This window comes from Camellia sinensis, chromosome 10 (assembly GCF_055761805.1).
Source record: "Camellia sinensis isolate YWXY chromosome 10, ASM5576180v1, whole genome shotgun sequence".
NCBI lineage: Eukaryota > Viridiplantae > Streptophyta > Magnoliopsida > Ericales > Theaceae > Camellia > Camellia sinensis.
In genome coordinates, this window is record NC_138970.1 from 155,857,765 (window position 1) to 155,929,853 (window position 72,089).

At 35.4% G+C, this 72,089-nt stretch overlaps 4 protein-coding genes and 1 long non-coding RNA gene across 8 annotated transcripts in view; 4 read left to right on the forward strand and 1 right to left on the reverse strand.

Moving 5' to 3' along the window:
• Window positions 1-1,069, forward strand: part of LOC114282274 (putative acetyltransferase At3g50280) — a 6,370-nt gene extending 5,301 nt beyond the window's left edge. For 2 of the 4 annotated variants that reach the window (XM_028224923.2, XM_082892650.1), the window contains one exon: window positions 619-1,069. The gene's annotated coding sequence lies outside the window, so the exon portion shown is untranslated. The remainder of the gene's footprint in view (window positions 1-618) is intronic. The other 2 variants (XM_082892652.1, XM_082892651.1) reach the window with 1 other exon arrangement.
• A 19,273-nt stretch (window positions 1,070-20,342) lies between these two features.
• On the reverse strand, window positions 20,343-22,004 carry LOC145801386 (uncharacterized). The gene is made up of 2 exons (XR_014342783.1): window positions 21,745-22,004; window positions 20,343-20,673 (listed from the first exon to the last, which is right to left on the reverse strand). It is a non-coding gene; the product is annotated as an uncharacterized LOC145801386 (long non-coding RNA).
• Window positions 22,005-34,237: 12,233 nt separating this feature from the next.
• On the forward strand, window positions 34,238-35,467 carry LOC114282280 (putative acetyltransferase At3g50280). Its single transcript, XM_082890520.1, has 4 exons — window positions 34,238-34,270; window positions 34,356-34,791; window positions 34,912-35,080; window positions 35,344-35,467. The coding sequence occupies exons 1-4, from the start codon at window positions 34,238-34,240 to the stop codon at window positions 35,465-35,467; spliced, it is 762 nt and encodes a 253-aa protein (XP_082746646.1).
• A 10,322-nt stretch (window positions 35,468-45,789) lies between these two features.
• LOC114282281 (uncharacterized) lies at window positions 45,790-46,812 on the forward strand. Its single transcript, XM_028224933.2, has one exon. The coding sequence runs from the start codon at window positions 45,790-45,792 to the stop codon at window positions 46,810-46,812; it is 1,023 nt and encodes a 340-aa protein (XP_028080734.2).
• Window positions 46,813-52,197: 5,385 nt separating this feature from the next.
• On the forward strand, window positions 52,198-52,815 carry LOC145800783 (uncharacterized). Its single transcript, XM_082890521.1, has 2 exons — window positions 52,198-52,334; window positions 52,425-52,815. The coding sequence occupies exons 1-2, from the start codon at window positions 52,198-52,200 to the stop codon at window positions 52,813-52,815; spliced, it is 528 nt and encodes a 175-aa protein (XP_082746647.1).
• Window positions 52,816-72,089: the final 19,274 nt, after the last annotated feature.

Genomic DNA, 72,089 nt, shown 5'->3' on the forward strand with positions numbered 1-72,089 from the left:
TAATATAAATAATAATAATAATGGGTGTGGTACTAAAATAAATAATTAATTTTTCATTGATATATGATAAAGTGTAATTTAATTAAAGATTAATTTATTTATATAATTATAATAGAATTAGGGTCCAAATGTAATTATAAGAAATTAATTAGATAATGATAAATCTTGAGGGATTTAAACCCAAATCTTGGCGTGGACACGTGGTGGCTAATGAGAGGGTTTGCCTTCCTATATGTGGGAGAAGATTAGGATCAGTGTAAGAGAGAGAATGAAAAGGAAAGGGAAGAAAGAAAAGGAAAGGAAAGAAAGGAAAAAAAATAGTGGAGGCTGAAAGGGTACGTGATAGTGGAAAAAAAGAGTAAGGTATTAAAGTTAATGTGAGTTATATTATACCTTGAGTCACCAAAATATATTTTACATATGTTTTGACTTATCAAAATCTGTTTTATACAAGTTATATTTTTAATAAAAGTTATGTTTTATAAAGATTTTAGTTACGTGGTTTTATTTCTAAGCCCTATTTGTTTAAAAGGAAACCCATGAATATGTTTGTTTTTCTTTTAAAGAATATTTGGTTATGACCTTATATAAAATTATGTTATGTAAGTACCACCACAGGAGTCTCATGCCTTGGAGGACTTAAATAACCTGGCTTCTGTTTGGTTACATTGTGCCCCTCTGATCCATTGACTTCTGTTCTGTGCGGACCAAAGTGCTGTGCGGAGCTAAGTGCTACACTATTGTGGGAGCCACCTCTAGAATCCGTACAAGTCGCCTCTTGCATCCGTACCTCTGTTCTGTGCAGAACAAAGTGCTGTGCGGAGCTAAGCGCTACACTCTTGTAGGAGCCACCTCTAGAATCCGTACGAGCCACCTCTTGAATTCGTACCTCTGTTCTAACTGTCACTTCTGTGACCTCTGTTCTGTTCTGTTCTGTACCGTGGTTATGGTTATATATTTACATAAATCTGTATTCCAGTTTCTGCTACTTAAAAGATTTGGTTACTAATGATTTATTTACTAAACTGAGTTATGTAAATATTTTGGCCTAATTAACTATCCATGGTTATTTCGTGTCCCTTATACTCTTGGTATAATATTTCTCACTCTGCCACGTGTTTATAGTTGTTTACCAATTTTCAAGAACCAATGCAATTCAGAAATAGCCTTTGAAAAATCTTAGATGCGGGGCTGCGGAATAGACATATACAGTATTTTTATTGATATTTTTCTATGTAAATATCGGCCTTTTTGGTCAATATATTTTGTAATAAAAATAGAAACTCCAATGATTATTTTGGTACCCTTACTTAAATATTACTTCCACTCGCATTTATTGATTTGTTTAAGAATTGGCCGGAGGTAACCTCAGTTACTGGCCATCACGATACTTAACCCTTGGGTACGGGGAGCGGGTCGTGACAAATGGTATCAGAGCAATATTTTTTTTAACAAAAAAAAAAATAACATCATTGGAGTATAGGACACACGCACATTTAAGAAGTAGAATAACGGGTAATTAGTACCGAATTATTATATTTTGTTCGTTGATTTAATTATATTATAATTTTATATGATTATATATATATAATAAAAAAAATTTAGGTGCATAATTTGTGAAGAATATTCGATATAATTTATATTTGTTGTAGTAAAAGAAGGACAAGAACAGAGGATGTCGGGTTCAATCACCTATCAAAATTATAATATAATTATATATATATATATATATTACTTTCAGTTCAGTATTGAAAAAAAAAATTATTTTGATGTTTTTAAAAGTGGGTTCAAATTATGAAGATACTAATTTTGAAATTATTTCCCATCAATGAAAAGTTTATCTCAAAATTTTCAATTCTTGCATATAATTCTGTCATTGTGTTCTCATTTTATTTTATTTCTATTTATTTTCATCGGAAGCAAAACGAGTAAAAAGTTTTTAAATTTACCAATTGTTTCTCATTTCGGCCCAAATTAATTTTTGACAACTGGACAGTGAGTTATTTTTGGTAAAAAAAAAAAATTGGTAGGTAATATTTTCTATCAGATCAATCATCTAATATATATATTTATCAGAGTGCGCAGCGGATAGCTTACACCTATGACAAATTTCAAGGACGAAATTTTAAAAGGAGTGACGATTGTAACAACCTAGATTTTTAATTATTCTGTAGAATTTATACTAATATTATTTAATCTCAGTTAAGAAAATATATAATTTATTATATATTATTATGTGTAATTTTGTAAAATAATATAATTATTAAAAGTTTAGGGGTCAAAATATAAATAATAATAATATAGATAATATAAATAATAATAATAATAATGAGTGTGATACTAAAATAAATAATTAATTTTTTATTAATATATAATAAAGTGTAATTTAATTAAATATTAATTTATTTATATAGTTATAATGGAATTAGAGTCGAAATGTAATTATAAGAAATTAATTAGATAAGGATAAATCTTGAGGGATTTAAACCACACGTGGTGGCTAATGAGAGGGTTTGCCTTCCTATATATATATGGGAGAAGATAGATTATGGGAGAAGATTAGGGTCAGTGTAAGAGAAAGAATGAAGAGGAAAGAAGAAAGGAAAAGAAAGGAAAGGAAACAAAGGAATAAAATAGTGGAAGTTGAAAGGGTTTGTGATAATGGAAAGAAAGAACAAGGTATTAATGTTTATGTGATTTATATTATATTTTGAGTTATTAAAATGTATTTTATATATGTTTTGACTTACCAAAATCTGTTTTACACAAGTTATGTTTTATTAGTATATTAATAAAAGTTATGTTTTATAAAGATTTTAATTACGTGGTTTTATTTCTGAACCCTATTTACTTAAAATGAAACCCATAGATATATTTGTTTTATTTTTAAAGAATATTTGGCTATGACTTTATATAAAATTATGTTTTGTAAGTACCACCACGAGAGTCCCATGGGGACTTAAATAACTATTGGCCTCTGCTTAGTTACTTTGTGGCCCTCTGATCCATTAACCTCTGTTCTATGCGGACCAAAGTGCTGTGCGGAGCTAAGTGCTACACTATTGTGAGAGCCACCTCTTGAATCCGTACCTCTGTTTTGTGCGGAGCTAAGTGCTACACTCTTGTGGGAGCCACCTCTTGAATCCGTACGAGCCACCTCTTGAATCCATATCTCTGTTCTGACTGTCACTTCTATGACCTCTGTTCTGTTCTGTTCTGTTCTGTTTTGTACCGTAGTTATAGTTATATATTTACATAGGTGCCGTTTGGTAACACTTACGTTTTCAGTTTTCTGTTTATATTTACAAAAATTTTAAAAACTCAAATAAAAACTTGTTTGGTAAAATTTTTTATTTATAAATCAGTGGTCTCAGTTTATAAATTTGGCCAAAAACTGAAAACACAAAAAATGTGTTTCCATTTTGAGTTTTGAGTTTTTTTTTTTTACCACCCAACACTAGCCACCACGTGCCACCATTTTCCATCACCGTCTTCCGTCACCACCCCCCACCACCACCTGCCACCACCACCCACCAGCCACTACCTACCTGCCACCCACCACCACCACCACCACCACCACCACCACCCACCACCCACTACCATCCACCACCCGCCACCACCACCACCACCACTACTACCACCCGCCACCTGCTTGCCACCACCACTCACCACCCACATGCTACCACCACCAACTACCCACCACCACCACTACCACCACCATCACCCACCACCCACCTCCCACCACCACCACCATACATTCGCTACCACCTACCACCCGCCACCGTCACCTATCCACCCACCACCACCACCACCCCCCGCCACTAACCCGCCATCCGCCACCTACCTACCACCACCACCACCACCACTACCACCCACTCGCTACCACCCACCACTGTCACCCACCCACCATTACCACCCACCACCCACCTGCCACCGCCAACACCACCACCACCACCACCCACTCATTACCACCCACCACCGTCACCCACCCACCTACCATTACCGTCCACCACCCACCCACCACCACCCGTCATCCGCCACCCACCACCCACTACCCGCCACCACCACCACCACCACCACCACCACCCACTCGCTACCACCCAACACCCGCCACCGTCACCCACCCACCACCACCTGCCACTACTGTCACGACCCAAACCCGGCCCTATGGGTTTAGCACCGTAACCGGCCAGTAATCCGAGATTACCGAAGGCCTGCTTAACAGTAATACAGTAAAACAGAGTACAGGGCCTGGCGGAAGCCAATACAGTAATTAAACAATGTCCAATGAGCTGTGACAGTTTGTATGCCAAAAGGATTTTTCATGCATTCATATATATACAAACAGTACAGTCTATACAAAATTTACAGTCACACAGTACAGGGACCTAATCCCTTGATAACAGTACAGTTAGCAACTGACAGTCTATACAGTAATCCAAACAGTATGGAGACAGACGGGGGAAAACAAACAAAACACCCTAAAGCCATAGCATGGCAACTCGGAACCTCGCAGTGAGGCGCAAAGGCTGGCTTGACAAAACTGGAGTCTAACCCACGCTTCTAGCTCCGGTCTGGTGGCTGAGCACCTACATATATATATAAACAGTGAGCTAAAGCCCAGTGAATAACATAATGCGTAAAGAGGTTTAGAATGAATGTCCTTACGGTAATGAAAACAGTTCAATTCAATCAGTATTTCAGTTGTTCAGTACAGTAAACAGTCATATGTGGTACATCCATTAGCATAACAGTAACAGTAGGTCTTAAAAGACCGAACAGTAATGATGGCCATCAATCAGTAAACAGTAGTGGCTCCATGAGGGAACCGACAGAGATCTCTGTAACAGTAACAGTACAGTAAACCGTAGGTACTAAGGATGCCACAGTATAGTTCAGAAATAAAGGACATACATTCATTCAGTAATACCAGTTCAGTAAACAGTTCAGTTCAGTATTCAAAAGATAATCAGTTGAACATATCTTTACACAATTGTTACTCACAGAGTTCGGGCTACAGTATGCTAGAGCGTGTCTCCCCAGTCGCCAACCCTACACAGTTCACAGGTTGAACACACTAAGCTACACAGTTGGGAAATATAATAACTTAATCCCTAATTTGCCTTGGTGTGTTCTACATCTATATCCTCAACAAGATGTCTTAAACTAGGCCTAAGAATGCCTAGAATGGGATGAGGATGCAAAGATGTACATTTAAAAGCATTTTCAGAAAAACAGAGTCCCGCTCGAGCGCAGGTTTCCCCGCTCGAGCGGACATGCAACAAAGGTACACGCTCGAGCGTAAACTTTCCCGCTCGAGCGTACTGTGAAAGTACTGGATGGGTGAAATCTCCGCTCGACGCCCGCTCGAGCTTGAGACATGACTCCGCTCGAGCGCCCGATCCTCCGCTCGAGCGGACTGTAAAACAGTGCAGAGAGATGCTGGATGCTCGAATTCCACGCTCGAGCGGAACTTCCCCCGCTCGAGCGGAAGTGCGAAATCTGGAAAACCCAGATTGCACCTCCAAGCTCAAACTCAAGTTGTTAACAACTCAAAACCGATCCTCTTGGGCTTATTTTCTGGAAAACTCTTGCAAACATATAGAATGACATGATTCAAAACTCAATTTAAGAAATCAAAGCCCAAGGGTGTTTTATTCAAACCCGATTTCAAACCATTTTTCAAGAACAATATGAACATGCAAACATGCATGAATTCAAATCATTTCAAAGCTTCAATTTGATGCTCTAAGGAGCCAATTGATCCAAAAACAAGTTGAAAACATGAACCATTACAAAATTATGAACATGCATGCATCATTTTACCATGAATTCAACTCAAACTTCTACATTACAACATGCATGCATGAATTATGCTCTATATCATCATGTATGAGCTAAAACATGGCTTAACTCTACAAATGAAGCATGAATCATGCAAAAACTAGCTCAAACACATCAATAAAGGTTGAGTTCTCTTACCTAGAGCCTCAATTACAAGTGTAGGACCACAAAGCAACAATCAACCTTCAATTCTCTTCAAATTCTAAGCAATATTGAAACGAACTCAAGACTCTCACTTCCTCTCTCTCTAAATTCAGCTAGAACAAGAAGAAATGGCTGAGCAAATGTGTTTTGATTCAAGTATAAGGCTCAAGTGTGTGTATGAGATAGTGGCCCACTCAAGGGCAAAACGGTAATTAAGTCCAACTCTTTAATTAGCTTATTTTAATCTAATTTAATCATACCTAATCAGTTTTCAGATAATTATACCATAAAATCACATAAATTATGTTAATCATTAAACATCAATCAATTTTGGATTCGGCCGCCGATAAGGCCTTCAATTTGCAGTTTAAACATATAAGCACGAACAGATATTCATACAATCAAACAGATAGAATGCAATTTAACTAACATATACGCAATCAATTCAGTTCCAGTTTTCAGTCAGTCGTTTCAGTACTTTAATCAGTTCATTTATCAGTCAGTTATCAGTCATTATCAGTTCCGTTTAACAGTAATTGGTGATTAACGGTAATCAATCAGTCATTAATCAGTAAACAGTATGAGGGTTGTTACAGTCTCCCCTCCTTATAAAGAGTTTAGTCCTCTAAACTCGAGTTACCTTCATTCTGGAAGAAAAACAGGGTTTAGTGGAAACAGTTCAGGATATCTTTTAGCCATGTCATCTTCCTTTTCCCAAGTGGCGTACACGCCACCATGGTTCTGCCAGTCGACTTTCACCAGCGGGATCTCTTTGTTCCTCAGTTTCTTGGTCCGTCTGTTTACAATCTGTATAGGCCGTTCCTCATAAGTGTAGTCATCACTCAACACTACGTGGGTAGGCTCTATTACATAGAAGGGATCCCGGAGATAATCTCTTAACATCGAAATGTGAAAGACGTTATGCATGTGCTCCATTTCAGGAGGGAGCGCAACTTGATACGCCACCGGATTAATTTTCTCAATAATCTCATACGGTCCGACGTATCTCGGCGCTAACTTGCCTTTGACTCCAAAACGAGTCTGGCCCTTCATTGGTGTCACTTTCACAAAAACGTGATCACCCACTTCATACTCTCTGTCTCGTCTTTTGACATCTGTATAACTTTTCTGTCTACTTTGTGCAGTTTTCAGTCTTTGCTGTATCAGTTTCACTTTCTCAGTGGTTTCATAAACAATCTCGGGCCCAAGCAAAGGCCCATCTCCAACTTCTGCCCAGCAAATCGGAGATCTACATTTTCTGCCATACAATGCCTCGAAAGGCGCCACACCAATACTCGAATGGTAACTGTTGTTGTAGGCGAATTCAACTAATGGCAGATGACTTTCCCAATCTCCCTGAAAATCAAGGACACACATTCTCAGTAAATCCTCCAGAGTTTGGATGGTCCTTTCTGACTGTCCATCTGTCTGAGGATGATAGGCACTACTCAGTCTTAGTTCAGTACCCAATGCAGTCTGTAGACTTTGCCAAAATCTCGATGTAAACTTCGAATCCCTGTCAGAAACAATAGACACAGGTACTCCATGCAGTCTTACAATCTCATCAATATAGATAACGGCCAATTTGTCCGCATTATAGATTGTCTTGACAGGTAAGAAGTGAGCAGATTTGGTTAGTCTATCAACAATAACCCAAATAGAATCCATACCTTTTCTGGAGCGAGGCAATCCAACGATAAAATCCATCGTGATATGCTCCCATTTCCACTCTGGTATGGGTAAGGGTTGCAATAATCCGGCAGGTCGTTGGTGTTCAGCTTTGACCTGTTGGCAATGAAGACATTTGGACACAAAGTCGGCAATTTCTTTCTTCATTCCCGGCCACCAGAAATTATGTTTCAGATCTTGGTACATTTTCGTATTCCCCGGATGGATAGACAATTTCGAATTGTGGCCTTCTTGCAGAACTCTTCTTTTCAATTCAGTATCATTTGGTACACACAGTCTTTCTTGAAATTTCAGCACATTATTCTCAAATTTGAATCCCGGTCTTGGTTTAGATTCTCTTTCTTCGATGATCTTTTTCAAGAAGTCATCCAGTTGCTGTTTCTCTTTAATTTCTTCAATCAGTGCCGGTTGAGCAGAAATAGCAGCTAAGGTTCCACCTTGTTCTCTCAAAACAATTTCAATTTCAGATTTTTCAAGGTCACAAAGCAACTCTTTCTGTCCTGTGAGCAAACATGCTAAGTTTCCAATCGATTTCCGGCTCAATGCATTGGCAACGGTATTGGCTTTTCCCGGATGGTACAAAATTTGTAGGTCATAATCTTTGATCAGTTCTAGTCATCTCCGCTGTCTCATGTTCAGTTCTTTCTGTGTGAAGAAATATTTCAAACTCTTGTGGTCGGTGTATACTTCACATGTCACCCCATACAGGTAGTGACGCCAGATTTTCAGTGCAAATACTACTGCAGCAAGTTCCAGATCATGGGTCAGGTAGTTCCTTTCATGTGGTCTCAACTGTCGGGAAGCATAAGCAATAACTTTCCCATTCTGCATCAAAACACATCCCAAACCCTTATGAGAAGCATCACTAAATACAGTATAACCATCCGTACCTGAAGGTAAGGTCAAAACCGGTACAGTCACAAGTCGAGTTTTCAACTCTTGGAATGCTGATTCCCTTTGGTCAGTCCAGTCAAATGATGTCCCCTTTTGTGTTAACTGAGTCAATGGTAGGGCAATTTTGGAGAAATCTTTAACAAATCTTCTGTAATATCCAGCCAATCCCAAAAAGCTTTGAACTTCAGTCACATTTGTTGGTCTAGGCCAGTTCACTACAGCTTCAATTTTCTGCGGATCAACAGAAATTCCATTTTTGCTAACAACATGCCCCAAAAACATAACATGGTCAAGCCAAAATTCACATTTAGACAGTTTAGCATACAGTTTCTGTTCTCTTAAGGTTTGTAGGGCAAGTCTCAGATGATGTTCATGCTGTTCTATACTTTTGGAGTAAATCAATATGTCATCAATAAATACAACAATAAAGTCATCAAGGTATGGTTTGAAAATTCTGTTCATGAGGTCCATAAAAGCAGCTGGTGCATTCGTGACTCCAAAAGGCATAACTAAAAATTCGTAATGTCCATACCTCGTTCTAAAAGCAGTTTTATCAATGTCTTCCGGTTTAACCTTCAGTTGATGATATCCCGATCTAAGATCAATCTTGGAAAACACTTGTGCACCCTGTAACTGGTCAAAAAGGTCATCAATGCGCGGTAATGGGTATTTATTTTTCACGGTTACCTTGTTCAATTCACGGTAATCAATGCACAGTCTCAGCGAGCCATCTTTCTTCTTTACAAACAAAACCGGTGCACCCCAAGGTGAAGTACTGGGCCTGATAAACTTCTTATCCAGCAGTTCCTGCAGTTGCACTTTCAACTCCTTCAATTCAGTTGGAGTCATTCTGTAAGGAGCTTTAGATATCGGCTGTGTACCCGGAATTACATCAATGGTAAATTCAATCTCTCTGTCAGTCAAATCCCCTGGAAGATCATCTGGAAATACATCTGGGAATTCTCTCACTATAGGAATACAATTCACATCAGTCTTAACACTATCATCAGTAGACACAGTCAATACAGAACACAGATACCCTTTACACCCCTTTCTAATCAGTTTAACAGCTTTCACAGATGAAATCAGATACGGGGGAGGTACTACTCTAACCCCATTAAACACAAATTCAGGTAGACCAGGTGGACGGAAAACTACTTGTTTCGTTACACAGTCTATAGTGGCATGATATTTTTGTAACCAATCCATCTCCAATATTACATCAAAATGATCAATGTTCAATGGCAGTAAATCAATAAACAGATGCACATCCCCAACAATAATTTCACATGCGGGGTACATATAAGCACATGTCATGGATCCCCCTACGGGTGATGATACGGCTAGCAGATAGTTCATAGGTTCTAAGGGTCTATTCAATTTCCGTGAGAAAGCATGCGATACATAAGAATGTGTAGACCCCGAATCAATCAATACGTATGCATTTTGTGTACAAATAGAGAGAATACCTGACACAACGGTCTCGGTATTCTGCACATCTCCCGGTACTAGTGCGAACACTCGGCCTTGCCTCACAGGCTCTTTCCCGGTAGCTCTGGGGTTAGGCTTTGGTGCTACAGTTGATGCTGCTGCGCTTGGTGCAGCTTTACTACTGGCTTGTGGAGCAGAGGGGCAGTCTTTAACCATGTGGCCCACCTTGCCACACCGGTAGCAGGCTCCAGATATTTTGTAGCAGACCCCCTTGTGCTTCTTGCCACACTCAGGACAGGGTGGTATGAAACCACTCCCTTGGCTGGGGCTAGTTGTCGACCCCGTATTCTGTTTCTTGTTGGCTGGGTTGTGCTTGCCTTTCTTGAATTTGAAACCCTGCCTTTTACCATGCCATTCAGTTGTTGGTATTTCAGATTGTTTCACTGCTGCAATGTTCGACTCGGCCATCAATGCCCGGTCGAGAACACCCACAAAAGTCGGTAGTTTCAACACATTTATTCGATCAAGGATTGCAACATTAAGGCCACCATCGAATTTCCTGGCCTTCTTATACTCAGTATCCACCATATGCGGTGCATAACGGGCAAGTTCAGTAAATTTTGTTTCGTATTCGGCAACCGACGTGGTGCCCTGTTTCAGTTGTTCAAACTCAGTTACTTTCCTATCCCTGACACATTGTGGGAAGTACTTTTCAAAGAAGGACTCCTTGAACTGAGCCCAAGTCATAATAGTATTTGTATCACGGATCAACATCCACCACCTTCTAGCCTCTTCTTGTAGGGTGAAGGTAGCTAACAATACTTTGTTCGCTTCTGAGCACGAAAACACTTCGAATAATTTTTCTGTTTCCAGAACCCAAGCTTCAGCTTTTAACGGTTCAAGGCCTCCCTGAAAGGATGGCGGTTTCATTTTGTTGAACTTCTGGGTCAAAGCAATTATATCCCCATAATTCACATTCACATTAGGTTCCGGCTGTACCGGAGGAGGAGGAGGAGGCTGTTGGTTCTGTTGTTCAAGTCTAGCAGTTATCAGTTCCATCATTCTTTCCATTCTTTCCATTCTTGCCTCGGTAGACGAGGATTCAGGTTCATTTGCAGTGTTTGCGTTATCCATTTTCACTATAAGCAGTTATAACAGTTTTAAACATAAGCAGTCATTTGTTTACCAGTTTAACACATTAGCAGATATTCAGTCATAACATAACCACACACTTTTCAAGTTCATGAAATGCCCTAATCACTTTTCTAGGACACCCTATAGCTCATTTGGACACGTGTGTGCGGTATAACTCGTGGTTAAGTATCGCTCTGATACCACTTTGTCACGACCCAAACCCGGCCCTATGGGTTTAGCACCGTAACCGGCCAGTAATCCGAGATTACCGAAGGCCTGCTTAACAGTAATACAGTAAAACAGAGTACAGGGCCTGGCGGAAGCCAATACAGTAATTAAACAATGTCCAATGAGCTGTGACAGTTTGTATGCCAAAAGGATTTTTCATGCATTCATATATATACAAACAGTACAGTCTATACAAAATTTACAGTCACACAGTACAGGGACCTAATCCCTTGATAACAGTACAGTTAGCAACTGACAGTCTATACAGTAATCCAAACAGTATGGAGACAGACGGGGGAAAACAAACAAAACACCCCAAAGCCATAGCATGGCAACTCGGAACCTCGCAGTGAGGCGCAAAGGCTGGCTTGACAAAACTGGAGTCTAACCCACGCTCCTAGCTCCGGTCTGGTGGCTGAGCACCTACATATATATATAAACAGTGAGCTAAAGCCCAGTGAATAACATAATGCGTAAAGAGGTTTAGAATGAATGTCCTTACGGTAATGAAAACAGTTCAATTCAATCAGTATTTCAGTTGTTCAGTACAGTAAACAGTCATATGTGGTACATCCATTAGCATAACAGTAACAGTAGGTCTTAAAAGACCGAACAGTAATGATGGCTAGAGCGTGTCTCCCCAGTCGCCAACCCTACACAGTTCACAGGTTGAACACACTAAGCTACACAGTTGGGAAATATAATAACTTAATCCCTAATTTGCCTTGGTGTGTTCTACATCTATATCCTCAACAAGATGTCTTAAACTAGGCCTAAGAATGCCTAGAATGGGATGAGGATGCAAAGATGTACATTTAAAAGCATTTTCAGAAAAACAGAGTCCCGCTCAAGCGCAGGTTTCCCCGCTCGAGCGGACATGCAACAAAGGTACACGCTCGAGCGTAAACTTTCCCGCTCGAGCGTACTGTGAAAGTACTGGATGGGTGAAATCTCCGCTCGACGCCCGCTCGAGCTTGAGACATGACTCCGCTCGAGCGCCCGATCCTCCGCTCGAGCGGACTGTAAAACAGTGCAGAGAGATGCTGGATGCTCGAATTCCACGCTCGAGCGGAACTTCCCCCGCTCGAGCGGAAGTGCGAAATCTGGAAAACCCAGATTGCACCTCCAAGCTCAAACTCAAGTTGTTAACAACTCAAAACCGATCCTCTTGGGCTTATTTTCTGGAAAACTCTTGCAAACATATAGAATGACATGATTCAAAACTCAATTTAAGAAATCAAAGCCCAAGGGTGTTTTATTCAAACCCGATTTCAAACCATTTTTCAAGAACAATATGAACATGCAAACATGCATGAATTCAAATCATTTCAAAGCTTCAATTTGATGCTCTAAGGAGCCAATTGATCCAAAAACAAGTTGAAAACATGAACCATTACAAAATTATGAACATGCATGCATCATTTTACCATGAATTCAACTCAAACTTCTACATTACAACATGCATGCATGAATTATGCTCTATATCATCATGTATAAGCTAAAACATGGCTTAACTCTACAAATGAAGCATGAATCATGCAAGAACTAGCTCAAACACATCAATAAAGGTTGAGTTCTCTTACCTAGAGCCTCAATTACAAGTGTAGGACCACAAAGCAACAATCAACCTTCAATTCTCTTCAAATTCTAAGCAATATTGAAACGAACTCAAGACTCTCACTTCCTCTCTCTCTAAATTCGGCTAGAACAAGAAGAAATGGCTGAGCAAATGTGTTTTGATTCAAGTATAAGGCTCAAGTGTGTGTATGAGATAGTGGCCCACTCAAGGGCAAAACGGTAATTAAGTCCAACTCTTTAATTAGCTTATTTTAATCTAATTTAATCATACCTAATCAGTTTTCAGATAATTATACCATAAAATCACATAAATTATGTTAATCATTAAACATCAATCAATTTTGGATTCGGCCGCCGATAAGGCCTTCAATTTGCAGTTTAAACATATAAGCACGAACAGATATTCATACAATCAAACAGATAGAATGCAATTTAACTAACATATACGCAATCAATTCAGTTCCAGTTTTCAGTCAGTCGTTTTAGTACTTTAATCAGTTCATTTATCAGTCAGTTATCAGTCATTATCAGTTCCGTTTAACAGTAATTGGTGATTAACGGTAATCAATCAGTCATTAATCAGTAAACAGTATGAGGGTTGTTACAACTACCCACCACCACCCGACATCCGCCACCCACCCGCTACCACCACCCCGCCACCACCCCGCCACCACCACCACCACCCACCACCCACCGTCACCACTTTCTACCACCGTCTTCCGCCGCCACTTGCCACCACTTGTCATTTCTCACTCTTTTTTATATTTTAAATTTTTTTAAAAATATTTTGTCAATTACCAAACGCGTTTGCAGTTTATATTTTTCTAAAAATAAACAAAAAATAAACAAAAATCAGTTTATAAAATTTTTGTAAATATAAACTGAAAACGTAAACGTTACCAAACACACCCATAATATCTGTATTCTAGTTTCTGCTACTTAAATGATTTGGTTACTAATGATTTATTTACTAAACTGAGTTATGTAAATGTTTTGGTCTAATTAACTATCCATGGTTATTTCGTGTCCCTTATACTCTTGGTTTAATATTTCTCACTCTGCCATGTGCTTATAGTTGTTTACCAATTTTTAGGAACCAATGCAATTCAGAAATAGCCTTTGGAAAGTCTTAGATGCGAGACTGCAGAATAAACACACACAGTAGTTTTATTGATATTTTTCTATGTAAATATCAGTCTTTTTTGTCAATATATTTTGTAATAAAAATAGAAGCTCCAATGATTATTTTGGTACCCTTACTTAAATATTATTTCCGCTCGCGTTTATTGATTTGTTTAAGAATTGGCTGGAGGTAACCTCAATTACTGGCCATCACGATGCTTAACCCTTGGGTACGGGGAGCGGGTCGTGATACCTAGCCTACCCAATCAAACACACCCTTAAGGTGCGTTTATTTGGACGGACTGGATAATAGGGGATTGTAAATACACACACCCAACTTTGAAGCTAGATTTTCTCAATAGACATTTTCTAAGCGGACTTTGAACTTGAAAATTCTTAGTACACTTCTTTTCAAAAAAAATTAAAAAGAACTGAAAATACATAATCGAGGATATGTAAATAGTTCGGAACTATAAAACCGAAAATATGAAAAATATGTAAATACATACTAAAGAGGATGAAAAAAAATAAAATCTTATTTGGAAATACATAATAAAAAATATATAAATAGTTCAAGACTAAAGAATCGAAAATATATATATAGTTCAGAAATACAGATTAAAAAATATAAATTTAATTTAAAATTATTGAATCGAATGTTTTTCTTTTGTTTAGTAGTATGTTGTAAATTTATATTTTATTTGAAAATATAGAATATAAAATTAATGTTTCATTTGGTTGTTGATTGCTGAATTTTTTAAAAAATATTCAGATAATCAATAATGATTTTTATTCTCTGTCCCAACTAATATGAAAACGAATAACAAAAATAGTAAAACAGTAACTTAGTTTTTGTTGAATAATAATAAATCAATAATTTAATGTTCGAAATTTGTATATCTCAGACAGTATTGTGTTTCAGATGCTTCTTTTGTTGCGCTTCATTGTTTCTTTTGTTGTGCTTCAAAGCCGGAGTATTATTGGAGAGTGCTAGAAAATGTCGTATGTGTTGGGCACAGTTTAGGTTTACAGTTAGGGGTCGTGTGTATTTATGTTTTGTGTGGTGGGTACATAATATATTATATTATTATGCTTTAGGGATATAGTTGAAACATTTAATGTAGAAAAAATTAATCTAAGGTCTCTCTCATTTTTAAATAATAAAAAAGGTCTATAATATTATTTTGTAATATCTAAAATTTCTCAATCTCACACTCATATATCATAAAAAAAAAAAAAAAAAAATTAACTCTCTTAAATCGAACCTCATCTCTCTCTCTCTTTCAAACCCAACAATAATCTCATGATTTTACAACCCCACAACCCAGAAAAGCATACAAAAGTCTATAAAAAACAGAACATTATTTGAATTATTGTGTACTCTCTCTGTCCTCTCCAAAACTCCAATAAAGCTATACGATCCTCATAATTGTATAGCCAACATGCTCGCTTTTATCCACAATGACAGTCAGTGTCCCTAAAAAAGAACGCGTTAGGATCCTTTAGAGTGATCCCTTTAGAGTGATCTCCTAAAGTAAAAGAGATGGGCGCGACACCTGTCCCACTAAAAAAACTAAGGGTTGAGATCAATCCCTCACCAAAACGACGTCGTTTTGGTGAGAGAAATTAAAAAAAAAAAAAATTTCAGACCGTCGTCTTCGATCTCTTCCTGGGTTCACACTTTGGAAGACAACCTTCGTCTTCGATCTCTTGTGCCACCGCCACCGCCACCATTCACACCGTCGTCTTTGATCTCCTTTCCCCCACCCCGATCGCCATCCTTTCCCCCACCCCGATCGCCTACCGCTCACTTTTCTTTTCCAGATTTTTTCTTCTTTTTGTACCAATTCGCGATCCCTTACGTCCCTGTTTGGGTCTCTCTCCTCTCTCTCTCTCTCTCTCTACAAGTTCCCTCTCCTCCACTACCCTGCAAATCATTTCTAAACTCAACAACAAGAACAGAGGTTACTCTGAAACCGGGTGTATTCAGGCAAATGGGTGTTGTTTCCACCTTGTGGAGGCAGAAAAGAAGCAATCTTGGGTCTGTGACACTTGGAAGATCAGTTTCAGGTGGGGAAAATGATGGGTTTCGAAGCTCACAAGATGGGTCTTCAACTATGGAAGATAAGGAGGAGGAGGGGGGCCTTCTGTTGGGTGCAGAGAGGGATGATTCTGGCTCTATTGTTGGGGTTCACTTGATTCTGGTCTGAATTTTTTCTTTTTTTAATTTCTCTCACCAAAACGACGTCGTTTTGGTGAGGGATTGATCTCAACCCTTGATTTCATTAGTGGGACAGGTGTCGTGCCCATCTCTTTTACATTAGGAGATCACTCTAGAGAGATCAACTCTAGAGGATTCTAACGCAAAAAAGAACAAAGTCTAAATCAACACTTGAAACCAATTTTATAGAAAAAAAATCAATAGGCAAAGGCTTTTTTGTTGATTTGCACAATCACTGTAGTCCCTCTGCAATAAAAAGACAACCCTTAAAAGCAATTAATTTGATTTGAACTTTTCTTTTACCAATTGACCCCAAAGTTTAGAGAAAAATTGCACTGAATATTGCAAACAGTGTAGCTCGAATTTACTGTGACTTGAATAGTTCGAAGTGCCAAAATGACCCTTTTTTTTTTTTTTTTCTTTCTTTCTTTCTTTTCTTCTTCCTCCCCCTCTCTTCTTCCTTCCTCTTTTGCTCTGCTCTGTTCTTTGAAAAAATGAAAATGAAAATCAAAATCTAAATAAATCAAAATCAAAACAATAAAAAAAAAAAAATCTGTGTATACACTGATCAAAATCAAAATCAAAATCATCAAAAAAAAAAAATCAAAAAAATCTGTGTGTATACACAAATCAAAATCAAAATAAAAAAAAAAATCCAAATCCAAATCTACACAAATCAAAATCAAATGCATCAAAAAAATCTGTGTGTATACACAAATCAAAATCCAAATCTACACAAATCAAAATAAAAAAATAAAAAAACAAACCCACAGCAACAGAGGAGTAAGGGAAGAAAGAAGAAGAGAGGAAGAAGGACAAGAGGAAGAAGCCTTCGTCCATCGCCATCACTGTTACTCTGTGTGTATACACAGATCTGTGTATACATATATACATAGATCTATATGTATACACAACTCTTCCTTTCTCGAGCCCATCGTCTCTCTTCCTTCATCTTCTCTCTTTATTCCTTTTCTCTCTTCTCTCTTCTTTCTTCTCTCTGTTTCAGAGAGATAAGAGAGAGAAAAAAAAATTCAAAACGATGTCGTTTTAAAATTCTGGCCAATTGAGCCTCAAAAATTTCGAGTTACCAAACTTTATTCTATTCCAAATACGATTAATGAAAACTTTGGATGGTCTTTGAATTTTATGATTAGTTGATAATTGTCTGAATTGTTAAATTGTTTTGATATGTATAAATTTTGGAGTAGAATGTTGGATAAGCTAAGGAAAAGACTTTCTTCACAATTCTTCATAGAGTAATTTGTGAACAAAGTCAGAGAAGTTTCAATTTTCTTTGAACAAAGTTAGAGAAATTTGTGAACAAAGTCAGAGAAATTTCAGTTTTCTCTTAATTTCTCTAGTTTGAATTCAGAGAAATTTTAATTTTCTCTAGTTTGAACCCAGAGTAATTCTCTGCACATAATGAGACAAATTTATCTATTTTGGAAAGAATTTCTCTGGTTTGGAAAAAATTTCTCTGAAAAATCTAGAGAAGTTTTGAGAATTTCTTTGTAAGGTCGAATTTTTTCTAGATCGATTTGAGAAACTTTAGACATTATAAAAATATTGAATGTCTTTTATACTATAAAATCTTAATACCAGAGATCCTAAAAAAAAATTCCTTTTAATATATGAAATGAATAATAAAAAAAGATAAATATATACATTAAAAAAAGATTCGCACAAAAATATAAATGAAATGTAAAAATAAAATTATCCTAAGAAAGTGATAAGGACTGAATCAATTTGGCAAACAACATCGCCATCTTCCAAATTGGCACTGAGGTCCTTTTGTTGTATGCTAGTCCTCTCCTCCCCTCTCAACCACACGTCATTGATGTCCGTATTGGGCTTATCACTTACAAAGGTGCTTGAAGTAGGTTTTTGATAATGACCTACACCAAAAGGAAAGGCCAAGATGGTTGAATTAAAAGCTAATAATGACCCACCAAAGAAAAGGGGTGAAGAAAAAAAAAAAAATGAAAAGAAAAGTTGATTTTTCAAACGATCCAACAAAAGACAAAGGGGACAAACATAAATGGGCAGTTTATAGTGGAAATGCTATACATGTGGCAAAACGTACAGACTACCTATACCAATCACCTCAGGCCGACTTGGATTTTAGATTTAGATTAATAATCAAACAAAAACAGTTATAACAATGTGGGTAAAACTGAGGGAAAATTGGATGTGAAAATCTGAAGAGAGATGAAAAATTATATACTCCCTCTGTTTTAAAATAGTAGTCTTATTTGAAAATTTTAACTTTTTTTGATAGTATAATTATACTTTTTATGTTGTTAATGAATTTAAAAGAAGGGTAAAATAGAAAATTCATATTATTTTTATCCTTTATATTTGAAGAGACTAATATATTGGGACAATGAAAAATAAAATAATGAATTAATATTTTAGAACGGAAGGAGTAATACTTTTATGGTGTGCTTGGTTGGAGGATTTGGAGAGGGATTTGCAAAGGGAAAGGGAAAAGGTGTGTGAAACTATGTGAAATTTAGGCATGTTTTATTTATATTTCACCTACCTTTTCTATTTTCCTTTCCAAATTCCTCCTCAAATCCCTCAACCAAACACAACATTAGAGTTTGAACTTGGCATATATTAAAATGGTGTTCTTAATTAATAAAAATAATAATCATAAAATGAGTAGAATTGATTTGACTTACTTGGATTGGAGGCAAAATCAATTCCGTTTATCTCCATTTGGGTGGCCTCATTACCACACACATATGTCATAGTGCTGCTACAGTAATACTGAATTGTTTTTTTTTTCTTAGATAGAAAGGTTTGAAATCAGTATAGCAAATAGGCAACCAACAATATTAGATATATAAAAAAAAATAATTATAAATACACCGGTTGAAATTTGTTTAAAATAAAATTATTCTCTATAGTTCTGGAAATTACACCCCCCACTCACCACTTGAAGTTTTTAATTTTATAACAAATAGTCACTTTTATTAATAAATTATCAAGTCATTTAACAAATTTCAATGATGCCAGAGATTTATTTCAATTAATAATTTAGTTAATTTTATTATTATATAATAGAGCAGTTAGAGATTTTATTTTTTAATTAATTTTGTTAAATAATTTTTTTTGACAAAGAAATATTTGTAATTTTTTAAATTACAAAAAATAATTTATAAACAAATTTCAAAAGGTATATTTATAATTTACCAGATCAAAAAATAGTCAAATAACTACTCAATAAATGAAATTTGTGGAACACGTTCATTTAGGGTTAACCCACCCAATGCTAAATTGAAACTATATATTTTTAGGGTACATAGCTTTTTCTAGTAGGCCACATATTTGAGTGAGGTCAATAAGAGCATCTCCAATGCACTAGGCATATCATACTTGTTAGTTAAAATGCCTAGTGTGATTCACTTTTTTCAATTCCAACGCACTAGGCATATGATTAGGTATTTTGGCTCAACTCATATTCACTAGCTACATGTAACTAGCCTTCAACGCTAAGCAAAATGTATTCAATCATTAGGATCATTTCCCTCCATCTTTGTTGTTGACGTGACATTCTATAAAATTAATAGTATTTGGATTAATAGCTAAAATAAAGAGCATGGTTGGAGTAAAAACATAAAACAGTTAATATGCAAAATAAAATATATACTTTATAGTAATATTTAGATAGGTAAAATGCCTACTACCGTTGGAGATGCTCTAATGCAAGCACAAAGATGCAAATCATATTTACCAAAATAGTGATGCCCCTGAACATTATAAAGAAAATAATGCATTTTGAGCAAATAATTGACTATATTTAAACCAAAAACCTTTACTCTTTTCAAGAAAATGCATTTTCATGATTCAAAGGCCTAATCTCCAACTGACTAAAAACATTTTTAGACAAGTTCGAAATAATTATCATACATAATCCAAAATCAACTATACGCAACACGTGGACTCCAATTTTGTTGATAAATTGTTTCCATATAATAATAAATCAAATCAAACTAAGCCCTAAGTCCCATCAAACGAGGTCGGCTATATGAATCTTTCTTCTCCATGTGACTTTATTAAATGTCATTTCGTTAGTCAAATTAAATAGATTCATATCTCTAAATAATAATAATAATAATAAATAGTTGGATATTGTCATCCACATTCAAGCACACATTGGTGTGATGGACATCAAGCACTTTCAACCAAATGATTTTGGGCTTTAATTCCATCGATCCATCTTCATAACAAAATCGTCAAAACATTCATCCATAGTTCAAAAAGTTTCATCTGGATAGAGATTGCTCACTTCAACTTCATTTGGACCATCAATTGAAAAATTAACTTGACAACCCTTGATGAAAATGTCGTGTGTGAATGATGAAACGATACGATGATATTCTCTGCAATATAATTATGAAAAGATAATAAAAATAAGGCAAAATAAATTCACAATTATATATCACACCAAAGGAAAAATAGAATTTATAAAAAATTGGTTTTCGATGCTTGAAATGTTATTTATTTATTAATTTGCATGAGTTATTTTTATCTTGTACAAAAAAGGATAGGAGGAGTGGCCAACGTGTAGCAATATTACTTTGGCGTGATGATAGAAGTCTCTATTGCTAGGAAGTTGGAAATGAGGAATCACGATTCTCTCATTGATTTCTTTATTTAACTCCTTACTTACTAGGGCATTGGATTCACTTTTGGGCCTTATTGAACCGTTTATATTTTAAGATTTGTTGAGTATATCATACTTGTAAAAAATCAAGTTGATCAGATATCACAAACTGCGTGTTCGGATCATCGAACTACAAACCCATTTTTTAAAAAAAAATTAATAAACAGTTTTCTGAACACAAGCTTTCTGATATCCGATCAACTTGATTTTTTTACAGATATGATATACTCAACAAATCGTAAAATATGAACGGTTCTGACTATTAAAATTGAGCCTAAAAGTAGGCCCAATGACTCAGTAAACAAGAAATTAAGGAGAGAGATCAAAGAGAGGATCCTGATTCGGAAATGAGGGGTTTAGAGAGACTTGACAACAGATTTTGCAGATGTGGGTAATGTTAGGGATTATGAAAAAAACATATAATAAAGATGATTATGAAAGATACTCCACATTTAGATTACACATAATAAAATACTACACTTTAATCAAAGAATGAGAATTTTTCATGATACATTTCATAATATTTTTTTCATGATTCTTGATTTTATTCTATAGTTTTCGTAAAAGTTAATTATAGGTCTGGCTTCTCTCAAATTAAACAAGACATGTAGTGTGGTTTTTGTGAGTGAGTGAGCCCAAATCTCACAATGGACCCCAATGTAGGACTCAACTCATCCTATCACAAAAATTGAATTGGATACCCAGTTCAACGGGAGAGAATCCTATTCCATTGTAATTAGAAACATGCGGTTATATTTTTGTTGTAATTAATAGTAAGAAATGGAACCTGCAGCTGCAGCAAGGAGGTCATCTTCAGTGACAGTGAGCCTGGGGAGCATATATCCAATCTTCTTCTCCCACAAAGAGGAAAGCTCATTTATGTTCAGAAAATTGCAAGATGGTCGGAAATGAACCGACTTGTTTAGGGTACGAATGTCGTCCACAACCTTCATTGTGAATTTTCCAATATCAGACCCATCAACAAAGTAAGCTACATATACATATAATACAAATATCACGAAACTTGAATTAAAACAGACTCAAAACATTGCTAGTAAAATAAGTGGGCATATATATGGGTAACAATATTGTTGATATTTCCTTAAAACGTGGTAGGTTCAATTTTGGTCTCACTAATTTGGCGTTGTAATTTTATCAAAAATACTTTGTAACTCGAATTTGTGTGTTCCAAATTATTCGAATGTATTAAAACGTCGTCGCTTTATTCCAAAACGATATTATTTTGAGACATTCAGATAATGAAATAGACTACCAACCATGATTGTAATTTTATTATGGGGTTTTGATACAGAGCCCGAATATAGGGGCTCTAATTTGGCTCGAAATTAGGGGGAAGAAGAATGAGGAGGAGGAGAAGAAGGAGGAGGAAAACTGGACCGGAGGGGCCAACAAAATCGGGCGGAGGTGGAGGCGGAGGCGGCGGGCAGAGGCAGAAGTGGAGGCGGGGCTGTGATGCCGACGAGCGACGAGCGACGAGCTGCGAGATCGGCCGACGAGTTGGGACGCCGACGAGCTGGGACGCCGACGAGCTGCGACGACGTCTCTGTGTTCTCTCTCTCGCCTCTGTTCAACTCAACGAAGAAGAAGAAAGAAAAGGAAGTAAAGGAAAGGAAGAAAGAAAAAAAAAAATCAAAACCCAAAACGACGTCGTTTGACGTCGTTTTGGGTTTTGAGCCAATTCGAGCCCCTAATTTCGGGTCCTCAAACATTATTCTTTTATTATGTGGGTACTTTTTGTAAAAAAATTATGACCATCTGTATCAAGGACAGAGTGCACAAAGGGGAAAAAAAGGGGTAATTCTATTTCCACACATCATTTACTCTCTATGCACACACTTAATGAATTAGCTTTTTCTTTAATTTTTCCACTAAATAAAATGACCAATATGGATATCAATACACACATCAATCCTTAAAACTAAATTTTTTTACTACACATCTTTTACATGAAAATTCTCAATGCACACTTTCTTTTCAAAAAATACACACATCAGACTTTCTTTTTTATTTTTTTTTCTTTCTCACTTTCTCCATTGATCATTGTTCACTTTACTATTCCTTCATTGTTTCTCATAGATTTGACCGATATGACTCAAAATTTCACTCCTTATCCAATGCTTATAACATTGTTCCATTACACCACATCGTTATTATTGATTTGTATGATGGAGGATTTACAAAATAATGAATGTTTAGATGTAGGAAAAAAATTATGGCTATTAAAAAATTAGACAACGAATAGGTGAGTTTTTTGGTTCGGAAGTATTTTTTTTTTCATTGTTGCAATTGTCATTCTAAAAACCAGTTTTGAAAATGTTGCACCTATACGGAAATTAACTTTTGAAAATATTTCATATATTCGAAAACCAACTTAAAAAATAGTTATATGTCAAAAATTTATATTTGGTTCGAAAGTACAAAATCAAAAACTATAGTTTGATTCAGTTATTGATTGTCAAATTTGTTTAATGTATTTGGATAATCAGTACCAAATTATTTCCATCTCGTTGCCAGTCAATATGGAATGAATAATGAAAATAGTATAACAATAACTTACACTCAGTTTGGTATTTGAGTTTTGAAAAATAATTTTTGAAAATTTCAATCCGTATTCTTTTGTGTTAGTGAACATTTTTAATATTCTAATTATTATTTTTTGTATTCACTCAATTTAGATACACTTAAAAAGCATATAAAAATATAAAAATTCAGTACATATTTTTTTTTGTATTTATTATTTTTTTAAAGATTTTTGGCAAATAATTTACTTTTTACATGTATCTAAATTAAGTGATTCTAAAAGTAAAAGGTTGATTAAATATGCAAAACGTTTACTAAAAAAAAAAAAAAAAAAGATTTTAAAATTAACAAAAATATTTTTGAAAACTTAAAACTAAACAGAATATTAGTTTTTAAAGAATAATAGTAAAATAATATAAAAAATTATTGATTTAAATTTTTTTCTTTGCATACCTTAGTAAATATGGTCAAAAAATTGCTGGAGTGTACCAAAAAAATGTCATGTGTTGGGCACGATTTAGGTTTTGACTTAGGCTTACGGGTGTGGTGGGAGTTTATGTTTTATGTGGTGTGTGTACATAATGTGTTGGAATTTTTATACACATTATATGTTATGGACATATTTGGAACATTTTGTGTGTAGAATGAGTAAAACAAAAGATAAACAAATTCATTAAGTGTATGTACTAAGAAAGATGTTCACAGAGTATAAATAACGTGTGGAAATAGAATTACTCGAAAAAAAGAGGAAAAAAGAAAAGAGAAAAGGACGTGTTTTCTTTCTACCCAAAAGAGTGCTATAAATTACATCTTTCTTCTTGCATATTCTTGTGCTAGGATAAAAATTTAAAGATAAAATCACTTTATAGGAATAAAATATTTTTATTGTAAAAGTGTTATTATTGTATTTTTAGTAATGAAATTAGGCATTTAGTGATGAATAACTATTCTTTTGGATACAATTTTTTTGACTCAAAACAACAAACCTTTTTGGACAAAATTATTTTATATTTATTGGTGACATTTTTAAATTGTCGCTAAAAGTTATTTTTTGGACAAATTACAAAATAGTCCAGAGTTTGAGCTGTGTAACAAAATAAATCATGAATTTTCAATTTTGTTAATTTAAACCTTATACTTTGGGTTTGTTTTCAATTTAAACCATTTACCTATTTTTGTTAAGTAAAATCAATAGAATGATAGATATTTTAGTCATTAAATTCATAAAAGGTTACTTTAGACATTTTATTTATACTTACATTGAGTTTAATGAGAAAAATAAGCAAGTGGTTTAGATTGAAAACAAACAAAAATATTAATGTTTAAATTGATAAAACTAAAAACTCAGGGTTTATTTTATTATGAGCTCGAACTCTAGAATATTTTTTTTTTGTTGTAATTATCTCTTTTTTTAAAAAAAACTTTTTGAGATAATCTTTTAGTGACCATTCTTGCGACTACAATAATTGGTCCTCAAATATTTTTTACAACAAAAATTTTACTTTTGGACACAAAAATAGTTTTCCCTAAATTTCTTATTTGTTGTAATGACTTTATCTTGATTGTATTTAGATTTTAAATTTGTAGAGAGAGAAAAAACGATGAAAAAGTGAACACAAAATTAAAAAAAAAAAAAGCCAGAGAAAAAAGGTTAAAGGAATAATAAATCAAAGGAAAGTAATTTTGAGAGTCCTAATCAATTTTACCATATTATATTATTTATGAAACTTTATATGATACAGTCGTGAAAAGGACCCTATGTCTTATTTATTGGATTAGGTACGATATGAAAATTGTAGCAAAAATAAATAAATATTTATTGTGAATAACAAATGAGGAATATTAAACGATAACATATCACTTTAGCGTAGGAAATTTGGTCGGTAATGCTTATGAACATATATTATTATGATGGTTTTTTTTGGGAAGAGTAAAAAAAAAAAATTGAAAATCAGTTTTTTTTTAAAATATTATTTCTTATATTTTTTATATGTTTTTAAAAAAAAATTAAAAAATTAACTTTTTACCATTCCTAAAATAGACCGATGTTGTGGCTCTCAGCTTTGGATTCTTTGAGTTTGAATACTCAAAATATGTCAAATTTGCAGTTTGACACGTCAATTAATGTGGATTCAATGTATGTTATTAGTGACATTCGCTTCAAAAGTCTAGACCACCACATAAATGGGAAAATTATGTTTAGTTAAAATATAATAAATTTTAAAATTTTGACATAATTATATTAAGTTAAATTATCTTATTTAGGTCCCGTTTGTTTTGAGAGATAGAGGTTTTGAGAGATAGAGGTGAGACCCACTATACGTTGTATTTGTTATGAGAGATGGAGAGGGGATTCATAATTTGATAGGATTAAGATAAGCCTTGGTGTTGGGATTGAGATGGAGAAAGAAAATGTGGTATTAGAAGATTAGTCATCTAGCTTAGTTGTTGTTGTTGTTGTTTTTATTATTTATTTATTTATTTATTTTTACATATTGGGCATTTTTTTAATAACATTAATGTTTAATATTTTTGTATTTTTTGTTAAGTAAAAATCATAATTTTATTTGTTTTAATATTTTATATTTTTTTATAAGGTAATAATCTAACAATCCCTACACTAATAACTATCATCAAAACAAACACAATTTTATTTAATCCCCTCATTATCAATCCCCTAAATTTTATCTCTGAAAACAAACGGGTCTTAGTTCAGTGGGTTTAGAAAGTGAATTAGTATATCTTTTTGTGATTTTTTGACTTTTTTTTGTCCTTTTGTAATTTTTTAGCCCAACTCAAAAACTAAACAATCCATTAGTTCAATTTTATCAATAATTCATTAGTTATATAGATGAAAAAATGATAGCATCATTTTTTTTACATTACATTTAAATATATATTTTATCTTATCTATCATTGTGATTTCATAATATTTATATTAATTTCAATCACTTTAGCCTTAGGAAAAGAAAAGTCTATGTAATTATAGGAAAAGAAAGCGGTGTGTGTACTATATACTTCTTATAATTAAAGAAAAAATTGACATAATTTTATATTTTTTGAGTCATAAATATATATAACAAAAAAGAAGAAGAAGTCATAACTAAATATCACATGAGGTATAATTAAAAATTTCATGAGTCATAACTAAAATAGTATTATAATTAAAAAAGAAAATAGCATAACTAAAGGTGCATAAGGTAGAATTCTTTTCAAGAGATGTGTGTAGTAGAATTTCCCCTAATTACATCAACACTGTTGGGCTAGAGGGGAGGTTAGTGTAATTTATCCAATATATAATAACAATAATGTTCCATTAATTTCATATTTTTGATAAAATTTTTATTTTCTTGATAAAAAATATATATAATAACAACAATGCTACAATTCCATACAAAAATTTACCCAAAAACTTTATTATATCCATGAATTTCACAATTGATTCCAAGATAAAGACATAGGATTGGATTGTTAATCCTATCAAATTTATATTCTTACGTTTGGATCACATAAATGACATCGGCTTAATAATACGTAGGACTCTTAATCTTACAAAATTATAACATATTTAATAGCAAATGAGAGTAGATATTAATAATCTTATACATAATTATCCTATGAAATTATTTATTCCATCACTAATAGTATAAGGAATCAAACAGGGCCTAACTGAATGTCACCGACGCATATTCTTGGCAAAACTACGAACAAAATTATGAGCATACTTTCAGGGCCCTTTAACTATTCTGACATAATAAAGTGAATCAATATTTTCTATCCTAGAAAAGTGAAAAACCTTTCGGCTAAAGAAAATTGTCCATAATGAGCCTAATGTGAAGGGGTGGTTGTTTATGTGATGAAATATTAGAGTATGAGTTTGAATAATACATGAATTTTTATTAGTCTAGTGTGAGGGAGTGGTTATTAATGTGATTGAAATATTAGAGTTTGGCTTGTCATTGCATCATTAGTTTACCACATTTTAAAATATGACTACAAGATTATTGGGCCAAATCCAAGTCACTATTTGCTATTTGCTATGTATTATCTTGTGATACTTGCACTTTATTATGTTTATTCTCCCAAAATTTGGAAACTTTTTACATACATACAAAGGGTGCGTTTGTTTGGACGGATTGGATAAGGGGGGATTGTAATCCATCAGACTATTAGTCATGGAATACATTGTCCTGTGACTATTTGATTGGATTAAATTTGTATCCTATTTTTGTTTAGTCATGGGATTAGACGTCTGGATTGAACTATTTTTAGTTATCCAATGTTTGCTTGAGATATTATGGAGAATGATAAATGCTCAAATGACTATTTTATCATTTTCAATTATTTACTAAGTAATAGAAATATTAAACATAGTTTTAATATTTTAATTATTTTTAGCTAGATTAAATAAAAATTTGTTTTATTTTATTTTTTGCACAATATTTTAATTATTTTAATTTATTATTTTTCAATTAAATTAAATTTATAATTTATAATTTATATTTTGTATTTTTTATTTAATATATAATTTTAAATTAACGACAATAAAAAATAATTTTATTTAATATATAAATTAAATTTTCAACACCAATAAACAAATTTAATTTATAAGGCCATAATTTATAATTTATTATTTTTAAATAAATTTAATTTATAATTTATATTTTTTATTTAATATATAATTTTAAATTAAAAACACTAAAAAAATAATTTAATTTAATATGTAAATTTAATTTTTTAACAACACTAAAAAAATTTAATTTATAAGGCCATAATTTATAATTTATTATTTACAATTAAAAATTTTGATTTAATATATAATTTAAATTAACAATACTAAAAAAATAATTTATAAATGTTCAAAAAATTATTTTATCCTTTTCTAATTATTTGCTAAGTAATAACATCGACAGTAAAACGGACAGTAAAATGGACATTTCACAAAATAATCGCATGGGATACCAATCCCATGGTTTCTATCCCACCCCCTCCCATGGGATAGGATAGTCTCATATTTGTGGGACTAATAGTCCGGGGAAACTATTAGTCCGAAGCAAAAAAAATAAAATAAAACAAACAATGGACTATTGGTCTGGTGGGACTAATAGTCCAATCCCACCCCCTAATCCTTCAAAACAAACACACCTTAAAGTCTTAAATCATGTAATGTGAGATCAACATATTTTAAATGAAAAAAAAAAAGACAAAAAGAAAAAAGAGAAGTCAACAATAAAAAAAAAAATCTTTTTTGATTTTTTTGAGAAAAAAAAAAAATTATAGTTTGAATGTGATATTTTATCTTATTGACTTCGTAACCTATTTTATTTTTCTGTGACTATTTTAATACCAATCTCACATACCAAAGTTATATTTAGTCAATTAAAAAAAAATTAAAATAGTTAATAAGATAAAATATGATAAGTGAACTATAATCATTTAATTTTTTTCATAATTATTAAATTAATTATAAGAAGTCAACTATCAAACATATATTTTTTTTAATCAAATCAAAATAATCAAAAATTCCAGAAAAATAATCTATTTCTAAAAGGATCTTTATCTCGGTGCAAGCATCTCTGGGAAGCTGTGATGGCTAAAATGAAAAAAATTGTTAATTAATCTAAGAAAATGTCATAGTCATGTTCTTAATCAATCAAAATTTTTTATATTTCTATATATTTTCAATTACCTAGTATAAAATTACAAAAATATTAGAAATTTCAAAAAAATTTATCAAATGTGTTACGTGAGTGTATGAATCACATTATGTAAATCTATATAAGACATTTCATAAAAATTTAATAGAATTTTTAAACTCTCTAATATTACTCATAAAATTATAAATCTTGTGGTGTTTTGAAAAATTAGTAAAAAGTTAAATTTTTAACTTTTTTAATCTATTTTATTTTTTTGTAAATAAAAAAAAAAAGAGAAATGATGTGATCCAAAATATATAAAAATTTAAAAATTGACTTGTTTTGGTCTTTCTAAAAGACCCCTTATTATCTTTTTCACCCATCAAAACACAAGACACCACATGTCCGAGAACGATCAATAACTTCTTGCTAAAATGACCAACCACTGATTATTTTGAAATTAAAAAAAAAAAATTATTTTGAAATCCAAGTGAACGTTTTAAAAAGTTGATAAAAGATTGATTTTTTAATTTTTTTTTTGGATTTTTTAATTTTTTTTTGTAATTTTTTGGTGACTTTTTTATGTAAAAAAAATTAAAAAGTTAAAAAGTTAGGTTGAGTTTGGTAGAGTTTTGTAAATATGATTTGAGAGTATCAGTTGTATTTTGAGTTTGTGAGTTATGAAATTATAATTTTAGTGTAGAAATTTGTTTGGTTATGGTTATTGAACAGAGTGTTGAATTGAGTGTGTAATTGAGTTTTGAAAGTTTGATTTGACATGTGAAGTAAAAAAATTTGTTTAGTTATAAGTTTTGGAAAGAGTTTTCAAAACTTAATTCAAATTGTTATAACTCATAACAAAACACACTACTTTCACACTATTGAAAATTCTGATCAACACTCATAACCAAACTCTTTTTAAAATTCAATTAAAAAAATTTATTATTAACAGAAAATAACATTAATCAATTTTTTAATTGAAAATACTACAAAGGAAATAATTTTTTTTTCAAAATAAATATTCAAAAAAATTAAATCATCTAAAAAATTTAATAAGTAAAAAATTAAAATAAATATTCAAAAAATTTAAATCGTAAAAATTTAAATAATTTAAATATTCAAAAAATTTAAATAATTTAAAATGTTAATATTTTAAATTTAAAAACAACTCTACACTCAAATCGTAACCAAACACAAAAAACAAAACTCAATTAAGAAATTATTTTTAAAACTCATAACTAAACACATCACTCGAAACTTTATACTACTTCACAACTCTATACTCAAATTGTAACCAAATACATAACAAAAAAATTAAAATATTTAAAAATATTTTTATAAAATAGAGTTTGAATTTATTTTTATAAAATATTTTAAATTTTAAAAAATTAAAATCGTAATATTTTGAAATTAAAATATTTAAAAATATTCAAAAAATTAAAAAATTAAAAAAATTGTAACATATTTAAATATTAAAATATTTAAAATCTTAACAACATTAAAATATTTAAATATTTAAAATATTTAAAAAATTAAAATATTGATTTGAATTGAGTTTTGAAAATAGTTTTGAATTAAGTGTTTGGTTATGAGTTTTGAAAAGTAATGAATATGTTTTGAATTGAGTTTTGAAAAATTGATGTAGAATTATAATTTGAAATTTTAAAACAAATAACACACTCAAATCAATGAATGAAACTATAATTTGAGTGGCTTACCAACCAAAGCCTTAATTTTTTATTAAGTTTTCAAAACACCTCTCTCTGTAACTGATGACGCATCATAAGTTTTCAAAACACCTCTCTCTGTAACTGATGACGCATCATTGCTTCTGTACGGTGGGGGTGTTTGTTTAGATTTTTTAAAAGAAAAATGCTTCCTAGCCCCACTGGGGGTCGATCCCCAGTGAGGTGTCGCTCCAGAATTGGTCCGAAAAAAAAATTTTTTGTTTTTTTTTTTTTGAGTTTTCAGCCAGTGGGGCGCGCCACGTCACTGGGGGTGGGACCCCCACTGGGGTATGCAGCGCTGTTGTTTTTAAAATCAACTTATGACTTTTTATTTTGAAAAAGTTATTTTAGGATATTTGATTAAACTTATTTCAAATAATTTTTAATTTTAACAATTTATTTTAATTCAAAAAAATTGATTCTAAAAAGTTGTTCATTATTTGGTTCTGATTATTAACTTTTGCTATGGATACGTTAATTTACGGTTATACTCTTAGATTTCTTTATTTTTTAATTTTTTTAAAATAGAAAAAGACTCAAATGGACAATAAATTATTATTATTATTTTTTATGAGAAATGTAGATAAGTAGTGAATAATATAAAATAAAAGTTAATTAAAAAAGATACTTCACAGCTTATTTAACGAACACTACTCAACAACTTAAATCTATAATTCAACAACTACATCAAACAGATTAATAACTTCTGATTAAAATCATAATTTATAATTTATTAAATTATAATTTATAATCTGTTTTAAAAGTTACATCAAACGAGGCCACTATCTTGTAAGATTTGCATACATGGTCTCAGCTCTTTTTCCTATCAGAAGCATCAGATCAGATACTAGAATCCCCAAGGGCAAATAGGTAATTTAACATTTCTATGGGTTGGTTTGGAAAGTGGGTTGGCTTTTTGATTTTTTGACTTTTTTGGCTATTTTAACCTGGGCTAAAAAGCTTAGTTTGGAAAGAATTTTTTGGCTTTTTGGCTTTTTTAACTTTTTTTGTGAGAAAAAAGTGTAATGATTATAGGTTGGATGTAATGTTTTGTTTATTGTGGCTAAAATAGCCTATTTTATTTTTTATGGTTAAAATAGTCAAAAAAGTCCACAACCTATCTTCCCTTACAGTATATAATTTCACATTTTTTTTTTTGTAAAATATTTAAAAAATCAAAATAATCAGTAAAATAGCTTAGGGTTGTTTGAATTAGAACAATCTAAATAAATATATATATATATTTTAAATTTTTATTAAAAAAATATAAAAAATATAAGAAAATAATGTGACTTAAATAAATACATTTATTTAAATAAATACATTTATTTAAAAGATGCCAAACAAACTCTTAGGTCTTGTCTGTTAATTATATATTTTAGTCAAAAAAATTAAAAAATTATTATAAATTATCACATCACTTCTTTACTTTTCTATACATCTTTTCTTAAAAATCTAGGACTTGTTTGGTTTGTATTTGAAGATACTATTTTTGAAAAAAAAATTTCAAAACCACTTTCTCACTCTTATATATCAATCAATCATTTTTTCTCTTGCCTCTCTCATTCTCAATCATTTTTTTTCTCACGCACATCTACTCAATTATAACAAAATAGGGATATTTATCAATAAATCTCATCTTACAAACAAGTACTCCAATTGGTCCAAATTTTTTCTATTGATCTATCAAGCCCTATTAGTGACGAGTTGCTTTCTGTGTGGTCCTATTTTTTTTTATTATGGTAGTGTTTTAGTGGACAACTATACCCTTTTATTAATGTGACAGGTATAGTGTGATACGCCAATGTGGTAGATATTAATGTGACATTCCAATGATGTGTCACTCCAAAAAAATTTAAAACTCCTTAATGTACTTTTTCCAAATGTGACAACGTGGCAGGTAGGGGTGAGCATGGTCCGGATTAGGAGAAAATCAGGACCAATCCGTTATCTACGGTTTCTGAAAAATTAGAACTAATTCAATCTGTTTAAATCGTAGAACCAATTCGAACCAATCAGTTTAAACACGGATTGGATAGGTTTAGGACCACAGATTCACATAATTATATAACAAAAAAAATATAGAACATTTAAAGCAAAAAAATCCTTTGTGTGGGTCTATTTGTGTGTTACTATTAAGTAATAACTGAACCACCATTCTGATGTTAGGAATTGATAAGATCATGCATAATTCTTGGGTGATATATTTGTTTTCTACCAAATTAGCTAATATTGCTGATAAATCAATTTGCTTCCGAATAAGCTAGATGGCTCATCAATGGATAATTTTAGTTTGATGAATGCTTTTGTCAATATAAAATACATATATACATAACATATGGTTAACTTATTGCAATATATTTATATTTATTTTTCTCAAGTTACTTTAGGAATGGGCCCAGCTTTCAATCTTTATGGATGCACCTTAATTGGTAACATGTAGACTAAGTCTTCTACCTTTTGTCTTACTTCCGTAACACAATGAATAACACTATACCAGAAATCAAAGAAAAAACATACATTGTACATGGTATAAATATAGATTATTTCTAGACAGTCCGAATCGATTCCAATCTAGAACTGTGGGGTTCAATCCGGAATTGATCCGTGGCCTACGAATTTTAAAATTTCAAATCCGGAACCGAACCACGGATTCAAAAAACCAATCCAAACCTATCGGATAAGACTGGACTGGATCGGATTCCAGATTTTACGGATTCTTTGCTTAGCCCTAGTGGCAGGTATGATGTAACACTTCAAAAAAATAAAAACTCCTTAATGTATTTTTCTTAAATGTGACAACGTGGTTGGCATGATATGACACTCTAAAAAAAAAATTAAAAAGTCCTTAGTGTACTTTTCTCAAACATGACATGTGACACTCCAATGTGGCGGGTATAATGTAATACCAAAAAACTCTTTAGTATACTTTTTTCAAATGTGACACTCCAATGTGACGGGAGAATGAGTCATTACATATCCAAAAGGATTAAATGGATCACAAGAAAAAATGTAAGAACTATATAGATTACAAATCCAAAATATGGGACTTATTGGTCAATCTCCCAACAAAATATAAAATTATTAAAAACTCTCCAACTCTAAAATTATTTTCAAAATATATAACTAAACAAATCAAAAAAATTCTAACACATGTCTATCACGTGTATGTTGTATTGCGCTGGTGGATGATATGTGGAAATATGTTTGCATTGCGTTGGTGGATGACAGCTGGAAATTATCCAACACATGTCTATCACGTGTCTGTTATATTGCTAACTTTTTCTATTTAACACTCACAAAAGGCTTCAAAACGTTGAGCATTGATCAAACATACAAGTAACAAAAAATAGAAAAAAATTGTAGTGACAGAAACATGGCGAAAATTCGATTCATGTCCATTGATCTAGTCCAAGCGACTAGTCATCGCCATGGTGAATCAACTCATCATAGGATTGAGTTGACTCCATGGGATCTCCAACTTCTCTTACTAGGCCCTATCCAAAAGGGTTTTCTATTCCTCAAACCCACTGCTAGCAAACACCATAGTTGATCATCCCAAGATCTCATTTTCTCGCACACTTGACTTCTTTCCTCTCCTCGCTGGCCGTCTCGGTACCATAAAAAATGATGACAACTCCTCCTCGTTCTTCGTAGACTGCAACAATGCTGGAGCGCATTTCGTTCATGCCATTGCTGACAATGTCACTGTTAGCGATATCCTCAGTCCCGTGCACGTACCTCGATTTGTCCACTCTTTTTTCCCATTAAATGGTCACCTTAACCATGAAGGCATTTCCAAACCATTGCTTGCGATTCAAGTAACCGAGCTTGTCGACGACTTCTTCATGGGCTGCACCATGAATCATGCGGTTGTTGACAAGTCGTGTTTCTCGCAATTCTTTAATTCTTGGTTCGAAATGGCTGGAGGTTCTAACAAAATATCACGATCTCCGGTTGTTAACCGTTGGTTTCCTAGTAATGTCGACTGACCCATTCGAATCCCTTTTTCCTTCGAGCAAATTAGCAATACCTTCGTTTTACCAAAAGTAGAAGAGATGGTTTTTCATTTCACGAAAGAGGAAATTACAAAACTTAAAGCCAAAGCCAATGCCGAGATGAACACCACCACTATCTCCTCTCTCCAAGCATTATTAGCTCATCTATGGCGATCTGTCATACGTTGCCAAAACGTCAATGACACTACCCAAGAGGTGAAGTACATTTTACTAGTGATTGCGAGGCCAAGGCTTCGACCCCCCGTTGGCAAAAGGGTATTTTGGGAATATAATTAATGGTGAGACTTTACGTGCCGTGGCAGAGAAGGTGGTTTGGAAAGGACTTGGTTGGGTGACTTGGCAAATGAATAAAGCGATTGCTTTGCAGATGAATGATGGGATTAGAAAGTTGTACGAGGATTGGGTAAAGAATCCAAAACTATTGGAAAATGAGTGTGATGACAAACAATGCCTTGACGACTAGTAGTTTGCCTCAATTTAATGTGTTTGGGAATGACTTTGGTTGGGGAAAATCGGTGGCGGTGAGAAGTGGTAGCGCAAACAAGACTGTGTATGAGAGGGTTCAAGAATGTCGTTGGAAAATTTGAAGATCTTCGAAGATCTTTAAAGAAAATTCGAATTCTCTAGAAATGATGAGAGGCTTAGATTCTTCAATAGTCACAACCAAGAACACAAAAGCAAAGAGATGATAGAGATAAGAGATTGGGTGAAGAAAAAGGTAAATGTCACGACCCAAACCTGCCCCTATAGGTTTAGCATCGTAACCGGCCAGTAATCCTTGGATTACCAAAGGCCTCTTGGCATGATGGTATATAATAGGGGCCGCGGAAGCAATTAATCAAGACATACATAGTCCATAGAGCTGTGCTGACATACATGGAGCAGGTAAGTTAAAACTTTTTATAACAGTAAAACAAACTTTACACATCATTTCCAGGTATACATTACCAGACACTTTGCCCAAACAAAACATAGTATAACATAGCCTAACATAATAACCAAAAACAGCCATGAAACTTGACTTCAACGAAACCTCCTCGGGAGGCGCAATGGTTAGCTGACAAAACCGAAGTGTAGGCCATCAACTTTGGGCCTGATCTCATGCTTGCTCACCTACATACATAATATAAAGAGTGAGCTAAAGCCCAGTGAATAATAACAGAGTAAAAACGTTAATGAATGATGCCTATAACATGTTTCAAATCTCGAAACAGAACAGAGTCATAATTATATCCATATTCAAGTTATGTGTGGTACAACCCTTGGCACAAACATGTCTCTTGGGTCACGTTTATCAAGTTTCATGAAAGAACCTCTGGTACCGGGCAACATATCTCATACATAGGCTACAGTATTGTTTCCCCTGGGCGAGGGCCTGTGCCACAGTATTATTTCCCCCGGGCGAGGGCCTGTGCCACAGTATTATTTCTCCCGGGCGAGGGCCTGTGCCACGAGTACCATAATTACGTTCAAAGAAAATTTGGACAACCATTCATTTATACAAAACATAGCATTTCAGGGAACTTGTCATTTCTTATCATCAGGAAATAATTAAAGTTAAACATAACTTTACAGAGTTATTACTCACAATAATTGGTCGCCCCAACTAGATGACAAAATGGCACTTCACTTATCCCGAGGCGCGTGACCTACACGCATGCACATACAATTACCTACTTGAAACACACGCTCGAGTTATACATAACTTCCTCTGTTTGTTCTTAGTGTGTGTTTAGCCATTAACCTCATTATGGAGTTTTAATCATGGCCTAGGAATGCCTAGGATGGCATGAGGATGTAAAATGTGCTGGAAAACATTTTTCAAAACTTGCTGAAAATAGGGTCCACGCTCGAGCATGGCTTTTCCCGCTCGAGTGGACATACAGACAATGAAGCTTCGCTCGAGTGTGACTTCCTTCGCTCGAGCGGACTGCAAACTCATGAAAAGTACTGGTTGCATGTTTTTCACGCTCGATGGACGCTAGACCCATGCTCAAGCGTGAGACTCAGACCCTCACTCAAGTGCGGATTCCCTCGCTCGAGCAGACTGCAAAACACATGAACTTCTGGGCATATGCATTTCACGCTCGAGCGTGACTCTCGATGCTCGAGCGGAAGTGCATGTACTCAGAGTGTACGCTCGAGCGTGAAGTCCTTCGCTCAAGCGTGGATCAAAAATTTGGAATTTCCAGATTGATCCTCAAGCACAAAACTCAACCTTTAAAGCTTCAAACTCAATTTTTCTAGGCCAAAACTTGAGAAAAAAAATACATGAAGACCCTAAAGCAACATGAATTAAAGATATTTCAAGAAACCATGGCCCAAAGGCATGCCAATTGAACACAATTCCAACTAACACTTCATGAATAAAACATAAATACAACATGCATGATCTCCCTTGAGTTCAAACACCTCAAACCAAGATTAAATCTGGCAATTTGATTAAAAAAAACATGATGAATTCTCAAAACATAGATGAAATAAATACATGCATGAAAGAATCCTTTGAAGTTATGCTCAAATTGTGAAGAATAACACATGCATGTATGATATGGCCCAATTCTCCCAACTCTAATGCAATTCTACCACGAATTTACTTAATTCATCAATAATCTTGTAGATTCTAACTCAATTACTCAATTTAGAGTTTAGTCCCTTACCTAGAGGCTTGAATCTACAATGGTTGAAGTCAAAACCCTTAAGTCTTCATCAATGACAACAATTCCTAGCATCCTATAATTTGAGCCCCAAATTCTTTAAGTTTTGAGCCAATTCTTCCTTCTTCACTCTCTCTCACGTTTTGGGTCTTGAGGATGGAAAATGACAAGTCCAAATTATGTATAAGGTGTGCAACAATTTGTATAAGCCCACTCAATGGCACACTTGTAATTAATTTGGATTCAAAATAATTTAACCTTATTTATTCTAATTTAATCGTCCCAAATTGAATTTAAATTAAACCTACCATAAAATCCTATAAATCCTGATGGACATATAAATCAAATTAATTTCTGAGTCGGATGTCGATAAGGCCTTCAATTTGCAGATCGAAACTAAAACATATACAGATCTTTCTACGCTAAATAGATAGAGACACATTAATAATGCAACACACATGACATTAACACATGATTTCTTCTTAATCACTTGTTAGGTACACTTAAGCATGAATTAACGTTAATTAAGGGTTGGGGTTGTTACAGTAAAGCAGTTAGAGAGAGAATAATGGCAAAGCTCTCCCATGGATCTCCCACTTTCATTCTCAAAGTAGATAATGGAGAAGGAAAATTAGTTCTTTCCCAAGAGTTGTCTCTCTAAAATCCATCCCTTGTAAAGCTATGAGTGGGTGATATTTATAGGCATTTTATGATGTAAGATGGAGTCCATGTGCAAGGCATATGGAAAAATTCTCTCTAACTACCTTGTCCGAAGAGGCGATCTCTCCGAGGATGAAAAAAACCCTGAAGAGGAGATTAAACTCTTGGCGAACCCTTTTTTTTAGCTACACCTAACAAATGATCCTTAATCATCCCAAAGGGCCGAGGTAATCCTAGAAGACCCCTCGTTGCTAAATATTGTCGAGTCTCATGGACCCTCCGGCGTCGTGCCACATCGACCTGGATATAGGCTAAATTAACCGATAAATGAATTTATCTCCACCCACCGTCCTCGGGATTCGAGCCATTTGTTCAGGCTCTAACCTCACTCATGATTCTGGTGGGTCAATCCCGAAATGCTCCAAGTCCGCAAATGTTACCAATGGAGCGGCTTCTAGATTGCGATCGAATTTGTTTGAAGCCCGAGTGCCTTGGATCTCTAGGCTTGCTTAATACCCTTTCGAGTCCGGGCCCGAGTAAGTTTCTAAGTTTGTGGATTCGAACTCTTTCAAAGTTTAGAGCGATTTGGCTTGTTTGATGGCGATAAATTTGGGCCCACCGATCTTGGACTTTCTGATTGGGCCTAATTAATTTAGTGGGCTCAAGTTAATTTCTCTTATAGACTGATGGGAAGATAACGGTTTTTCCCGGGGTGGATGAAGGGAGTATTATCATAATATGCTTATCAGAAACCAGTCACTGTTTTTTTATTTTAATTTCCTAAATTTAATTTTTTTTTTTTTAAATTGAGTATTTTATTTTTCGTATTTTTTATTTAGTAAATATTTTTAAAATTCTAAGCAATTTTTTTTTTAATTTTTTAGATGAATCTTACTTAGTTGTATCTAAAAAGTAAAATATTTATAAAAAATATTTTAAAAAATTAATAAATAATAATACAAAAAATGTATTGAATTTTCATATTTATTTTATATTTTTGGTATTTAGTGAATTTTTTAAAGATTTTTTTCACAAATATTATACTTTTTAAGTATATTTATGTTAGGTGTATCTAAAAATTAAAAAAATTACTTAAAATATTAAAAAAATTAGTAAAAAAAAAACACAGGAAATAAAAAAAATTTAATTTTTTAAAAAGTGAATCCTGAGTTATGAAACCAAATAAGCTGAATGTCATTTTGTCTTTCCGATATACTTAAAAAAAGAAAAAAAGAAAACCAATCTCATTTTTGTATACGCATAATCAGGCAATATAAATAGTTTAGATCGAAACTACACTCGTGCCCAACAACACCTCCAACTCACACTTAATTATTGTGGTATAAGATCTTGAGTTCAATTCTCATGAAGAGAAATTTGATACTCTATGTAGTAGTAGTTAATTATTTGGGCTTTGGGCTTGGACTTGGGCTTGGTGAGCTTAGTATATTAGTTGTGTTATTTAAAATAAAACAAACAACATATAAGATTAAAATAAAAATAACAAGGCCGTAAGGGGCCAAACAAATAACCAAATAATAAACTACAGACAACAAAAATAAATCCGTCAAAAAATGCCTCGGCTAGGTTGGTGTGTTGTTTATTGGATATGTGGACTTGACTTTTTAATTATTGGGTTGAGACTGAGTAGCTATGCAATATGAAAGTTACAATAATCTTTCTGAGTTTGTGATGTCACACTATCTCTGTGGGATGGTTTTCGAATATAAACCCAATTTTTAATTTTTAAAACCTTAAATTTAATTTTTAAATAATATACTAAATGCATATTTTTAAAATTAATAGGATTAATTGATCTATAAAAGTATAACTGTAAACTCAATTTTCAAAGAATATATTAAATTCACCTTTCCAAAATCTATGAGACTAATTGGTCTTATAAATCTTTGGGACTAAATAGATCACCATTTCTCAATATGGGATTTATGGATAAATTTAAAAAAAAAAAAAAAAAAACCTTAAAATGAGGAAGTTACACTAAAAAAATATAAATTTCATCCAAAATTTAAAAAATTTGATTGCAACTATGAAATTTATTTAAAATATATAATTTCTAATTGAAAAATGTTTCAGTTTAAAAAAATTTCCCAGTTTAGAAAATAATTCAATTTACAATTTTCTTAATTTCTAACCATAAATTAAAATTTTAAACAAATAAAGTAATTTTTTCACACATAAACAAACATAAACAAATTGAGAAATATCTCAATTACAGGACGAAACAATTATATGGAACATTTCTGTGGAAAATTGAGAAATTTCTCAGTTTTTTTTTAATTATAAAATTGAGAAATTTTTCCGTTTTATTGGATAGTTTTGCAAATTAAGAAATTGTTAGTTTCATATTTTATTTTTATAAAATTTTATATTTAATATTGGTCTTATTTGATAGATTTTATTGTGTAAACTCAAAAAATATAATTTATTAAAAATAAATGTTTATAATAAAATCTATGAAATTTTTAAATTTTGAAACAATAAAATAAAAGTAAATGTCACATCCATAGTACCCACTTGAATTATGAGTAATATCTATTGCTTTTGGGGCACGATCAAGTAGGACTTACAATTTTATTATGGGACATAAAACATAATACTTGGTGATTGGTAAGTAATATTATTATGTAGTGTACTTGGAACGCCTAATATTTTTTTATTAACATTTATTGAATTGACTTTTCTCAACTACTTCTGTCTTTTATTAAGGGGTAAAACAGTCATATATGCATAAATATTTTGAACATGTGATCTTATTGATTAAAAATGATGAAATAGGATTTAATGGAATAGAAACTTTACAAATAGGATTTTTGAGTAATTAACCCTACAATTTATTGGTTCTTTGATAATCTACCTAAATGAGATTTATTTATATACTAGTAGGTAACCTGTGCGAAGCATGAAAATTTGTTTTTTAAATGGAAAATTGATTTTGAGTGTTAATACTTCACATGTAGAAAATTTTAATAATTGAAAGTCAAATACAAATAAATTTGCTAGTGGTTGATGAAAATTTTCGTTACTGTGTATGTGATCCTATATAAAAGGCTCATAAAAATAATTTCTTTCAAAATTATTAAAAAAAGAAAAGAAAATAAAATAAAAAAAAGGTGTATTCTCAACCTGAAATCAAATCATGATTTGTGTTAATCAACTTTACCAAAAATTAGGGGTGTTCATGGTTCGGTTGAGGCCGGAGAACCTCCAATCTGCCATCCGTCCTCCGGATTGGAGGATTGAAAGAAACAATTTGCATCTGTCCTTCAGTTTGACGGATGTCGATTGATAGATTGACGAATGGATGCGAATCGGTTTGGCAGTTTAAGCTTTTATAAATTTTGAACTTAATACAACAGCTTGTTAACATTTTTTTTTGGATATCCAACTCAACTAAAAGATTATCAAGTAAATTGTTAAATATCAATTGTAATGACCCAAAATATTTTTTTTAAATATTCAGTGCATAGATTAATTGAGTAATATTTGGATTGGAGTGTTGTATAAAGTTATATGCGAAAATGGTTCAATTTTGTAATTATTTTTTTTTAAAAAAATAATAATAATTTTTTATCTTAGAAATTATGAAATTTTTTATTATGTTGTTCTTATAAGAGTCTAGCATGTTGGATAAAAATTTTGAAATTTAATGGTGAGTATTTATTTTATGAGAATATGCAGACTAATTGGTGTTTAGTTTTATTTATAGTAGAATTTGAAATTTGAATTTTGGGTGTTTGGACCATGATTTGAGATAAATTGTTGGGTCTATTATGGTATATAATTGGACCATGTTTGACTTATGGGTGAGACCCATGACTTAGATTTAATTTAAATTGAGTTTGTTTAATGACATATGTTTAATTGTTTGGTCATTTTTAATTAGATGATTGGTAGTAACTACCTTGAAAATTGTTATTATTTATTATATAGGATTATAATAAATTGTTGATAGTTGATTTTACGATGTGCACCATACGATGAAATTTTTTATATTTTTATAGTGAATAAAATGGATATATTTTGTAGTGAGCAAAATATTATATTTTTGTGGTATATAAAAATATTATATTTTGTAATGAGAAAAATTATATCATTTTATAATTTATATTATAAAATTTTGAAATATTATTATAAAAATTATTTTTTTTGGAAAACCAATTTTTGGGAAGACAACCCACGTGGGTTGCCCGGAAGCGGGGATATTACTGTGCCTATGGCACAACAGTAACTGGTGTGCTCTTTGTGGGATGCCGTCCCTAGTGTTTTTCGATGATCTGAAATATTCATATTGTAGGGTTCACATCGAGTAGATCATCCTTACAAAAAATCAAGTTGATTGGATATCTGTAGCCCTGTAACTAAAGCACACTTGGTTTTATAAAAATTAACAATTAACATAACTTTCATAAATTTTTAAAAACAATTAGGACCTAATCATGAGGTTATGAATATTCGATTAATTTGATTTTTTACATGAATAATATTCTCGACGAATTTTACAATATAAGCGATTCAGATCATCGAAAAATACTCAGGATGATCTTCTACAAAGAGCACAGCAGTTACTACTGTGCCATAGGCACAGCAGTATCCCTGCTTCCGAGTGGCCTTCCTTTTTTGCCCTTGCCATCTTTTCCTCTTCCATTTCATTTCATTTCTTTTGTTGGCTTGGCAGAGAGCTTGGCTCTCTTTCTCTCACTCTCTTTCTCAATGTGTGTTTGTGTTTCTCTCTCTTTTCTCCATTGTTGCTCAATCTTTGGGTTTCAAATGGGAATCCTTAGAGTGAGATTTTGCAAAAGTATTGTAAATAAAAGTCGGAGAGCTCGTCGTGGTGTTTGCAATGGTAGTCTCAGATTCTTGATCAGGCGTAGTTTGCTTTTCAGATTGCTTTTCTTCATATTATGAGGTAGAAACTTTCTTCATATTACTACTTTAAAGTTATGTTAGGGTTATTTTGAAAAAATATATCATTATAGGAGGTGTTTCATGTATATATTTCTCAGATTTTTGTTTGGAAATTTTTGGAAGAAAAATGATGTTGAAATGTTAAGAATATTGATATTTTGAGATTGATTTGAGAAAATCACCTTTTGTTGATAAATTTTTGCTAAAAATCTAAAAAATAAATTTTTATAGTTGTATGGGTTGTATCTACATCATCTTATGATTAGAAAATTTATTTTGAGAAATATAAAGTTGAAATATTTTCTTCTTTGATTTTTTGGAATTTATTTTGAGAAGAATAAATTGATATTGATGAATATTGTATAAATTGTGAAGTTGGAATAATAGGGTGATTTTGGAATTAAAGACTCTAAAAGTGTTATATTCATAATGTTTTGTGAATGTTGATTTATTGATTTTAGAAAATTTGAGAAATTGTTGTTTGTAAAGATTTGGGAAAATTGGCTAGGCATGAAATGTGGGTGTATTTGAGTGATGAGGCATGTGAAGTTATTTTGGTGTTATTAATTTGGGAGATGGTGAACATGATGGACTTACTAAATTGATGAATTAAATTAGTTTGGTTAATATTTAAATTCCTTCGTAATTAAAAGGGTGTTATTGATTTAAATTCCTGATGAGAGGGAGATTTCATAAATTAGCATTGGGCCGAGGTAATGACCGAGCTAAATTGGGCCAAGCAAGTTTGGGTCGAGCTGGGTTGGGCCGAGCAAGTGGCAGTGCGCTCGGTCAAGGCCCTAGTCCGATTTAGCCGGGGTAATATCGGATTGCAAGCCCGGTTTACTTTATTTGCTTGTTGAATTAGACATTTTAAATCTTCCACAGATCAGTCCAATTGAGTAGGAGCTAGGTCATAACCGAGGACGGCTAAGCCGTAGTGGGATTCTTTAATGAAACCGGACAATTAGCACAGTCGTGGTGAGACAATGTGGCGCCGTGCTAGGCGTAGCTCGGTTTAGAGCATTGCATATCTCAAAAGTAACACGGTCGTGGAATGATAGAGCCACGCCGTGCTGTCTGTTCGCGCCAACACCGTTTGGCGGTTTTGTTAGGTGGTGTTTAGCTGTAGTTGCGCTGACATGTGGAAAAATGGAAGAGGAGAGCAGATACACGCGTCCAAAGGTGAACGGATGCAGAGGCGCGCGCAGAAGGTATATAAACGGTGCTACGCGCCCCATAATCAGGTTTGGAACATCTTATGATCACAACTCACCTACCACTTGGTCTCCTCTCTTTTCTCTCTCTTCCAGTGTGCTAACTTGGTCGTCAGAGGGTTTTCCGCCAGTACACCGCCGGGTAGCTCACCATTATTGTGTTCTCAGGTCAATTAGAGCAAAGCGCAGCTTGGACACAAGGAGTACGGACATCGACGGATATTTGCACCTCGTATAATTGGTGCCGTCTGTGGGAAACTCCACATACATAACCTTGTCCTCCAAGCTCATCTGATCATCTTTCATGGTGAACAACGACGAAGTACCATTGTTTGCCATCGACGCTATTACCCCAGAGTTAGTTCGGCGGAGAGACAGACTTCCCGTCATTCCAAACATGGTGGGCCTGGAGACCTCACCAAGAGGACTCCCCAGAGATGCGCGAGATAAGCGCGCCAGGAGCACTGATCACTCACAGAGTCTAGACGGGCATTAGCGATGAAAAGAGTCGCACGCTCAATGCCTGGAGCACAAGTTGAGGGATCAAGATGCCGTCATCCGGAGAATGTCGGAAGAGATAGAAGCTTTTAAGCGACAAGTCAAAAGGAAGGGTACTGTTGGAGTGGTTGACCACAGTGAGCACACTTGATTCCGCCGCTCAGGCAGCCAGAACCAATGGCATACGCCCTCACTCTCCATCACCAAAAGTTATGGGGTTGAAGACCTTGACCGCCAACAGAGAAGTCTTTTGCGCAAGATAGCAGTTACCGTCCCTCTCATCTGTCGACGACGTCGAGATATTCCTACTCTGCTCGTTCGGAGGACTTGATAGACGTCTTGGAAGAGTAAGCGCGCAGACGGGAGGAGCAAAGGGTTCCGGCGCTGCAACGGTTATCCTACAGAGGTTGCGCCAGTGAAGAAGTCATAATGCCGCCACCTCGTCCAGTTGTACATGTCTCTTTGGACAAGGATTTGGCAAGGCTGAGCGCCACCCCCTTCTCCCTTGAGATAGAGACTACACCGCTCCCCGCGGGCTTTCACAAGCCCAAGTTCATGCTCTATGACGGAAAAACCGATCCGTACATGCACGTAAGCCACTTTCAGCAGGTTATGGCTAGATATAAGCGTAACGATGCTCTCATGTGCCTTATTTTCCCGTCAAGTTTGGGCAAGTTGGGCTTGAAGTGGTTTGAGAGGCTACCAGAGGAAAACATCGAAAGGTGGCAGTAGTTGGCAAAAGCATATGTGACCCGATTCAAAACCAACACCAAAATGCCAAAGGAGGTTGATCACCTTCTGAGTATCAAGATGGAGCCGGGCGATTCCTTCAAAGCATATAACGCCAAATATTGGGAAAACTTTCAATGAGATCCTTGATTGCTCGACCAACTTGACAATCACCCAATACAAGCGCGGTCTCCCGTCGGACATAGACTGAGAGACTTGTTCACGATGAACCAACCAATTTCCATGGAGCTGTTGATGCAGCGCATCAACGAACACATCCAAGTAGAGGATGATGCGACCGTAGCCACAGTGAAGACGAATCTGGTGGCAATGAACAAAAGGGTGTTTGGAATAGTCCACACGGTTGGACAGGAGACAAACCGTCCAAGTGACTGCGTAAGACAATTAGACCATGGTCCGGATCGTAGAAGTCGGGGTAAAGGTTGCCACAATAACCGAGTTGATTATCCATGCGATGCCGCGACAGATGCGAATATAAAGTTGAACGCTCGAACAGGCGTCACCACAGTTTTTAAAATCCCAATTTACCGAATACTAAGCGAAATCCACAATGAGGTGTACGTCCGGTTTTCGACCAAGTTGGGTGATGCGCAAAAAGACTTCAATCCGCGGTATCGCTGCACCTTTCATAGTGAGCGAGGGCATCGAACGGAGGACTATTTATCCCTGAAACAACACTTGGAAAAGCTGGTTGCTGCTGGACACTTGGACCGTTACATTGATGGGGGCAGCAAAGCCGCGCACCATGCTGCAACTGAGCCAAGTGGTTTGGCTACCCTAGAAGCACCCCTCCAAGGAGTGGTCAATGTGATCCATGGTATCATTGAGTCGACGCGGGTATGCGAGCTCCATGGGATGATAAAAAAAGCAGAACATACGAGGGAAGTCCTGTCAGTCCAGCCCGCGGTCAAAAGGGGCAAGACTGAGGAAAAAAATGTGCTCAGCTTCTCAAACAGGGATCTTGAGCGCATTCAAACGCCGCACAATGACGCACTGGTGGTCACTCTCCACATTAGGGACTTTGATGTTAAGCACATTTTGATTGATCAAGGTAGCTCGGTCGAGATCATGTACTACGACGCCTTCAAGAAACTCAAACTCAGGGACACAGATTTGGCTCCGGCAACTTCGCCACTAGTTGGTTTCAACTCACAACCGAAGTGGCCTATGGGAAAGATAATCCTACCGGTCAAAGCCGGATTCGTGGTCAAGCAGGTGGAATTCTAGGTGTTAAAGGTGTCTTTCACGTACAATCTGATCCTAGGTAGGGGATGGCTCCATGCCATACATGCTGTGGCGTCGACCTACCACCAAGTTATGAGGTTTTCCTTTACTACAGGGTTGATTGAAGAGATTTGGGGTGATCAGGTCATGGCTAAGCAGTGTTTCGTGGCAATGAATGGGAGCCGAGCAGCCAAAGACTTCGTGCAAATGGTCGAAGGCCCGGAAGATCAAAGTGTCTTGGATGATGTGGTCACTAGGGCCGAAGAAAAGGCCATTGAAGATTTGGTGGTGGTGCGAATCAACGAAGACAATCCAAACAAGTCCTTCTTGCTGGGATCCAGCTTGACCGCACAAGAACGGATGAAGATGGTGGAGTTTTTGGTGGCAAATATCGAAGTGTTTGCATGGACACCTTACGACATGCCTGGCATCGATTCCAACTTTATTTGCCACCAAATCAATGTTTTTCCGAATGCCCGGCCAGTCATTCAAAGAACGCAGAGATCGGCGCTTCATCACGTCGAGGTAGTGGCTGAGGAGGTCAAAAACTTGCTTGACGCAAAGGCAATACAGGAAGTGCACTACCCTCGGTGGGTTTCCAACATGGTCGTGGTACCAAAGAAGAATGAGAAATGGCGTGTTTACGTCGACTATAAAACGGTCAACCGAGCTTGCCCCAAGGACAGTTTTTCCTTGCCCAGAATTGACCAACTGGTGGACCTGACGGCCGGACACAACCGAGTTAGCTTCTTAGATGTATATCGTGGTTATCACCAGATCGCCATGCATGAGCTTGACCGAGAGATTATCTCTTTCACAACACCTAGGGGATTGTTCTGCTATAGAGTCATGCTTTTCGGCTTGAAAAACGCCGGGGCGACTTTCCAGAGACTGGTGACCAAAATGTTCGCCCCACTACTCGGTTGCACAATGGAGACTTACATCGATGACATGGTGGTCAAAAGCAAGCATGAGGCCGACCACTTGGCTGACCTAGCAGAGATGTTCGCCATTCTTAAATAGCACAAGTTACGCTTGAATGCGTCAAAATGTGCCTTCAATGTGGGATCCGAGAAATTCTTGGGTTTTCTGGTCACCAACCGCGGCATTAAGGCAGACCCCACCCAAATCAAAGCCATACAGGAATTGAAACAGCCCAACTCGGCAAACATGCAATATCTTGCTGATATGGCAGTCGCGCTTAACCGATTTATAAGCCGATCATCAGATCGTTGCCGCCCTTTCTTCCAAGCCTTGAGGTCCAAGTTTTCTTGGGACAAAGACTGTGACAGAGCCTTGGCCGAGCTGAAGATGTATCTATCTTCCGCCCCACTGTTGGTCACGCCGAAGCATGGCAAGGACCTTTACCTTTATCTGGTTATTTCTCAACATGCTGTCAGCGCGGTACTCGTTTGGGCAGAAGGAATCCAGCATCTCCCAATCTTCTACGTGAGTAAAACCTTGCTACCAGCAGAGTCGAGATAGTTGACACTGGAAAAACTTGCTTTGGCACTAATGATGGCCTCTAGGAAATTGGCGCACTACATTCATGCTCACATAATCGTGGTGTTGACCGAATTCCCTTTGAAAGCCATATTTGAGCGGGTGGATTTTTCCGGCCGAATTTTGAAGTAGCAATTGAATTGGGGCAATTTGACGTCAAGTTCCAACCCTGAACCGCCATCAAAGCCCAAGCATTGGTCGACTTTGTTGCCGAATTTTCGCCTGGAATTCACCCAGTATGCCCGATGGATCTTACCGAGGTAGCCGGGCTGAAGGGGGTAAGCACTGCAGAAATTGCACAACCGACTAATAATGGCAACGCAGAAGTTGCGTGCCCGTCTACAAACCCACCACTTGAAGATTTACTTCGGCTTGGCAATGAGACGTTGGATTTGGAAATAACAGGTCAACCTATTGGACCTAACCCCGCATTGCCAAGGGGGGGATGAAGGCTTGCTTGTTGCAGAAGTAGCTGAGCAATCGAGCAATTTTGACCACTTGAATCTTGAAATGTCACAAGACCCTGCAGAAATGTTGAAAGCTCTTCATCGACGAAATGTGGAAACTATTTGTAGATGGTGCGTCAAAGAGACATGGAGCTAGGCTGAGAATAGTCTTGATCTCTCCGGATGGACTAACTATTGAACATTCCATCGCGCTCGGGTTTCCAGCATCAAACAACGAGGCCGAATACGAAACACTGCTAGTCGGGCTAAAAAGCGCGCTCCAATTGCACGCATCAAAGCTGATGGTCTACAGTGACTCCCAACTCGTTGTAAACCAAGTGTCTGGAGAGTATGAAGCCAAGGATGACATAATGGCCAAATACCAAGCCTTAGTGAGAGAACACATCAAGAAATTCCAAGCGATAAGAGTCCAACAAATTGGTTGTGACGATAATGGCCGAGCAGATAAGTTGGTCGGCCTAGCTTCCATGGTCAACAAATCAACTCCCAGCCCTCTCCTGATTGAGTTCCTCCCAAGACCCAGCATTAAAGACTCAAAGCAAACGAAAGTATTCTGCACCGAGCATGGTCCTTCCTGGATGGACCTCATCATCATTTTTCTTAAAGAACAGATCCTACTGATCGACAAAAAGGAAGCACACAAAATTCGGGTGAAGTCTGAGTGGTTTTGGCTCTCTTTATCTGGCGCTTTGTATAAGAAGTCATTCACCGGTTGTCACGACCCAAACCCGGCCTTATGGATTTAGCACCGTAACCGGCCAGTAATCCGAGATTACCGAAGGCCTGCAGAACAGTAGTACAGTAAAACAGAGTACAGGGCCTGGTGGAAGCCAATACAATAAACAAACAGTGTCTAATGAGCTGTGACAGTCTGTATGCAAAAAGACTTTTCATACATTTATACGTAAACAGTACAGAACAGTATGCACAATATTTACAATCATTCAGACTAGGGACTCAACCCTCTACATCACAGTACAGTAAGCATTCGGTCTATACAAAACAGTAAGACAGTACAGAAGGGGGAATTGTAAAACACCCCTAAGCCTTAACACGATAGGCTCGGAACCTCGCAGTGAGGCACATAGGTTGGCTTGACAAAACTAGAGTAACCCTGACGCTCCTAGCCGTGGTCTGGTGCCTGTACACCTACATATATATATGAGCAGTGAGGTAAAGCCCAGTGAATAACATAATGCGTAAAGAGGTTAAGAATGAATGTCCTTACAGTATGAAAACAGTTCAATTAAACAGTATTTCAGTTGTTCAGTCAGTACAGTCATATGTGGTACACCTAGTAGCATAACTGTACAGTAAGCAGTAGGTCTTAAAAGACCGAACAGTAATGATGGCCATCAGTCAGTAAACAGTAGTGGTTCCAACGAGGGAACCAACAGAGTCTGTCACAGTAACAGTAAACAGTAGGTGCTAAGGATGCCACAATACAGTTCAGAATATAGGACATACATTCATTCAGTTAACAGTAATCAGTTCAGAAAACAGTACAGTTCAGTTGTTCAGAAGATAATCATTTGTGAACATATCTTTACACAATCGTTACTCACAGAGTTCTGGGCTACAGTATGCTAGAGCGTGCCTCCCCAGTCGCCAACCCTACACAGTTAACAGATTGAACACACTAAGCTACACAGTTAGGAAAGATAGTAACTTAACCCCTAATGCCTCGGTGTGTTCTACATCTATATCCTCAGTAAGATGCCTTAAACTAGGCCTAAGAATGCCTAGGATGAGATGATGATGCAAAGATGTGATCAGAAAATAGTTTCAAAATTTTCAGAAAGACAGAGTCCCGCTCGAGCGCAGGTTTCCCCGCTCGAGCGGTCATGCAACAAAGGTACACGCTCGAGCGTCAACTTTCCCGCTCGAGCGTACTGTAAAAGTACTGGATGGGTGAAATCTCCGCTCGACGGGCGCTCAACGCCCGTTCGATCGTGAGACACATGCCTCTGCTCGAGCGCCCAATCCTCCGCTCGAGCGGACTGTAAAACAGTGCAGAGAAATACTGGATGCTCGGATTCCACGCTCGAGCGCCAATTTCCCCGCTCGAGCGGAAGTGCAAAATCTGGGAATTCCAGATTGCACCTCCAAGCCAAAACTAGGTTCAAATGCATCAAAACCAATCCCCTTGGGCCCATTTTTCTGGAAAACCTCTATAAACACATAGAATAACATGGTTCAAAGCTCAATTTGAGAAATCAAAGCCCAAGGGTGTTTAATTCAAACTCAATTTCAAATCAATATCAAGAACAATATGAACATGCAAACATGCATGAATTTTAAACAACTTCAAAGTTCAATTTGATGCTCTAAAGGAGCTGATTGATCCAAAAACAAGTTGAAAACATGGACCATTACAAAGTTATGGACATGCATGTACCATTTTACCATGAAATCAACTCACAACTCAACAATTCAAACATGCATGCATGAAATGAGCTTCAATTCACCATTAATGAACCAATTCAAGACTTAGCTCTACAATTAGACATGAACCATGCATGAATCAACTTAAAGACAAAATCGAAAAGACGAAATTCATACCTAGGTTCCTTGAATGCAAGTCTAGAGGTTCAATTATGCACTTAAGCTTTCAATTCGTCAAGATTCAAGCCAAATCTCTATGTTGAATTCACTACTCTCCCTTCCTCACTCTCTAAGGTCGGCAAGAGCTCAAACAAGGCTGAGGAAATGTTTTGATTCAAGTGTGGTGTAGCTCAAAGGTGTATAGGTAGTGGCCCACTCAAGGGCAAGGTTGTAAATGAGTCAAACTCTACAATTGGTCAATATTTAATCTAATTTAATTATACCTAATCAGTTTTCAGATAATTACACCGTAAAATCACATTAATTATGATGATCATAAAACATCAATCAATTCCCAGTTCGGCCGCGGATAAGGCCATCAATTAGCAGTTTAAACATAAAACGTGAACAGATCAAATAATCAATCAAACAGATAGAATACAAATTAACATACATACGCAGTCAATTCAGTTCCCGTTTTTAATCAGTCAGTGCAGTACTTTAATCAGTTCAATTATCAGTCAGATCGGTACTTTAATCAGTTCAATTATCAGTCATAATCAGTTCAGTTTGACGGTAATCAGTGTTTATCGGTAAGCAGTGATGAGGGTTATTACACCGGTCCATACCTTAAGTGTGTTCATCCAAGCAGCGTTGATGCTCTCTTTTACGAGATCCACGAAGGCTTGTGCAGAAGTCACATCAAGGGGAGATCTTTAGCTTACCGCGCAATTTCGTAGGGATACTGGCGGCCGTGCATATAGGCAGATGTGCAGAAATATGTCAGAAATGCAAGAAATGCCAGAAGTTCGCCCACCAAATGCACCAGTCGGCTAGAGAACTCCTCCCTCTCACGAGTCCTTGACCTTTCGCAATGTGGGGGCTTAACATAGTGGGATCACTCCCTACTGCGCCGGGCAATCGCAAGTTCTTTATAGCGGCAACACACTATTTCACCAAATGGGTCGAAGAAGAGCCACTTACGATAATCAAAGAAAAGGATGTCAAGAGGTTTGTTTGGTAGAACGTGATAACACGGTTTGGCGTCCCCAAGGCTTTGATCTCTGACAATGGCACCCAATTTGATGAACGATTGTTCAGAGAATTTTGTGAGGAATTGAAGATAGAATTCTACAATTCCACCCCGGCATACCCTCAGTCCAACGACCGAGCCAAAGCATCGAACAAGACCATTTTAGATGGATTGAAGAAAAGGATAGAGAAAGCCAAAGGCAAGTGGGCCGAGGAACTTCCTAGTGTCCTCTGGGCATATCGGACAACTTCGAGATGCTCGACTGGGGAGACTCCTTTTGCCTTGGCATATGGCATGGAGGCAGTCATCCCATTGGAGATCGGCATGCCTACTAATTGTAGCGAAAATTTTGAGCCCGACTTGAATGCTGACGCCATCGCCCTAGAATTGGATCTAGCTAACGAACGCCGAGAAAAGACGTTAATCCACGTGGCCGCATATCAACAGGAATTGTCGTGAAAGTACAATAAAATAGTGCACCCCAGATCGTTTAAAGTCAAAGATTAAGTTTTAAGGAAGGTGATGGGCAACATTCTGGTGCTGGGCAAAGGAAAGCTAGAGGCAAATTAGGAAGGGCCTTACAAGATAATCGGTCTGGCGGGCAAGGGGGCATACCACCTAGAGGACTTGGATGGGAAAAGTGTACCCCGACCATGGAACGCTGTCAATCTCAAGCTTTACTATTTTTAGTTTCTCTCTTTTGAATGTAATTTTTTGTAAAGAGGCAAGTTTCCCCTCTATTTACCATTGTAATCCTCTCAGTCATTATGTGAATTCATGAATGTAATATGTAATAGAAATGAATTATTTTACATAGGATGGGTGTTGTGATTGAAAAAATGTAGTGCATGAGGGGCAACCGCCTCTAAAGCCGAGATGTTTTACCCCGGCTAAAAGAGTTGATGATTTGTTCAACTCTGGGATTTTAGTCGAGATGTTTTACCCCGGCTAGAAGAGTTGATGATTTGTTCAACTCTGGGATTTTAGCCGAGATGCTTTACCCCGGCTTGTTGAGTTGATGAATTGTTCAACTCTGGAATTTTAGCCGAGATGCCTTACCCCGGTTACTGGAGTTGATGAATTGTTCAACTCCAATCTTTTAGCCGAGATGATTTTGCTCGTGCAGTGGAGTTGACGATTTGTTCAAATTCCATGATTTCAACCGAGATGATTTTGCTCAGTTAGTAGGGTGGATGATCGGTTTAGCTATGAGTCATTAGCCGAAATGATTTTCGCTCGGTCGAAGAAGTTAACAAATTGTTCAACTCCAAGATTTTGGCCGAAATGATTTAGCTCGGCCAAATGAGTTGATGAAGTGTTCAACTCTTTTCTACTAACCGAGATGATACTACTCGGCTAATTGAGTTGATGAAGTGTTCAACTCTTTTCCGTTAATCGAAATGATTTTGGTCAGTTAATTGAGTTGGTGAATTGTTCAACTCCAAGATTTTGGCCGAAATGATTTAGCTCGGCCAAATGAGTTGATGAAGTGTTCAACTCTTTTCTTTAAACTGAGATGATCTTACTTGGTCAACTAAGTTGTTGATCTGTTCAAACGCAGAGTAGCAACTGAGCTGATTTAGCTCAGCAGCAGAGTTATCATGTACGAATTGCACAGTTTGAAAGAAGACAACATACATTTCACAAATACACGAGATGAGTTGCTCAAACAAAAAATTTCATTAATTGAAAATTTGAGTACATAAGGTGGGGCTTCAAGCCTGGTTACAAAAATTCAAATAAAAAAGCTACGCTAATGGAGAGAGGTCGGCAAACTCGTCCTCGGCCCCCTCCGTCACGACTTCCAGGTCGACAACCGCAGCCTTTTCTTTCTCACCGAGCTCTTTCTGGATGGCCTCATCTTCGGCCTCTTCTTGCAAAGAGTTGAGGAATTCATTGGCATAAGGTATTAGAAAGGCCGGTAGGAAGGCAGAAAGAGGAGAGGCGAACACCTCGGTCTCAGATCCTTGGTCGGGTTTTTCAGAAGCAGCCTTCTAACCGGACTTGAAATGGATGTCCTTGGTGGCTTTGACTTGCTTGATATAATTGTTTTCAGCCTCCTTGAAACCGAGATTGTTGGGCTCATCCACGGCGGCCTACTTTACTTGTTTTTCAACATCTAGTTAGACCTTTAGTGCGTCCCTCTCTTGCTCAGCCCTACCGAGCTGGCCAAGGAGTCTGGCATTGTCAGTGTTGGCAATTTCAAGAGAAGCCTTAGCCCGACTAAGCTTAGCAAAAACGTTTTTACTGGCGTTGTTTAGCTCGGTAACCTTGTAGCGTAGGTTTACAATGTGGTCCATGATCATGTACTGTTTCTGGATGGCTTGTAAGAAGAAGGGTGTTAGCCGAAATAAGAAGATTAACCGAGCAAAGACTTGGTAAGATTTCAAAACGTACCCTTGTCATGGACTTGACCACTGATTTCACGAGCCGGGTGTCAAGAACATGATCGCTCCTGGTCACATTGCTCGGCAGCAACAATGCCTTCCATACGTCAAAGGCCAGGAGGTGCTTCTTGTCTCCCTTAACAGACACGGTGGCCGGGATCTCTTTGGCCCAGTGTTTGAGCTTCGGCTTCCACGGTGTAGCTGGCTCGACTTCTTGCACTGTTTGGTCAGTGCTTAGCTCAGCCACAAGCTCAACTGAGGGATCGACGGACCGAGCTCGCTTGCTAGCGCGGCGGGACTCAAGAAGGACAACCGTGGAAGCTAGGGCGATCAAGGTGCCCAAGCTCTGGCTGACAGAGGGGGTAGGAGGTGGCATGCTCGGTGGCTCGGTGGAAGTAGCGGTAATCAGATTCTTAATCTTGCTTCTCTTCGCCATTTCTTCTTCCTCAGTTAGTCGTATAAGGGCTATGTCTGGCAGACTTGGGTCAGGCGGGGGAGAAGGAGCTTGGAGAAAGTTTGTAACCTTGCTCCTCCGCGGTGCTGAATAACGGTAGGAGGGGACATAACTGAGGAGATCGTGACAATCTCGGTGTCGGTATCTCAGCACGACCCTGATTGCCTCGTCGTTGGGATACTGGTAGTTAGCTTGCAATTCTTCAATAGCTGCAAGACAAAAAAGAAGTAATTAGCTTGGCACAAACAATTTTAGTAAAAGCAGATCAGTTGGGAAGATGGGCTTACAAGATGAACCGAAGTTCTTGTTGATGTACCAACCGGGCACATCAACTGTTTTATAGTTACCGGTCACCCAAAAAAAGTTGTCATCATTCATGTCCTTGCCCGATGTGCCTGTTACTAATCGTTCCCTACCCGACCTTATTTTCAGGTTATAGTTGAAGCTGTCTTTTGTTTGACTGAGCGTGTATTGACGCAAGATCTCGGCTAGGCCCAGATTTAAATTGAGCCAGTTGTTCAACTCGGCCATGTCGTTTATGATTTTGAATGTGTTGGTAGATACTTGGGTGGGAGCTAGCCCGGTACATCTTACGAATTCGCACATGAGGGGCTGCACTGGGAAGCATAACCCTCCCTCGATCATGCTTAATATGGTGAAGGGGAAAGATTCTAATTTGCCCCACGAATTAATGCCCTTTTCACCAAGCTCTAAATGTACATCGGTGGGGACGCCGTACTCCTCACGAAGCGTGGCAAGGTCACTCGGCGTGTTTACAAGGAAACAGTAGCGCCCCATAGAGGACTGGTTTGTTCAACTCGACAGAATTGGTTTGATTAAATTTTGCACGGCGGCTGCTCAATCTTTGAGAGCCCTTGTGTTGGTGTCTGGTCCCCTAGGACTCTGCAGTTAAATGCCAAGTGTAAGTGATAACACGGTTGTGAAAACGAGCTTGACTTCAGCCCGGTCATTTTAGGCACAATAACACCTCGGCCTAATCAGGTGAACTCAACAGCTTGGTCGCTCGAAGCAAACCAGATGTTAGCCCGGTCAAGCGTCCCTGTGCATTTATTAGCTCGGTCCTCATCTAGGTCGTGTAAACATGGCTCTTGCTCAGCTCACTTATGGTTTGGATTAAATGAAGGTTTGAAGCCCGGTCAGTCCCAGATTCAGGCGTGTTCATCATAGAAGATGATGAACAGTGGCTAAGATGGTCTTTGTGATCACATTTGAGAGGAACCCTAACCTAACTTCTTTCAAAGCCCTAAGATCTATGATTTTCGTACGTTAAACTCATCTATGGGAGTTGAATTTAAAAGCATGATGAGCCTAAGAACAGAAAGAACGATAGAGGTGATTCGAAGGACTTACAAGTTAGTGGCGAGAATCGGATTTCCAAGTGTGGAGGTGCTTCAATGCAGCGACGGCAGGGCCAAATCCACTAGTAGGCTGCTGCGATGTGGCGAGAATTGTATTGAGTAGGGGTGGTTGTACTGTGGCTCTGGTTCACAGGGTTATTTGACAAAGAAGATGAACAGTAGAGGGAGGGATGTAAAGGGACGTACAACGAGTATATAAGGGGAGGAGAGGTGCCAAAATTTGAATTTAGAGAGACGGCATGAGGCGGCTGGGTTGGCTATACGAGGCCAATAAACGGGTGACACGCGTCTGTAATAAGAGCGGTGTTAGTCTTGAAAGGATAGGTTAATAAGTCGAAGCGCCGACCGAGCAAGTCGCGAGACTGGGTATGAGATTTAGCGCGGTGAATGGCTTAAGGTGAAGGGCCGAGCAGATAAGTGACCCCGATCGGAGAATATAACGTGGACGGAATAAGAGCAGATAAGTGACCCCGGTCATGCTAGCCTGGACGGAATTAAGGGGCAATTGAGAGGGAGATTTCACAAATTGGCATTGGGCTGAGGTACTGACCGAGCTAAATTGGGCCAAGCAAGTTTGGGCCGAGCTGGGTTGGGCCGAGCAAGTGGCAGTGCGCTCAATCAAGGCCCCAGTCCGATTTAACCGGGGTAATATCGGACTGCCAGCCTAGTTCACTTTATTTGCTCGTTGAATTAGACAGGTTAAATCTTTCGCAGATTAGTCCAACCGAACAGGAACTAGGTCATAACCGAGGACGGCTAAGCCATAGTGGGATTCTTTAATGAAACCGAACAATTAGCACAGTCGTGGTGAGACAATATGGCACCGTGCTAGGTGTAGCTTGGTTTAGAGCATTGCATATCTTAGAAGTAACACAGTCATGGAATGATGGAGCGGCGCCGTGCTGTCCGTTCACGCCAACGTCGTTTGGCGGTTTGTTAGGTGGTGTTTAGCTGTATTTGCGCTGACACGTGGGAAAATGGGAGATGAGAGTAGGTACACGCGTCCAAAGGTGAATGGATGCAGAGGCGCGCGTAGAAGGTATATAAATGGTGTTGCGCCCCCATACTCAGGTCTGGAACATCTTATGATCATAACTCACCTACCACTCGGTCTCCTCTCTTTTCTCTCTCTTCCAGTGTGCTAACTTGACCGTTGGAGGGTTTTCCAACAGTACACTACCGGGTAGCTCACCATCATTGTGTTCTCAGGTCGATAGGAGCGCAGCGTTGCTTGGACACAAGGAGTACGGACATCGATGGATATTTGCACCCCGTACACCTAACTTTTAATATTATAATATTAAAAGTGATGATCCAACCAAATGGTGGTCCAACCAAACGGATGCGGATGAATATTTTTCAATATGCCTAAATTAAGATAGATGGCGGATGCGAGACCAGTCAACTCCACCCAATCTGCCAACAGCTCTACGAAAATAAAGTTATACTTTATGATTGTGTATTAAAAAATACATTTTATTTAATAATTATATTAATTACTTATGAAATACGAAAATTTGACTTTCATTTTTATCATAAAAAAGTTAAGTCCAAATAAGGCTCAAAATAATAAAGGTTCTCTAAGAATTTTTAATTTTTGTTGTCGTGCTTTTTGTCAGAGTATGGTTGTAAAGGAAATTTTGGGCCCAACCGATGAGATGTTCACTGAAGCACGGAGTTTGAAGCAAGAAAAATGCTTGGGAGCACTAATTAGTGCTCCCACTAATGAGGTGGTAGTGGGTTCCGTCATTAATGATGTGATGTTTTGGTCTTGGAGTTGTTTTTTTTTTTTTTTTTTTTTTTACTTTTTTGATGCATTAGTGCTATTAGTGATGATATTTTTAATGGGATAAATCATTGTTGTTGAAGCAATGAGTGAATGCTTCACTTCCGGATAGGGATGTGATTGCCTATAAAGATTCTCTTTTAGCCATTATGGAAATAGGTTTAGAGTGTTCTGCAGAATTGGCTGAATGGAGGACTGACATAAAGGATGTGGTGATCAAGCTAAACAAGATCAAATTGCAGCTTCTTCGCAGTGGATATACTTTGATTCGTGTATGCTCTCGCTGTCATGTGCAACTCCGAAAATGGTTGTGTTTAATTTGGCCATGAGATCGTCTGTATGCTTTGTTTCAAAACATTTATAATCGTTGATTATACCTCCAAATTTTCGTTCATTAAAATCCTCAAATAATCTAACAACTTTGAATATTGTTCCTCATATACCACATATAGTGTTTGGTAAATTTAGTTGTGTATATATTGAAAATCTAAGTGATTCGTGATTAGATCAAGATTAAAATATTCCAAAACCCAAAAAAACCAAAACACACAATCTAAGTCAACAAGCACTTACGAAAGTGATTTAGATTGTTTGTTTTGTCAGATTAAATAATAAATCGACACAAAAGATTTTTACGTGGAAAAAACCACAATTGGACACCTCCAACTGTGATTAAAAAAACCACGGGCGAAACGCCATAAATCAATCCACTACTGAAGTAAAAAGATTACAAAGATATTTTACAAATTACCCAACTTAGTCAATCTGTCTCCGAATCTTCTGTAACTCTTTTTCACGACTTCATCTCGGAACTGATCAATCTTGAAGTTGATTCCACAACCTCACCCACATATAGAATCAAACACCTTTCGAAACTATATGCTAGAATCTTCGGAATCCACCGAAGAGAACTCTCTCTTGAATTTAAAGAAACCAACTCCTTGATGTATGTATTTTAGATCCTGAGTGAAGAACTCTTCTCAAGACATCAAGAAAAACTCTCAAAAATCTCCCAAGCAGACTTTAAACTCAACCCTAGTTTGTTTTGATTCGATCTAGAAAAAAACGTGTCCAACAAAACAACGTTAGCAGCTTTAAATAGGAATCTGAATCCGCGATCTCCGCTCGAGCTCAACATAGCCCGCTCGAGCGGACTGAACAAAAACTGCATACGAAGAAACAGAGATGCGCTCGAGCGTAGGAGTTTCCGCTCGAGCGTCAAATCACACCTTCCAGAATCTGTGCTTGCCCTGTCAAACTACTGTGACCTGCTAATCTACGCTCGAGCTCCAGAGTCTCCGCTCGAGCGGACAGTACAAAAACAGAAAAACACAGTTTTGAACCAACATAAGATTTTGTCTCCGGATTTGACAACACAGGGACCTAACATATATGAATGAAACATATATTAGTCTTAAAATCTTATTTTATATACTTTTTAATAAGTTCGGTAAAGCTACGTAAAGGATTTGAAATGTCATGATACCTCTTAATTGAAATAATATTAAAATGTATAATTAAATTTTTATTAAACAAGTTAACCGTGTTAATTTTGTGTTGTAGAAATTTGACACTAATTAGACTTGCTTAATATTGATGATAATATTAGATCATGTTATATACGTATTCGTATAAAAAAATAATCATCTTGATTACTATTTTCATGTACGACTCGAGTTGTGTTATCATGTTATGTAAAAAAAAATTCATCCTTAATTTGGCCATCTTATAAAGATAAAAATATTTTTTGAGACACAAAGTTTCTTTTAATTGGCTCAAGCATGAGTATTAAGACTTAATTAAATCAACATAAGGTGAGACATAATATAATAAATAAAATATAAGAAAAATTTATTCCTAAATCCCATATGGGAGAATATTGATCTATTTAGTCCTAAGAGTTTTCTTAGGAACCAATTAGTCCTTTTTATTTTGGAAAGTTGTATTTATTTGATTTGTTACTATTTGAATTTGAGTAAATGTTTTTTTATGATTCATTTTTCTAATTCTCTGATTCATTTTTTGGGATGAAAATGAAAATGTGAGGCGTGGAAGATTCTTTTTGGAGTAATTGGTGGCTATAGTGTTGGTTATCGAGCGTAGAAATTTACATTTCTGTTAGTGTGATTTTTTGGTATTACATTAGAATGTTACATTAGATGCTACATTTGAAAAAAGTATACTAAAGAGTTTTTGTATGTTATATTGATTGGAGTGTTACGTTTGAAAAAAAATATACTAAGAAATTTTTTTTGAATGTTATGTTGTTATGTTTGAGAAATTACATTAAAGAATTTTTTGATGTGTTACATTGGAGTGTTACGTTTGGAAAAAGTATACTAAAGAATTTTTGTGTGTTATATTGATTGAAATGTTATGTTTAGAAAAAAAAATACACCAACGAGTTTTTTTAAAAATGTTACGTTGTTATGTTTGAGAAAAGTATACTAAGAAATTTTTTAGCATATTAAATTGAGTAGAGTGCTATGTTTGAGAAAAGTACACTAAGAAGTTTTTTAGTATGCTACATTAGAGTGTTACGTTTGAAAAAAAATACACTAGGAAGTTTTTGTATGTTACATTGATTAGAGTGTTACGTTTCGGAAAAATACAGTAAAATATTTTTTAGTGTGTTACGTTGGAGTGTTACGTTTAGAAAAAATACACTAACGAATCTTTAAGTATGTTACATTAAAGTGTTATGGTTGAAAAAAGTACACTAATAAGTTTTTGTAAAATTTAGTTTTATTGAAAAATCTTTTCGAAGATCTAGATACATCTTGTGTTAACATACTTATTAATTTAGCCAATCCAATAAAAATTATGCACCATGATCAATATAAAGAGAGAGTAAGAGAAAATCAATCCACGATACAAGATATTTTTTATGTGAAAAAATACAATTGGAATCTACCAACTTGTGATAAAAAATTATAAGTCATCGGCCAGACGAATAATCCACTATGCAAGAAAGATAATACAAGAGATATCGTACAAAGGCCAATCTAAGCACATGAGTCCACTTACCAGCACAAAACTTTGCTCAATCTACAGGTATCTCTGCAATCACCATTGGATATCTGCTACGGTTGTCGAATCGCCATGACACCAATGATTTCGGAATCCACTGAAATCTACAATCTTAGAATTCATCAAGAAGGTTGTCGAATCACCACAACGCCAATGACTCCGGAATCCACTGAAACCTACAATCTTGGAATCCATCAAGAAGGTTCACTATTGGGAAGGTGTGACGAACTTACAAAGCTTGATGATGAATTTGAAGTTCCTATGGCTAATGCATCATCAAGCAAGTGAGAGCACTACAAATGATCCTCACTACAAGTTCACTCTAAAAAATAAACTTAATAAAATCTCTCTAACAAAATATACTCTCTCAAAATATATTTCTCTCAAAATAAAATCTCTCTAAGTTTGGAAATATTGAGCACTCTAGAGAGTTAGAAAATAAGTTGGGAGAGATACCAAAATGGTATTGGAGAGATGCCTCAACAAATTAGCAAAGGGTCCTTTAAATAGACCTGAGGCAGGGCAAGTTCGCGGGTGCGGACATGTTAATTGTGTGTTACCCAAAAGACAACTTAAGAGGGAGGTGAATTAGGTTTTTACAATTAAAAATTAATAATACCTTAATAAAAATTATGACTAGCACAATAAATAAATATAGTTAATAAAATAAAAGTAATTGAAACAAGTGTTCTAACAACTATGTCAGTTAATGATTTTAGCACAGTGAAAATATGAAATATAGCTACAGCAATTTAAAAAAAATAAAGAGATAAAGGAGAGAGAGGCAAACAAATTTATAGTTGTTCGGCTTCAACTCGGCCTACGTCCACTCCTCAAGCTTCACTTGAGATTTTCCACTATACTCTAGCTTCACAGGGGTGCTAGCAACCTCTTTACAAATGGAGCAATCCTCCACAGATTTTACATAGATTTCACAAGCCCAAGCCTTTGCGAATCTTAGGTGATTCACAATCACTCTAAAGATTTCAAGAACACAGTGTTTGCAACACTTTTACAAGATGAAATAGGATTTTTACTTTCAAAGAAAGCTTACAATAAATATCTCTCAAAGATAGATATATAAAATGAAGCTTTGATTTTTCTGTAAATCTCACACAGGAAAGATGAGCTTAAAGCTATAAGGCTCAGTGTATAATTTTTTAGAATAGATGTGAGTGATTATAGATCAAAGAATATTTTCAAGTTTTCTTTTTGTAACTTGTTTACATTAGAGGCTTTGGTATATATAATGAAAATTATAGCCGTTCATAGCCGTTGTATTCATTTGAATTTATAACTGTTTATAGCCGTTGTTGTCATTTGAATTTATAGCCGTTTATAGCCGTTGTAGTCATTTGAATTTATAGCCGTTATACTCCATCAGTACTAATTTGAATATCTTCCACTCCATTATTACAAATTTGAATATCTTCCACTTGAACCTTTTAAATCTTTTGGCCTGCTGCTGTGCTGAGCTATTTGAACCTTTGTTTTGGGCTGTTTGAACTCCTGATTTAATAAAATATTAAATACATTCTAACAACATTTAAGATAAAAGTTTAGGTGAGAAATAATGGGACAAAATAAATTTTGATTATATTTTTCTCTTTCAAATAAATCATCAAAATAAATTTTGATTTTCTTTTTCTTTTTCAAATAAATTAAAATATAATTAAATAAATCATCAAAATTAATTTTGGATTCTATTTTTCTCTTTCAAATAAATTAAAACATAATTAAATAAATCATCAAAATAAATTTTGGATTCTATCTTTCTCTTTCAAATAAATTGAAACATAATTAAATAAATCATCAAAATAAATAAGTCTAACAATCTCCCTCTTTTTGATGATGGCACACAATGATGTTTTAATTTGATTTGGGAGTAAGAAAGGCACAATGATGTTTTGATTTGATTTGGGAGTAAGAAAGGCTCCCCCTCAAGTCATGCTCCCTGAATTCATTTCTAAATACATAGGTTAGCACATGTGTAATAAATAAACTTTAATCAACAACATGATATAAGATTAAGATATTAAGATATCAAACTATAAATACATAATATCAGATTAGTTTGAAAATAATACCATAATACATAACATCAAAACAAAATAATACCATAATACACAACTTCATATAATTTCTCTCCTTGTAACATTTTCAAAAGGAAATCATGAGTCAGAAACTGGAGGAGGAGGAAGAAAATGATAGTGATAAATAGCATAAAAAAATAGATTATCAAAACATATATATACATTTATGCATACATATACAACTCTCCCGCGTCTCTCTCGTTTTTCGCAAAACGCGGTTGCTACGCAGCCTGGCTTTTGCTTCATTGGCCGACAAAAGCAGCTCTCCTCGATTGCCGCTCACCTTGACTATCTCTCCCTCCTTGTCTTCTTCTCTTCAGCCTTCTTTTTAATTACACTCGTCTGCTTCTTTTTCTTCACCTCACTCTCTTTTATCTCTTCTTCATCACTCTCTTCGATCTTCGTTTTCCTTGAGAGATAGAACAGAGAGACTGAGCAGAGCAGAAAGGTTGGCAAAAACTACCCTCCTTGCGAGCACACCTCATTTTGTGACCACATGGCCTCGTCTAGTCCGCTTACTCTCTTTTCCGGACCTGAATGATCCTATAAGTGCTGCTAGGCCGAGTGCCCCGGCTCCTACTCTTCCCAACCTTCTTATGATTTCAATTGAGCAAATAATGGCAGCTTAATCAGACATTGAACCCAATCATTTTACACTGACGTCCTGTATGGAGACGATGACGGCAGTCCCAAAATTGGCTCACCGATTGCAAAACAGAATGAGTGAGCTCCATCAGGTCAACACCCAACTCTCTCTGCTCCAACGCATGTACAAGGATGCATGAGCAGAAATAGGTGCACTGAAGGCTGAAAATAAAAAGCTTAAACGGAAGACTATCTCCATGGCCCGATTTGGAGCAACGTCGTTCTTGGCCTTTGATAGTCAACGGGGAGTCGTCGCTCTCGACAAAAGCACGGGGGCAGGGGCGTTAAGGGTCGCCTAAGGTGATAAAAGAAGAAGAAAACGATGGAAGAGGCGAGTAAGTAAGATTGGCGTATAGACGGAAAAAAATGAAGGGTTTTTTTTTTTTTTTTTTATGTTTATTTTGATCGGTGTGTGGCCGTAAAAAAATGAAAGGTGTTTTTTTTTTTATGTAAATATTTTTATTTTTATTTTGATTTGTTTTTCTTTTTATGTTTAAGTACTGAAAAATGAAATTAAAAAGCAAACAAAATAAGAAAATTAAGTCCAAACAAAAAATAATAATGAGAAAAAAATAAAAATAAAAGAAATTAAGCCTAATAGAAAATAAAAAAAATAAAATAAAATAAAATAATATCAGCAGAAATTAAACTTAATGGGACGTTGGTGTTGCTGGAATGGTAATGTAAAAAAAAAACACCACAAGGGTTTAAAAAAAATCAATGTATACAAAGTTAATTTTACCTCAAGATGCAGAATCCAAAAAAAAATTACTTAGTTGAGAATAGTAAACTGTTAAGAAGAATAAATATATGAAGGACTTGAGAGCATTCAACTGATATAAATGTTTCCATATCAATGTAGCAATACGCATATATCATTTTAACAAAAATTTAAGTTTCACAGTCATAACAAAACTTTTTAAGTAGAAATCGATATTTTAAGCTCGCTAGGAATAAAATTGAAGCGATCCTCGCTAAGGGGTTTTGTGAAAATATCTGCCAATTGCTTGTCGGTGTTTACAAATTCGAGTACAATATCTCCTTTTTAAACATGATCTCTTAAAAAATGATGTCGAATTTCAATATGTTTTGTTCGTGAGTGTTGAACCGGATTTTTGCTTAAATTGATGGCACTAGTATTATCACATTTAATAGGGATATGATCATAATGCAAATCAAAATCCTTCAATTGTTGTTTCATCCAAAGTATTTGGGCACAACAACTTCCGGAAGCTATATATTCAGCTTCGGCCGTTGATAAAGTAACAAAATTTTACTTTTTGCTAAACCAAGATACTAATGAGTTACTAAGAAATTGACAAGTGTCACTGGTGCTTTTTCTATCAAGTTTGCATCCAGCAAAGTCGGCATCCAAGTAACTAATTAAATCAAATACAACATCTCTAGGATAAAACAGTCCCAAATTTTGAGTGTCTATAAGATATCTAAAAATTCGTTTAACAGCACTGAGATGTGATTCCTTAGGATTTTATTGATATCTAACACACATACAAACACCAAACATAATATCGGGTCTACTTGCAGTTAAATAAAGAAGTGAGTCGATCATACCTCGATATTTTGGTTGATCAATGGACTTACCTTTTTCATCCCTGTCTAGCTTAATGGATGTGCTCATAGGTGTTCCAGCTATTTTTAAGTCATACATACCAAACTTTTTGAGTTGTTCTTTTGTGTACTTAGCTTGGTTGATAAAAATTCCTTCCTTACATTGTCTGATTTGAAGCCCAAGGAAATAATTTAGCTCCCCCATCATGCTCATCTCAAACTCACCTTGCATACACTTAGCAAATTCCTTATACAAGGTTTCATTAGTAGCACCAAATATAATGTCATCCACATATATTTGCACAATAAGTAAATCATCATTTTTAGTTTTAACAAAAAGTGTTGTGTTAATCGTTCCTCTAGAAAAATTATTTTCAATCAAAAATTTATTTAATTGTTCATACCATGCACGAGGTGCTTGTTTTAAACCATATAAAGCTTTTGATAGTTTAAAAACATGATTTAGAAAATTATGATCTTCAAAACTTGGGGTTGTTTAACATAAACATTATCATGGCGATTACCAATGAATATAGCTTTATGATAAAAAATAACTCGATTACCTTTATCACATAATTGACTAATACTATGCTTAAGTCCATCAACAAGTAAAACATTTTCAATAGAAGGGTTAGGAGAATACCGACGCTAACAATACCGATGATTTTTCCTTTCTTGTTGTCTCCAAAAATAATAAGGCCTCCATCTTTGGATGACAGTGTAGTAAAGAAGGATTTATCTCTGGTCATGTGTCTGGAACATCCACTATCAAGGTACAACTTTTCTTCTTTAGCTTTGGACTTAAGACAAACCTACAAGATGACAATCAAGTGTTGGTTTTTGGTACCCATAGTTTCTTGGGTCCTTCTTGGTTAGTTTTGTTAGATTCCTTAATAATCCAAATCTTTTTAATTCCCATGTTCATATTCTTTTTGAATGGACAATAAGATATATAATGGCTTTTCTTTCTACAATAATGACAAGTAATCTGAGGGTGTGTCATGAGAGGTGCCTTTTCAAAAATTGTATTGAGATTCTTTTGTTTCTTAATAGGGTCATATCCAATGCCCACTTTATCGAAAACACATCTTTGATTTCCAAGAAGCATGTTGAGATTATTTCTACATTTTACAAAATTTTCAATTGTTTTTGTTAAATCATTAACATTGTTTTTTAAAGTAGTTTTCTCATTAGAGATGGTGTCAAAATCATTTTTCAAAACAATTTTTTCTTTCTTTAATTCTTCTACATTACTAGATAAAGATGCAACAGATTTTTTTAACACAATATTTTTGGCACAAACTTTTTTAAATTCATCTTTTAGTTCATGGAATGCACTTTCAAGTTCTTCATAAAGAGTAGTTACCTTATCTTGAGTAGAGTCTTCATCTTCGAGAGCCATGAGACACAAGTTGGCTACTTCATTTTCAATTTCATCACTTAAGCTTTTATCTTCACTTTCTCCCAAAGCTGGTATAATGGCCTTCTTGTTTCTTTTGTAGTCTTTTCCATGATTTTTCAATTTTGGACAATCCATCTTCATATGTGCAGGATTTTTGCACTCATAGCAAATAATAGATTCTTTCTTGTTATCTTTATTTTAATCCTTTTTAAAAGGTCTTCTTTCTCCATAATTGTTTTTCTTGAAGTGCTTTTTGAGATTTCTATTAAACATGGCATAGCTTTCATCCTCACTGGAGTTTTCATGTTCTTCTTCATTTGATGATGCTTTGAATGTAATTCCATTTTTTTTTTTTTTTTTTTTTTTTTTTTTTTTTTTTTCTGTTTTCAACATCCTCATGTCCTTTCATGGTGATCTCATGAGTCATAAGGGAACCCATAAGCTCATCCAATCCAAGTATGGAGAGATTTTTGGCTTCTATAACGGCCGTGACCTTTGCTTCCCAATTCTTTGGTAAACACCTAAGAATTTTTCTTACCAACTCACTGTTAGTATAAGTTTTGCCAAGAGATTTCAAAGAGTTTACAATTTCAGTAAATCTAGTAAACATACTTGAAATAGATTCATCAGAGTTCATTTTAAACAATTCATAACTATGAACAAGCATATCAATACAAGATTCCTTCACTTGGTTTGTACCTTCATACGTTACCTCAAGTTTGTCCCAAATTTGTTTTGCCGAATCACAACTTGAAATTCTATTATACTCCTTAGAGTCTAATCCACAAACAATGGTGAGTTTGGCTTTAGCATTGGCTTGTAATAATTTATAATCTCTCTCATCACATTCATCTTCAGTTTTAAGTACACCAATATTGTCTACTAATTTGGTAGGAATTTTTGGACCTTTGGTGACAATAATCCATATAGCATATTCAGTGGTTTGTAGGTATAGGGTCATCTTATCCTTTCAATGACTATAGTTGTTTCCGTCAAACAATGGTGACCTATTTGTGGTTTGTCCTTCAGCTAAGCTTGCCATGGATCGAAACTCCTAGATGGTTAAATCTAAAATAAGAGTTTAGGCTCTGATACCAATTGTTACCCAAAAGACAACCTAAGAGAGGGGGGTGAATTAGGTTTTTACAATTAAAAATTAATAATACCCTAATAAAAATTATGACTAGCACAATAGATAAATATAGTTAATGAAATAAAAATAATTAAACACAAGTGTTCTAACAGCTATGTCAGTTAATGATTTTAGCACAGTGAAAATGTGAAATATAGTTACAGCAATTTAAATAAAATAAAGAGATAAGGGAGAGAGACGCAAACAAATTTATAGTGGTTCGGCTTCAACTCGGCTTATGTCCACTCCTCAAGCTTCATTTGAGATTTTCCACTATACTCTAGCTTCATGGGGGTGCTAGCAACCTCTTTACAAATGGAGCAATCCTTCATGGATTTTACACAGACTTTACAAGCCCAAGCCTTTGCAAATCTTAGGTGATTCACAATTACTCTAAAGATTTGAAGAACACGGTGTTTGAAATACTTTTACAAGATGAAATGGTATTTTTACTTTCAAAGAAAGCTTACAATAAATATCTCTCAAATATAGATATATAAAATGAAGCTTTGATTTTTCTGTAAATCTCACACAAGAAAGATGGGCTTAAACCTATAAGGCTCAGTGCATAATTTCTGAGAATAGATGTGAGTGATTATAGATCAAAGAATATTTTCGGGTTTTTTTTTTTGTAACTTGTTTACATTAGAGGCTTTGGTATATATAATGAAAATTGTAGCCGTTTATAGCCGTTGTATTCATTTGAATTTATAACCGTTGTAGTCATTTGAATTTATAGCCGCTGTACTCTATCATTACTAATTTGAATATCTTTCACTCCATTATTACAAATTTGAATATCTTCCACTTGAACCTTTTGAACCTTTTGGCCTGCTGCTGTGCTGGGCTATTTGAACCTTTGTTTTGGGCTGTTTGAACTCTTGATTTAATCAAATATTAAATACATTCTAATAACATTTAGGATAAAGGTTTAGGTGAGAAGTAATGGGACAAAATAAATTTTGATTCTATTTTTCTCTTTCAAATAAATCATCAAAATAAATTTGGATTCTATTTTTCTTTTTCAAGTAAATTATCAAAATAAATTTTGATTTTATTTTTCTTTTTCAAATAAATTAAAATATAATTAAATAAATCATCAAAATAAATTTTGGATTCTATTTTTCTCTTTCAAATAAATTAAAACATAATTAAATAAATCATCAAAATAAGGTTTCTATTTTTCTCTTTCAAATAAATTAAAACATAATTAAATAAATCATCAAAATAAATAAGTCTAACAATCTCCCCCTTTTTGATGATGGCATACAATGATGTTTTGATTTGATTTGGGAGTAAGAAAGGCTCCCCCTCAAGTCATGCTCCCTGAATTCATTTCTAAATACATAGGTTAGATGTGTAATAAATAAGCTTTAATCAACAACATGATATAAGATTAAGATATTAAGATATCAAACTATAAATACATAACATCAGATTAGTTTGAAAATAATACAATAATACATAACATCAGAACAAAATAATACCATAATAGATAACATCATATAATTTCTCCTCGTGACATTATCAAAAGGAAATCATGGTTTTTACTTTAAGGTTTTTGATATTAAAATTTTATAAGATAAAGGATACTCAGCATTTTCATAATAGTTGGGGTTCCTATAGTGTTTCTGATTTGGACCCGATCCTTTTGTATTATGGACTCAGGTTTCATAGTTTTGAATGTTGTTTATGTCTTTCCTTCTTTGTACTTCCTTCAGTGGTTGTGTTTGAAACAAGTTGGTTGTTCAGTTTTCAACCTTTTGTTGCCCAAAATTTAGCTTCTTCGCTTGAGTAACACTTCTTGCGCTCGAGTGGGTTTTGCACAATCTCAATATTTTGCAGGTCTGCAAAAATACTGGGCAAGAGTATTCAACGCTTGAGTGGCGTTTCCTACGCTCAAGCGAACTAGCGCTTGAGTGGACATTCTTGCACTCGAGCAATGGGCTTCTGTTTGCAAAACTACTAAACGTGTGTATTCTGTGCTTGTGCGTCACTTCTTGCGGTCAAGCAGAACATTGTGTTTGATGCTTGAGCGTTATTTCTTACGCTCGAGCGGACTGCGTGTATATCAGTTCATGAAGACTACTTTTTACTTCACTTTTTCATTCCTCTCTCTCTCTCTCTCTCTAAAGCTTTCCAAAAACCCTAGATCGGGACTCTTACTCTGTCTCTCTCTCTCTAAAACTCACATTCTCTCTACTTTTTCACCTAGATCCGTTGGTTTCTCTACCCGTGGGCCTTTGTTAAAAAGATAGAGCATCTTTAGAGCTCTGTTTTGATCCGAGTAGAAGTTGATTTTTGCGTCTTTGAAGTTCTTCCATTGTTGTTTTGGTCTTCTAAGCTTGAGGTAGGGACTTTCTACTTTCTCTATGAGTTTTAACTTAGTTATTTCTTGATATGTGTGAAACATTTGGGTTTTGAGGTGATTTTAACAAACCTAGGGCTTGGGGTTTAAATTTCAAAGAGGGGTTTTTGCATGGATGTCTTGGAAATGGTTATGGGAATGGAGATGTTGGGTTAGGTTGGAAATGGTTAATTTTGATGTTTGAAATGAAATTATGAAAAATGGAAGTTTTGCCCTGAAATGTCTTGAATAATTATTTTGTATAAATAATGGAAATTGTTTAAGAAATGTGGAATTGGATGGGCATTTATATGAATGGTGTAGTTAGATACGTGTTATCTCTCACCTATGAAAATTTGAATAATTTATCTGTTAAGAAGATTGTATATCTGTTTAGAAATATCTGTTTTGGGCTATCAGTGGAAGATAACTATGATTGTTGTAGAAATTGCATGGGGATTAGGTAAATTGAAACTAATCTCTTATTGATTGTCATTGGATATGATTGTATTTAATACATTGTATATGTATGATGTTCGGGAGGAGAAAGGGGATGGACTCCTTTGAATTAAGTTGGCCTGTGCATTTAGGGTGAAAGACCCGAAAACATTGTGTATACATAGGTGCCGATTCTCGCGAACGAAATTTCAGTAAAATGGCGAATTGAAGTGTTTGTATGTAATGGTTGTGTGGTAGGAAAACCACTGGGTTGTAGTCTTAGTTAGGTTGTCTGAATAACAATGGATATGACTCATGAATTGTCACGCCCCCAAAATAATATAATAAAGATAACTCATATGCGGAATAAATATGAGAAACAACATACTTTCATATATCAGAATTCACTGTTTAACAACCAGTTAAATGCCATGTAGGCTTACATGTTTCCAAGTCATTGCTTGGTTACACAAATTGAGTCTCGCTCATTACATCTTAAGCCATTGGCTTTACAAATAACAGACATACACACATAAGGCATAATTAAGAAGCTCTTACTTCCCAAAACTCCATCCACGCTATTGCCTTGGAGGAAGCATCTCACCTGTACCTGAAAATGGTATTCCCATATAGGGTGAGCCAACAGCCCAGTGGAAATCATCTAACACAATTTATGAGGTTTAGCAAAGGTATAAATACCACGTACATAAACAATACCGATCCTGAAACATCCACTAGACCTGCATATCCATATGCCACTAAGACCAACCTTAATTATTCCATTCTCTTTTAATTTCATTTCCAGTTCATATTGTAGACACCCCATTTTTGACAGTCCTCAAGACTTGGGCGTCACCGTTTGAACACTCGGTGATCATTCTTGTTTGTGTTCGTCTTGAGTTCCCGGAGGTCTTGGCTACGCGCCTTGCCTCAGGATCTCTCGACTCGACTGTTTTGTGTTTGGTTTTGCACCAAACACTTGTGTTTTGCCTTGAAGGGGGCAGGAAATGGCTTATTGGCCATCTCCACACATCATCGGCCATGGCTTGGGGCCACCGGCCATTGTTTTGT

Excerpts from the sequence above, each read along its gene's own strand:
- LOC114282280 (XM_082890520.1), top strand. The coding sequence starts at position 34,238 with ATGGCGAAAATTCGATTCATGTCCATTGATCTA. Across the intron at positions 34,792-34,911 it reads TTGGTTCGAAATGGCTGGAG|TAGAAGAGATGGTTTTTCAT; the intron begins GTTCTAACAAAA and ends TTTTACCAAAAG. Across the intron at positions 35,081-35,343 it reads GACACTACCCAAGAGGTGAA|TAGTTTGCCTCAATTTAATG; the intron begins GTACATTTTACT and ends CTTGACGACTAG.
- LOC114282281 (XM_028224933.2), top strand. The coding sequence starts at position 45,790 with ATGAACCAACCAATTTCCATGGAGCTGTTGATGCAGCGCATCAACGAA.
- LOC145800783 (XM_082890521.1), top strand. The coding sequence starts at position 52,198 with ATGTGGGGGCTTAACATAGTGGGATCACTCCCTACTGCGCCGGGCAAT. Across the intron at positions 52,335-52,424 it reads AAAGAAAAGGATGTCAAGAG|AGAATTTTGTGAGGAATTGA; the intron begins GTTTGTTTGGTA and ends ACGATTGTTCAG.